A 60,948-nucleotide genomic window follows, 5' to 3' on the forward strand; every position below is an offset into this window, starting at 1 on the left:
TTGCCCATTTCAGTATTTTGGGTTTTTTTGTTTTGAGAAATTTCTAAAATATAGTAATATGTTATTGTTAATTTTATTTGAAGATATTGGAACATGCATACAGTGGGCAAAAGTGAAATCCGGACACCGTCGTACGAAATACATATGTCCTCAGAAAGGAGGGAAAAGGAGTTTTATGTCTTTTGTTTTTTTTTTTTACAAGAACGTTACGTACAGTCTGTTGGACACACCCCAAAAAGGATCCACGAAGAAAGGGAAAATGAAATCCTGGCTGTGAGCGAAAAACAAAAGAAACTCCATTTTCATATGCAAAATTGAAATCCGGACAGTGCCATAAAATCGTAATAATGACATTAAAAACTCAACAAATGACTAGTTAATACCTCGTATGGAAACTTTTAGCATCATATACATCCTTCACTGGGTAGTGGCATGGATTTGACCAAACATTGGATATACTCGGCTACAATTTTTGAGTAGCTTCGGACAATTGCACACTACCTCATGCATGTTTTTCATGCTTTATGTTTCCAGTCATTGTTTTGGTATACCTTGAGAGTTTGACTAACACCTAATTTCTTTGCGCTGGCATGCAGATTTTTTTTTACAAAATACCTATGTAAATATTCGCAACAATATTCCCTTTCATGAATACCACATTACCCACACCTCCGCCCGGTAGCAGCCACCCTGCCATACCACTTTACGGTGATTTACAAATTTTTCGGCTCCAGTTTTGTGTTGGACTTTCTTCAAGCTTTTGCTTTCCATTGCAGGAGAATACATCTTCGACAAAGAGTACATCACCCGCAATGGCTTTACTTGATTGACTTTATTAACATAAGTTTTATTTTTATTTATTGAAATGCATGACTAGGGAGATGCTATGGTAGGATGGCTGTGCGGACGACGTGGGGAATATGGCATTCGTAGAAGGGAAGATGGATGTGATGCCAGCGCAGAGTAATAAGGTATTTGTCAAACTTGGAAGATATGCAAAAACGATGACCCGAAAAATACAGCTTGAAAAACACGCATGGGGTAGTGTGCAATTGTCCGAAGCTATTCAAAAACTCATCAATAACGAATATATATAACGTTTGGTCAAATCCACCCCACTGCCCAGTGAAGGATGTACATGATGGTAAAAGTCTCAATACGAAGTATTAAGTAGTATTTTTTTGAGTTTTTAACGACCTAATAACGATTTGTTGGCACTGTCCGTATTTCAATTTTGCATACGAAGATAGTTTTTTTTTGTTTTTCACCCTCGGCAAGGGTTTCATTTTATCCTTTCTCTTATTTTTTCTTGCATTGTATCCTACGGACTATATATAAGGTTATTTAAAAAAAGACAAAACACATACAACTCCTTTTACTCCTTTCTGAGCACTTATGTATTGATTTCGTACGACGACCGACGCCGACGCGACGGTGCCCGGATTTCACTTTTGCTCACTGTATGTATTTTGAGACTAGACTTCATGTGGATGCATTTTCAGACTTGTGGATGGATAGATTCTGAAATGTAGACCTGTTCCAATTTATGGTGAATTGAAGGCTATGTCGGTTCTAAGAATTAAGCCCTTTCATCTGATACTCTACATAGCACATTTTTTTTACCCCCACAAGATCGGGAAAATCATTGCAAATAAGGGATCCACGGAGCACACATTCTCAGCAAATTTCGTAACAGGCTCAGCCACTTCTGAGTAAATTGGATATGAGACACAGAAACAGAGGGAGATGGATAGTCTGACATTGAATCGGTTTTAGTGAGATTTTGTTTTACACAGAATCTTAATGGAACTTCCCATAAACCTGTGTTCTTTAGTTCGCAGGGCTCTATCCGACGGCCATCAACCCTAGCGAAGCTTTACCTTTACAAAAACTTCTTTAAATAAAAATAAACACAAAGTATAATTACAACCACGAAATTAGATATTCACTTGGTATTTGGTATGAAAATTCTATTTGCCGCTAATTGATCCTTATCATTTGTAAATGTTATCTTCTAGGTTTTTTGTAAAAAATCTTTCCTTATAACCCAATTGAAAAAATTCCACAAACATGGGAGTGTTTTGTCTTATCAATTGGCGAAATTGTTGAATTCCGTAGAAATTAATGAATTCAGTTCGGTGACTTCATTATTCAATTTAACTAGAAAGTTTTCACTAAATGGATTAGTGATAGATTCTAGATAATTTCTGTATTTTCCAATGGGCCAGCAGTTTGGTTTGAAGCATTTTGCCAATGATGAAGGATAGGAAAAATGTGTACCTATAAATTTTTAATTAGCTTTCTAATTCACCAACTTTTTTCGTTTAGCGGTAGAGTGGTTCTCGACTAATTTCGAGGAAGGAATTACTTCAAGCCAACAAAACCGCCAGCAACAACATTTTTGAGCTGCTTTTTAAGGTTTTGTGTAAACACAAAACCTTATTAAAATCGGTTTACTGTCTATCCGTCACACGCATTTTTCTCGGAGGCGGTAGTAGTGATTGACACCAAATTTGGTAGGGAGGTGGGAACTGTGAAAGGTCACGCAGATAGTGAGTTATATCCTTTAAGTCGAATTTAAGGAGGATTGTCCCCATACATGCAAATGGGTGGTGTAAATTGTTTTTTAATGTAGTCACACTTTTCGAAGCTGGTCCCAGTTTTGACATTTGTTGGAAACCCCCCCCCCCCCTTAAGTTTACCCTAGAATCAATCAATCAATCAATTTTGCAGCAATGTAAACTGTAGCATAGAGCAGGATCCTACCAAATTTTGTGAAAATCGCGCTATTACTAACAAAGTTATACTAGGTCAAAGCTATTGCTTCTGGGCAAATTCAAAACTTTGAATGTCAATATCTCTTGAAAGTATATATTTTCATTTAATATATGCATATAGTACGTGCTACATACTAATGGGACAAATGCACACTCAAATCTCTTTATAAAAGAAATACACAAAACCTTTCATATCTGAAGCGTCCAGCTTCCGGTTTCCCGACTTGTTAGTTTATATAGAGACAGGTAGAGGCAGCCAATGAATCCGCTGTCTGATGGATGGATGGATGTGACAGCATTCCATTGCACTTTCCTAAGCAACCAACTGAGTGTTTTCAGCCTAATTAAGGGAACGTGACGAGTTCAAATTTTAATTGTTTTACTTTTTTTTAAATGGTTGGTTTTGTGAGAGAAAAGGCTGCCTTTTGTTTGCTACAAATTTGTTAATAAAACCTCAAAAATTGACGACGATGATGATTTCCGGTCACTGAAATTCTCTATAAAATGAACCACAATCGATAAATTACGCCAAGAAATAACAAAATGGCGGCAACTTTTTTTACATTTTTCGGTGGCAAAAAACATGATGTAAATCAAAATATTTACCATCTATCTCTGTCTTCGTGGCTCATTTTATTGCTTTAAAAGTGTGCAATGACATACTAAAACTTCAAAGCGAATCGTCAAGTGATTTTTTTAATCCTCCAAACATGTTTAAATAATTTATTACAGAATCATAACTAGTAAAACCAGTTCCCAAAGTGTTCCCTTCTATTTATACAACATGCTAGTAAGGCATGGATGTGTAGCATACGTAAAGAAAGCAGACATTTTGAGAAGAAAGGCACGATACAAGAAGTGAGAAGCTCAAGGTGCCGCTTTGACCCGCCGCGTTATATATACTGGTTACTCATTTATAAAATCGAATATGACTTTTATATTCATAACACATATTTTCAGATGTATTTTCCATCAAAAATCTTTAAAAAAAATTACAAAAATTCAAAAATTGAACCAGTCACGCTCCCCTAAGCAAGTCGGGAAGGGTCTTGTGTATTGCTTACACATAACATATTTGAGTGAGCATTTGTCCCATTTGAAACCCAGCTCGTAACGTTAATGCATTAAGTTTGCCAAACCATTCACTTTAGTATGTTACTGACTTAGAATGCAAGAAATTTGCACAAAAGTACCAACTTTGGTCCATTATTATTTTGTCAGTAATAGTGCGATTTCCATCAAAGTTGGCATACTCTAGAATATAAGCTATGTTACTGCAAAAGTTGATGATTCTGGGATAAACTTCCCAGTCAATTTCTAAAAAATATACTATACTATACTATCCTGTGTGGAGTTGCCAAATCTCCCATCAGGCGCGTCCCTTCGTGCGGATAAGGGAATGCTCGGCGAATGTGTCATGGCCATGCACATGCACGCATCCGGAGATGTGCCTGTATGGGCATGTTTATGTGCAGGCCGGGTAGGTGGGAAGTAAACGCCCACCCGTGGATAAAAATTGGCTATGGGAAGGATACCCAGAAATAAAACCAAACACGGAGGAGCAGAAGAAGAATGAAGTTGCGGTGCAGGGCTTCGGAAACCCAGTGCCGGCGGTTTTTGGGAGTGAGCAAGCGGGCTCCCGGCCGTCGATATCCAACGACCGCAGTGCCTCAGTAGTGTGAACCTTGGCTACTGTGGCATCTAATGTTACAAGCGTACGGGAGGAACTTGAACTGGCTCCAGTGATGGATCCGTTTAGAAGGAGCTCGATTTTTCGCAGATCCCCTCCCACACGGGCACAAGCCCCCACGATCGGTGCCCCCAGTGGGAAGCGTACAGCGGGAGTCTTCGATGAGGAAGAATCACTGACGCCGATTCACCCGAGCGATGTTTTGGGCAATGATCAGTCTGGAGCTGCCTTTACTGCCCTCGGTAAAAAGATCATGGAACTGTGTGAGTTTATAAAGGAGCGCAGGAACATTCACCAAAATACAAGGGCCATGATAAGAGGCATCCGTTTGACGTACGGCAAGGCCCAGGATGAACGAGTAGGGAAGTCGCCGATTGGAAAAGTGAACCAGGCAACTCAAGTAACGCCGGTTCAAAACACAAAAGGGGAGAAACCGGGGAAGAGGCTGCGCGAGAAGCTGAATGACTCAACAGGCCAGCAAACCCCGAAAAGAAAAAAGGACTCAACTCTCAAAAAGGCGGAGTTCATGAAAAGTACGTCTGAAGCTACCAGGGAAAATACTGCAGTGGTTACCTCGAGAAAAGTGATCGAACCTTCAAAGGCGAATGCGGAAGCTTGGAGGAAGGTAGAACCGCGGAAAAGAAATTATCGGAGGAAGATTAGACCGGAGGTGATTTTCATTTCCAAACGAGACGAAGGGTAATACGCCGACATTCTCAGGAAAGTGAAGGCAGACCCCGAACTCACCAATTTGGGAAACAACGTCAGCCGTATTAGACGGTCGCAGAAGGGAGATCTTATGTTGGAACTTAAGAAATCCAAGGATGTAATCGCGGACAAATTCTTAAACCAAATCGGGAAGACTTTAGGGCAGGAAGCCGACATAAGAGCTAGCAGGCCGGAGATCACTATAATCTGCAAAGATATAGATGAAATCACGACGAAGGAGGAGGTTCGCGAAGCGTTGGAGAAACAGTTCGATCTTGCCGGACTACAAGAGTCAGTGGTGAAAACGCTAAGGAAAGCCTATGGGGGAACACAAACCGCCATCATCAGCCTACCAGTGGAGAACGCACTCAAACTGTTAGCAGCAGGGAGAGTGAGAATAGGCTGGGTTATGTGTCGCCTTAGGGAACAGGTGGCGTTAAAACGGTGCTTTAGATGCCTTGGCTTTGGTCACATTGCAAAGTCATGCACTAACCCAAATGACAGGTTAAAGCAATGCAGGAGATACGGAGTGGAAGGCCACATCAGCAAGGACTGCGGAGCTGACCCAAATTGTCTACTGTGCAAAGGAAAGGAGGGTGTGGATTATCGGTACATTGCAGGCAGCAGCAGGTGCCCGGAATACAGGAGAGCCCTTAGCACAAATCGCAGATGAGGTTGATACAAATCAACCTCAACCACTGCGAGGCGGCGCAGGATCTACTCGCGCAAACCATCCGCGAGAAAAACATCGATGTGGCCATACTAAGTGAACTATACCGAAACCGCGGTGGTAGCGTTTGGGTCAAAGACCAAACGGGCCAAGCAGCGCTGTGGACTTGTGGAGAACCAGCCTTCCAGGAAATAATGGAGTACCCGGAGGAGGGCTTCATCAAAGCGAAGGTGAAGGGCATCCACATCTACAGCTGCTATGCTCCACCACCCAGCGCTACACTCGTCGAGTATGAACGGATGCTTGCTGCTCTTGTTTTGGATGCAAGAGGACGTTGGCCGATCATAATAGGAGGCGATTTCAATGCGTGGGCTCTTGAATGGGGCAGCCGGATAACTAATGTCAGGGGACGTGTTCTCCTCGAAGCATTCGCGGAGCTGGACGTGGTACTGGCGAATGTTGGGTCTTCGTACACTTTCCGGGGAACGGGCCTGGGGTCTATAGTGGACGTGACACACGTGAGTGCCACTTTAGCCAGTAGAATCGCTTGGCATGTTAGTGAGGACTATACTCACAGCGACCACCAGGCAATCTGCATAAAGATCAAGGGCGGATCGAGCTCGAAAAAGAGTTTTCGAAAAATGCCGGGTGGTATGCTTGGCTGAACAGTGAAAGCGTTGGAGGGGGACACATTTTCCGCGGTGCTCAAATCCGACATATCCCTGAATGGTACGGCTGGAGAGAAAGCCACCCAGATCACTCGATGGGTGACGGAAGCATGCGATGCTACTATGCCCAGAAGGCGATTGCTCCCCAGTAGGCAACCCAACTACTGGTGGAACAACGAAATCGCAAGTTTGCGAGCCGCATGTTTCCGGTCAAGGAGGCTTTGCCAGAGACTCAGGGGAAAACCCAGTGGCGACGGTCGAGAGGAGGCACACAAGCAATTGCGTGGCCGCCTAAAGGAAGCCATTCGGAGGAGCAAAAAGAACTGCTTCAAACAGCTGTGCGACCATGCCGACATAAACCCTTGGAGCGAGGCTTACAGAGTGGTGATGAAAAGACTGCGGAAATCACCCCAGGTGACCTGTCCGTGCCTCTTGAAACATATTGTTACCACTCTGTTCCCTCACCACGAAAATAGGGGAAAGCAAATTTTTGTCCAGCTAAATGACGGCATAATACCGCCCGTAACTGTGGAGGAGCTGCGGGAAATATGTGGTAGGTTCGGTGACAACAAGGCCCCAGGTTTGGATGGCATCCCCAACCGAGCTTTGAAACTGGCAGTGAAGACTAGGCCCGAACTTTTCGCCAACACCTTCGAGGCGTGCCTAAAAGAAGGAATATTCCCTGCCCAATGGAAAAAGCAAAAGTTGGTGCTGCTTCCGAAACCTGGCAAGCCACCTGGAAACCCAGCGTCTTATCGTCCTATCTGCCTGTTGGATATAATGGGGAAGATGATGGAGAGAGTCATCTACAACAGACTCCTGCCCATCGTCGAAGCCAGCAATGGTTTGTCGGAACGCCAGTTTGGTTTCCGACGCGCCCACTCTACGATGGACGCAATTGGCATGGTGGTAAACCTGGCAAAAGGTGCACTGATTTCTGGCGGCTACTGTGCCGTGGTGGCGTTGGATGTCAAAAACGCATTCAACTCGGCCAACTGGAATAGAATTAAAGGAGCGTTGGCTGACATGGGTGTCCCCGGATACCTCTCAGAGAGGACCCTCTGGTACGGGACGGATGAGGGCCCCAAAGAGTACATTGTCACAGCCGGGGTACCACAGGGATCGGTACTTGGTCCCCTGTTGTGGAATATCATGTATAATGGGGTGCTTGCTCTTCCCGTCCCAGAGGGGACTACGATTGTCGGCTTTGCTGATGACCTAGCTATGGTTGTTGCAGCAAGACACCCAGAAGATGTGGAGGTTTACGCAACGGAAACAGTGAGAGCGGTAAAGTCCTGGCTAGAAAAGGCCGGGCTGACCTTGGCGGACGCGAAAACGGAAGCGGTCTTAATAACGAAACGCAGAAAAAATAACACTGTAAAAGTGGAGGTTGGTGGACATACGGTCGTATCAAAGCCGGCTATCAAATACCTGGGGGTAATAATTGACACCAAATTGAGTTTTAGGGAACACCTAGAGTATGCGTGCCAAAAGGCAGCCAGTGCCACCACGGCACTTGCAAAAATGTTGCCAAATATTGGTGGACCGAAACATTGCCGGAGGTTGGTGCTAGCTGGAGTGGTGCGCTCCATCCTGCTCTACTCGTCGCCTGTGTGGGCAGAGGCGCTTGCAAACTCTCAGAGACGGAAGCAGGTGAACTCGGTTTACCGGCGGATGGCTTCGAGAGTTTGCAGTGCTTTTAGAACCACATCAGATGAGGCAGTGTTGGTGGTGGCAGGCATGATCCCGGTTGACATCCTGGCCAAAGAAATGAGTGTCCTGTACAATGCAAGACATATGGAGGGGCATGCACAGCGTAGAAATGCGGCAAGGTCAGAGTCACTTGATCTCTGGCAACGCAGATGGGACGAGTCTGCGAAAGGTCGGTGGACGCACAGGCTCATTCCCAACATTGGGGTGTGGCTTGAGCGAAACATGGGGAGACCAACTACCACATTACCCAGTTCCTCGCGGGGCACGGTGGTTGCTACAGGCAGTATCTGCACCGCTTTGGGTTGGATGATTCTCCGAACTGTCCCAGATGCGATGGCATACCGGAGGATCCAGAGCATGTGATGTTTCACTGCCCACGATTTGCGATTGAGAGAAGGAGCTTAAACCAGGTGCTGGGCAGGAGCGGGACCCCGGAGAACTTGGTTACTGAGATGCTGGAGTCCGAGGAGAAGTGGCTTTCGGTTGGCTCCGCAATCATCCAAATACAGGAGGAGTTGCTGAAGGAACAAAGAAGGAGGAAAGCTGCAAATAGGAGAAGGATGAGTGCCTAAGAGCAAACCTACCCCGCGAAGTAATACCTCAATGGTAGTCCTGCGGGGCTGGGGCTGGAGAGACCGGGGGTGGTTTTTAGTGGGTGTGAATCCCACACGCGCCCGCTGTTGTTCCGCCGTTCGGGCGGCGGAGCTGCGGCGGACGTGTCTTTCTAAGATTTTCCACCTCCGTGTACACACAAAAAAAAAAAAATACAATACTATACTATACTATACTATTATTAACTAAATTTAAACATGTATCGGTATGGGGAATATTTGGAGGCCTATATACCATGTGCATGAACCACCATATTTTTTTCAGATAGTTGGGCTGGGTTTTGCACAAAACCTTTAAAAAAGATTAATTTCAGGTGAGTAAAAATGATAAGACACCTTATGTTATTACCATTGTAAAATGGAATTTACTTAATCAAAAAGAGCTGCTTTTGAAATTTTAGTATTGGATTTAGCACCCTTTCTCAGAGTAATCTGAGGCAAGATAGCGTGTGCTATTACGGGAATGGTTTCGACGGACATTCTGGCAAGTGAGGCACGCTGTCTGTACGAGAAAAGAAGAATGAATCTACCTGAAAAGGATACAAAATACCGAAAGATGGCAAGCCAAGAGTCGTTGGAAAAGTGGCAGTAACGGTAGGATGAGTGACAGGAATGTCGCTGGACCCACACTCTGATTGCCCGTATTAAGGAGTGGATTCTGCGACGACATGGCGATATTATCTACCACCTGACCCTGGGTGTCAGGGCATAGAAGAAGTATCTGTACCATTTCAGGTTGGATGATTCTCTATTTTGCCCTGAATGTGGTTGCACACATGAGGACCCGGAGCATGTCTTTTTTTACTGTCCACGATTTTGTTCACAGAAGAGGAAGACTCCCCGAAAGTCAGCTTAAGTCCGCAGATCATCGTCGTGACCATTTAATCGATTTCTGCGGTAATTCGCATATAAAATTTTCCACTCCCGAGAAGGTTGCCACTCCTTCCGGTGCGGGAGTGCACAGCGTTATATAACTTTTGTTTCTTATGCCACCCTTCATGTCAATCGGTCTTTACCTTTTGTTTTTTTATGCCACCTTTTATATCGATCGATCTTGACCGAAAAAATTCGGAGGTTGGAAGCTTGAGTGACTGGGCTACTATTATTAGGGCGATGCTCACCTATGAATCCGTATTGTGGGGGATAAGATGAGACAAAAAAGTCTTCAATGTGAGGTAGCGTGAGTATAAAGAACTGGGGAATTACCAGCGCCATGAGCGCGACAGCGCAGCTCTGGAGGTACTACTCATTTTTGCACCCCAGACATTGGGAGAACTGAATTGAGTTCTTGTAATGCCTAATGTTTCTCGGATCACCATATATCTTCAATTTCAGAGACAATTGAAACGATTCAAAAGACGGAATTTACTAAGATCTTCTACACTACTGACTTAAAAACGAAATAAAGTTCTGAAGTCCTGCTTCTACCTCTCAGATAAAAACGCGAAGTGATCTTTTCCCTGGGACAATATGAAATGATCTTCCGGGCTGAAGTGTGTGCGATCCTTAGCGCAGCAACCTGGATGATTCCCGTGCTATTAAAGAACAGGCACATCGCGATCTACAACGATACCCAAGCTGCTTGACGCCGCAGAACAATCCCCTGATTGGTTAATGCTGCGATCAAAATCTGGGAAAAAGCTTTCTATGAGGACAAGTGGCAGAGCCTAAATTCTGACTGGCAATAATTCAATAGCTGGGCGCGATTTTATCCTTCAAACGCTACGTGCTAAGTAATAGCCGAGGTTAATGGTTTTTCCCTCCTCAAGATGAATATAATACTGCAGCATATCTAATAAACGTGCCTGGATAGCTGAGTGGTTGGAGCACTAGGCTGTCGTACGGAAGGTCGTGGTTCAAGTCTCCCTGGTGGCAGTGGGACTTGTATCGTGATTTCACGTCGGATAGAAGTTGATTCAACTGTGAATGAGTACTTATGCACGTGGATAAAAACTGGCTTTGGTGAGGATACCCAGAAATAAAACCAAACATGAAGGAGAAGAATAAAGTTAAAGTTACCGTGCAGGAAACCCAGTAATAATCGTTGACGCAACAGCCCATATTAGATCAGGTCCTTGAAGCGTGTTAGAGCACTTCATTCAAGACCGTAATGGTACACTACAGTACACTGTAGGAGGCAATGTGCTCAGCATCAGGGAGAATCCGGAAAGAGGCTATGCGAATGACTTAATGGGTCAACTTGCCAGCAAACACTTAAGAGAAAAAAGGGCTCAACTCCCAAAAAAGTGGAGCAGGTGATGAGGACGTTTCATGTGTCTTATGTGTCGTCCTAGGGAGCAGGTGTTGTTGAAAAGGTGCTTTAGTTGCCTTGGCTTCGGTCACATCGCGAAGGCATGTTTCGGTGTCGATAACTGGTCGAAGTAATGCAAGAGATGCGGAGCCGTGCCTGCCCAGTGGACCATTGGTACATTGCAGGTGGCAGCAGGTGAGCGGAATGCAAGAGAGCCCTCAACGCAAGTCGTAGATAAGGCTGAGACAATCAACCTCAACCATTGCCAAGCGGCTCAGGATGTACTCTCACAAACCATCCGTGAGAAAAATATCGATGTGCCTATAATTAGTGAGTCATACCGAAACTATGGTGGTGGCATTTGGTTCAAGGACCATCATCATCATCAACAGCGAACCACCCGATATCCGGTCTAGGCCTGCCCTAAGAAGGAACTCCAGACGCCCCGGTTTTGCGCCGAGGTCCACCAATTCGATATCCCTAAAAGATGTCTGGCACCCTGACCTATGTCAACACTCCATCTCAGGCAGGGTCTGCTTCGTCTTCTTTTTCTAGCCTTATAGACTTCAGGGGTAGATCATTCTCATCCATACGGATTAAGTGACCCGCCCACCGCAGCCTGGATTTTATCCCCAACTAGAGGAGATATCGCTTAGAGATTTCATCGTTATGTAGGCTACGGACTCGTCCATCCTCATGTACGGGACCAAAAATTCCTCGTCATAGCTGTTATCATTAGTGGAGAAATTTTCAACGATCTCAAAGTTGTGGTCTTCTATGTTCATTATTTTCGCATGATAGGGCATCAAACTCTCAAAGACGGAAGCAGGTGAACTGGGTTTACCGGATGATGGTCTTGATGGTTTGAAGCGATTTTAGAACCTCATCAGATGAGGCAATACAGGGTAGTGGCGGGCATGACCCCGGTCGACATTCGGGCAAATGAAATATTGGTATATATTGCAATACGCATGAAGGGCATATGGAACACAGAAATGTTGTTTTTTGCAGGAAGCATTTTCACCGCTTTGGGCTGGATGATTCGCTGAATTGTTCTGCATTCAATGGCAGGATGCCGATTATGAGATGTTTTACTGCCCAATGTTCGCGATGGAGAGGAGGCGCCGGGAAAGAACGTCAGCCCAGAGAGCATAGTTGCGGAAATGCTAACGTCGAAGAAGAACTGACTTACGGTTTCCTTCGCAACTGTAAAAGTACAGAATGAGCTGGTGAGGAGGAGAAGGAAAACTTCAAGGACGAAAATCGTGAGTGCTTAAAAGCAAATCAACCCCGTGAGCTAATAAATGATGGCCCCCGGAGGCGAAGAGACCGGAGAGCTCAGCCGATGTGGCTTTCTAGATTTTCCATCTCCGTATAAGAACAGAAAAAAAACACTACCTGTGTTCACCGTATAATGAGGAAGCGGAATCCAACATTTCCTGTGTGCGTCCCCTTAGTATGAACCTTTCAAACATCAGATTTTTGGTACTGATGCACTCCAGTTATAGGTTCCACCATATCAACTAACCGAAATCCTGCCACACATAAGCAAATCTGGGGTGCTCGGTTAGGCGGAGCGTTGACTATAATGGACCACTACAATCTGAGTGCTGCGCCTTTCCCTCAACCCATACACACCCTGCGGTCTGGATAACATTACTTGATTTCTCCGGGTATGTGAAAGTGAGAAATTCATAAGAGAGCGTGATCTCGCTCTTCATTAACATAGTTCAACGTAAAAATAACACCCCCAACAAGTGGAAGATGAGTTGCACTCTAATAGATAAGCTAATCATACCAGTGAAGATCACGAAAGATATACAACTTACAGCAAAAAATAAAAACTATTGCCTAAAAATCCCAACAGAAAAGGGTAAATCAATAAAAAGAAATGCGCAAATGCAGAATTACTCTCTGCGATCGACGGTTTGGACAAATCTCGGAAGCAGTTGAGCTTAGTATCCAGAACCACACCCACTATAAAGTCAAAATTCAAAGAAGAAAAGGATTAATAATTCCACCCGCCTTGAATACGCTAATCTTCTCCAAACAATTCATCATGAATTTATGAAGCAAAGTAGCATAAACAACTCTGGTCGCCGAGCTCAACGGAGGATTAACGGACCGAAAAGCTTCGTCAAAGATAAGGTGAATGGGGTGTGAAATATAAAGCGAAAACAGCTATTGTTAGTTATTATTAGCGAGAACAGCTATTATTAATAATTACTAACTAAAATTAAAACTAAATTGTGATTGTCGGTGATTCTTATAGCTGTGTTGTAAGGGACAAGTTCCTGCGGGATGCAGTTGTAGTATAGCGATCCAATAGATCAATCACCCATATAGAGAGTGAATAGCTTTCTCGAGGTACTTTGCCCGAGTAAAGGTATACAGGAAAATTGGAAACTCTTTCTTTACTACTGTGGCTTTATTATTTCAGTTGAGCGGTGGCTTTGCCAACAGCCAAGATTTGCCACATTCTTTGCTATTAAGGTTGATTAAAACCACTTGCATTATGTTTAACGTGAAAGTAACTAAAACTTAACCTGATTTAGATGCAAAGGTAATAAACAGATGGTTTCCTTCTACGCTCTTAGATCAAGAGAAATTCACGATGTCAGCAACAAACAACACCCTCACATCCGGCAATATAACTACGTGGAAGCACTAAATAGATTACCGATATCGAATATTGTAATCATGTAATCAAATAATGATTCCATTGCCGATTAACAAGTCCAACTATGTACAACCTTCTTCTTTTACAAAGCCTAGCTGAGATGTTGGCGGTAGATAAGGGTTGGCCATGTGGAACGTAGCGCGTCTTATTGCTTGGTTTTCGTTTTTATATAATAAAGGATTAATAATTGAGAAAATTAACATGCATCTCCTCAGGTGCAAAAACCTCGTATCAGAAGTAACTTTTTGAACCGTAAAATAAAGATATGAATTGAGATGCAACAACCTGATTGAAGTTTATTTAAAAATTGTCCCAAAATGCGTTTGTAAGTACGTAGTTAACAATGTTTATCCGTTATGGCAACAATAAAAACATCCGCGTCTGCACCATACCTATGAAAATATTTACTACTATGGGTATTGCTCATTTATTTGTTCTGAAAATTCGGATCAATATTATTATTGTATTTTACGCCTTAAATACTTTATCTACTTTATCTCTTTTCTAAATATGCCTTTGATATTTCTTTTCTGGTGTTATCTTATGTTCCAATTTCTCCGAATATGCAGTGCAAATTTCAGTGATAATAACAAATTTCTTTGGAAATGATATAATTCATAAATATCTTCGAGACTATCGTGAAAAAATTACGAACAGTATTGTTTATTGGTAGCATGCAAAGTTGAATTGGACGGCCTGATATAAAAAGATACAATCTTACCTGGTGAACTTCGGAGCATGGATAAAGGTGTTTCCTCTGTTGTGCGTTCAATGCACACGAATTATTATTAAAAGTATTAATGGCATACTGATTTACTGTTCTATTAGCAACAGTTTCACAGGAAAAATGCAAGAACCAATTACTACTATCATATTCAAGATCTATTAGTAATTTTCCAGGTGTGTACATAAGAACACATGAGCACATTATTTTTCTGCTAATTTCAAATTCTATAGTATCTGCCACTAATCAAGTTTTGGCAAACATATGAATTAAGATATGTACATGCATTGAATTCGCGTCCTAAAAGCTCTTCAACCTTATCGAGAAGCACCAAATAGGCAGGTAAGTATTCGTCACCGATGCATGATTCCTTATCTTATCTCGTGTTCTACATAGCGAGCAGCTCTAACTGCTATGAATAGTATGACATGTATTGCGGAAAGAACAGTTGCAAAAGTGAAGTTAACTAGTGAACTAGAGTAACGAATCGATGAAGATGGATTCACTCAATTACATACCCTTGACCGTTATTGTTGTCGTGTTTCTTATTGTAAGTAGTGCATCCATTAGTGATCTTTGAGTTAGTTATTTTGAAAATTGAATACTATTTCCAGTATTTTATTTGTAAGATTGTGGCATGCCAGAGGGCCTTTGGTAAGGAGACATTCGCAAATGATGGTCGCATAAGGAACAATCAGCAGCGGTTGCAAACGCAAACCAGTGTGGCGAGTCAGGTACAGAGTCCAACAGGAACGTCAGGTAAGATATAATCAAGAATAACTTATTTTTTTCATTTATAAAACATAACCATAAAGATTGAGTTCCTTAAATTGATCTAATCTAGAATTAATCATCAGAATTCATCCCGCCACGAACCAAAAGTAAATTTAAACAATTTCATTTTTATTTCAGTGTCCTCGCTGTTCACCATTTCTGGTCTATTAACAGCTGGCAGCCGAACTCCTAGTCCTCCGAAATACGATATGCCTCCTTCTTATGACGAAGCCATAGTTTACGAGAAGGAGAAGGCAGCAGAAAACCCGAGTACAGTTATTCCAATCGAGCGGTGACTGCAAATTTTACTTTTAGGAACTTTAAGTGAAATTTTGCTTTCGAAGCCCAGAGACCCATTCACATATCTGCGGAAATCAGATAAGATAATCCAATCAAAGGCCTTAGAGACATCCACTCTGCAGATAAAATGCCTATGTTAAAGGATAATTCTCCCTGAATCTCCTGCAGTGCATTGTGTTGTGATTTTATTGTGAATAACGTTCTGTGATATAACAATTTATAGATAATTAAGTTGATAAATTTATTCTGTAATAAACCATTTTGAATAGAACTTCGATTTTCCTTCGTTCGAATAAAAAAAAATCAATAGAGAAGAAAGTGCTCAGCCCAGTAAATTTTACATTAACCAGAATAATCTAGTAACAATCGAAAATGTAAAAGCTCGAAAAGTGAAGCGCATTTATATCGTATATGATATTATCGATGGAATGACTAAACCATAAATGTGAACGTGAAATAATTTCAAAATAATGCCGATTATTAGGTAATCACAGTAAAGTGCCCCTCGATACGTCGCAGTATAAAAAAATTAGTGGGACTGTTGGCATTAGTTTCAATACCTTAGAATTATCTAGCGATCTGAATGAATAAATGAAAATAAACATGGTCCCGTAAAATACGAGCAGTGCGTTAATCATACTGCGCGTCAGCTTACTCCGGAGCAATTGGCATTCTTTTCGAACCGTCCAGCATCAGTATACCCCTGCATAGCCATCGATACAATCCAGAACGGCGTCAAGGAATAAGTAGTGTCCCACTGTTTTCCTCCTTTGACCAGTATGAAAGGCACCGGTGGCAAAATATATACTTGATGGAGTCCAATGTGCACCCCGAAAAAGAAAAGCATAAATGTGTTGCACATTTTCTCGTCAGCCAAAAAATAAAACCTGCTATTATCGGTTTTGAAAATATAAGCGTGCGGGTTTGCATTCTGCACTACAGAGCAGGAGAAGAATACCTTCTGCGAGGCGACAAGGCGATGTAAGACAAGACACTATCATGTCATTATGTCAGGCATACAGACAGACTGGCGAGGTGTTTTCCTGTCTCAGCATCACCCTGGCCAATGCCGGAAAGGTAAAAACTTTTAGGCGTTAAGAACTAGACCCTATCATGGAGCTTGCTTTCGTAAGGGACTCGCTGGTCAAGCATATAGACCGGCATGTTAGCAAGGAGTATACGCATAGTGACCACCAGACGGTATATATCACCATTGATAAGCGATAACTGTCAATCTGAAGAGACTAGAACCAGGTTAGTTATCAGAATCACTTAATGAAGATATATTTCTGGAGGTGTTGCGGTGGTGTACTAAGTTTATTAGAACAAATGTAGATAAGGCGTCGCAGTTTACACTCTTACAAACGGAATCCCAATTACTGGTGGGACGCTCAAAGAGCGAAATGCTTGGAGGCCAGAAATCGAAGTTAACGCCGAAGAAACACGCCGGAATATCTCGAGTATAAACATACGCGTAAAAAGTTACAATGGACCATCACGAAAAATAATAACGATCGCTTCAAGCGAATCTATAATGAGCCCGATTTTGACCTATGGAAAGGTTCATACAAATTTGTTATGTAGGCAATAAAAGACAAAAGGTCGCCTTCTGTTATGTATCCCTGATTGGTGTGGGAGATCGTTTGACAGTCTTTCCACAACATCTGGAAACTACTTTTCGTATGACATCTCGCAAGTAACCGCAGACGAAGTTCTAAAACTGGCGATAAGAATGGTACCAAGAATGTTCACACAAGGATTCACACACTGCCTAAAAGAAGGATCTTCCCGCAGAGTGGAAATTACAAAACCTTGTATTAATCCTGAAGTTAGGTAGGCCAATATGCGAGCCAAGTTTCTCGAGCGGATAATATATAATCGATTTTATCTAATAATTGATAGTGGGGGTTATTTATCAAATAAGTAGTTTGTCTTCCGGAAGGCTTGGTTAGCGGTTGATGCTACCAAAGTGGTGTTTGCACTAGACAGGAAAGGCTTTGACGAAGAAAATACAGCGCACTGGTGACTTTCGATGATTTTTTGATTCAAAGTCTGCCAGATGGAGCCGTATTATCGAAGCGCTCATCGCGGTACAAGCGCCAAATTATATATTAACAATAATCTTCGACTATTTCCGACAGCGGAAGTTACTTGATTCGGAGTTCTATAGAGGTCTGTTCTGGGTCGCTATGGAATATAATATATGATGGCCTTCTACGGTTCCCAATACCTAAGCAGCCTATTATCGCGGGATTCACAGATTAAGTTGGGGTGGTCATAACATCTAATCACCCCGACCAAGTAAAAATGTATGCGGATAAGGCTATTTGTACGATCAAGTCTTGGATTGAAGACATCGGGCTGAAGCTTGCCTAACAGAAAACGGAGTTTTTAACAAAGCGGCGAAAACAAAAAGCAGTTTAGATCTGTATCGGCTCATATACCGTTCGCTCCCAGCTATCGCCACTCCATTTGAAGCTTACTGGGCAAAAAGCAGCGAACATGAGCTCGACATTAGCAAGGACCCGAAACGACCCGAAACACAACCGACGATTACTTGCATCGCGAGTCCTCAGCTCTGTTCTTTTATACGGAGCACCAGTGTGGGCATCAACGATTAAAAATTGTAGAAAATTGCAGACAGTTTCAAGTTGCATATTGGCTAAGTGCTCTCCCCACATGATTCACCAAATGTGCAAAGTCGTATGAGGTAGCTTGCGTAACTGCGGATATGATTCCAGTGGATGTTTTAATCGTTAAAGCAAGACGCTTGTACGAGAAGCAGGAAGCGAGCCTTAGCAAGCCAACTAAGCGAATGAGGTCATTGGCTGCCTGGCAAACAGTATGAGACCAAGCAAAGAATTGTTGGTGGACATACAGGCTAATCCCGAATATTAGGATGTGGACTACACGAAACCATGGCGAGACGAGTTACGACTTTACTCAATTGTTGAGCAGACATGGTGGGTACTGAGGCTGGGTTTGAATGAATCGTCAGATTTTCCTACATGTGAAGAAGATGCACAATATGTTTTCTTCGTCTGCCCAAAATTCGAACGCTTAAGGAGAAACCTCAAGATTGAGCTGGGATTCCCTTTAACGGTGGAAAATCAGGTTAGCCATATGGTGAAATCGGATACCTAGTACCAGAATTTCTCTACCAGGATCCGAACAGTAACGTTCAAAGTTTGGCAAGTGTATCAAAACTGCTTCGTATCTCTGTCGATGTCCATCAAGGAAGCGCCCTCTAAACAATCCCCTCTTTTCTTGCTGTGGGCACTGTCACCCGGGATATCCAACGTCCAGGGTCCTATACCTGCTTTATGCAAATGTTTTCCTGGCACTTAATAGCACAAATAATCTCGAACAAGTTGTCTAAAAATTGAATGATCGCCCCATGCAACACCGTCTCAGAATAAATCTGAATAAAACTGAATTTTTAACGAGCGATCCTCATGAAACAGGCACAATGACTGTCAGCGGCAGTGACCTGCCTAGAATTGAGTGATTAAAATATCTCGGATCAACGCTATCAGTCAACGGAAATTGCTTTACGCATTAGCGCAACCTGGATGAAGTGCATTTTACAACTAGCGTTCTTTGTGATCGACATCATCATATCAATGCACATCTCAAATCTAAAATTTACCGTAATGTCGTCGGTCCTGTCACCACCTATAGTAAGCGACCAAACGGCTAGCGAGTCCTTACGAGTACATCCAGATCAGGCCTTTGATAAAATGAAATGGCACATCTCATCACGTCGCGCTGACCCCGCTTGTGAACGGAACTAAGGATAAAGAAAAAGAAGAAAAAGATACCGCGTGGAATGCAATAGTTGGAGGGGTAAGACAGATGCAACAACGGTTAAAAGAAGACGAATCTAAACAAAGGAATAAAAGCGAAGTTAATGCAATCAACAGCATATAAAGGAGAAGCAGCTATTCCATAAACAGTTAATAAACTGAACAACCCCGCGAAGCAATACCAGAAAGATGAATCCGCAGGCAGAGTGTAAAGAAAATATGGGAGGTTTTAGTCGGTAAAAGTCCGACATGCGCGTCCTCAATTCAAAATGCGTATCTATGATGAATTTTCCCCAGCCAAAAAAAATACAGACGGATAGACAAACAGTCAGCAAACCGATTTCAATAAGGTTTTGTTTTACACAAAAAAAGACTTGTGAGAGCCTGCCTCAGATGAAGTGGACCAGGACGCCAGACAGCAGTTAGTCATATAGAATTGCTGGACCTCGACACAAAACCGGGATGTCTGAAGTTCCATGCTAAAGCAGACCTAGATCCCGCACCGCATACCGGTTGTTACGCTGTCAATGATGATGAATGTGGATTTCATTTTCAAATTCCAATGCCTTTGAAAAACGAATGGAAACATGAAGAAATGGAAATTGGGGATGAATTTAATCTATGTACATACGGGGATCTGGAACGGGAACCGACTCGCATTTTACCTATCATTTAATATGTTGCTTATGCAGCATATACTTGTGGCAACGAGTATTACACAAAGGTCTAATGTGCCAAGACGGTTACCTCTGGATAGAGAGTAGCTATAAGTGCTGGATGGCTGTTGTACTTCAAAAGCTTTATTAGGGTGGGTTTCTGGTATTTCTTGCTCTTTTCCTAAGCCATTCGCATGAGCCATGGCTGCTGGTTATTACTCATTATCCAAATTTTTTCAAAGAACAACGAAAATTTATGGAATAATGTGGAGAACAGAACGCTCTAGTCCATCAATACGAAACGTCAAATTTCTGGTGATGTCACTTGGATCGATATAATGTGTAGTGAAATTTAACGAAGATCTTGTACCTCTGGAACTATTATGGCTAAAGGAAAGTTATCAATGAAAATTTATAGGTAACATCTCTATCCATGAATAAAATATATATTCATGAAAAGCGGCAGAAAAGTCTCAGAGATATTCGATTTCGAGATTCCAATTTGGTAAGATGATCACAGATTTGTTAATATTGCGACGAAAAATGAGGTCATCAATAAAATTTATCGTAAGTAAATAGAATGTTGCATTCGATTGTGAACAATAGAACACCTGTCTTTTAAAAGTTCAGAGAAAAACTTGCAAGAGCATAGGCCCCGAAATAAACTCCATACCGATATCTGTTCAAATAAAGTTAATAATAGTATATTACCATAATTTTCAGTAATTGGCTGCAGAACCTTCCTTAAGTTGCAGCAATGTAGACTATGATCCTATCAAGTTTGGTGAAAATCGCACTATTACTAACAAAGTTATAATAGGGCGAAATTGTCACTTCTTAGCAAATTCAAGACTTTGAGTATTAACGTCACTTGAACGTCACATAATATATGCATTAGTTAGTGCTACATACTAATGGGACAAATGCACACACACTCAAATGTCTTTATAAAAGAAATACACAAAACCTTTTATGCATCTTTTGCTTTGCAAAGTCCCCAGAAGTATGTGTTCGAGCTTACAATCGTCTTGCACAAAATGTTTTCAACACATACGAGCGTTTTTGAAGTCGATCCTCTTACATTTTTTACCAAGTTTTCTCCACTCTTCGCAAATTACCTCATTTTTCGGAAAATGAAAGAATCTCAAGCTGTTTCCTCTTTTGCCTTTATAACTATCACAACCATTTATCGCGTACCTCACCATTTACAATTTTTAACAAACATTTGTCTTGATAGAAACATTAAAACCACAAATTTCAACACTTCTCAATAGAATATTCGCAACGATTTTCAAACCGAAACGGACTACTCGACAATTACGACCCAAGTGACGTCGGATGATATTACCTTGTCTAGTCTGTGTACACTGAGTCCAGTCTTGACTTCAAATGTTTCTGCACGTGCTGATCGCTAGTTATTTCACTTTCATTAGTGGCATCAATAACTGCTTCTCCAGTGCCTTCCCACAGTCAAGTTTAGAAGTAGCTCATTGTCCGAACCAATTTACCAGTGCTAATAACCTCACCGATATATAGGAATATATGTATTCTTCTGTGCGAAGCAATCATGTCCACTCCAAAACCGATACTCATTTCTTGCGCTGCACGGAAAGTTTCCTTTTCAGTGTGCCACCCTATTTTCTTTCACGACTATTTAGTTTTAGCTGCCATACCCTCAATATTTCCAACCTAAAACTATTTCATTTTATGGAAACAGATGCCCAACTTTCAGATCGAATTAACTATTCGCCAACGTTAATGACGCCTGATTTAATAAAGTCTAAATTTCACCACTTTTCTTGGTAGTAAAGTTCGTCCGGCTGATGTCTCGAGCTCGACTCAAAATCACCATCCCTATGTCAAGTCAGCGCTGTTTCAGTCCGCCATTGAGTCGTTTTCCATGGGCTTAGAAGTTCAGGCTGATCTTAATTTCGGATCATATGACCATATCGTCAAAGACGCCTCTCTCGCAATTTCTCCACGATCGATCGCCAAGGTCTTAGCTTCAGACATGATTAAAACGTGTTATTCCACTGATGCAAAGCAACACCTTCGCCTCCATTACCGCGAGGAGGCGTTCCGTACCTTTGCTGGCCGCTCAGTATTCCAAACCGTAGAGGGCCATACATCAAATGACGCTGAGATGAATTTCGGATTTAAGACGTTTGATGATGTGTCGATCAGAGATGTATAAAATTGTGTAGTGTTACTTAAACCAGGTTAAGTCGATGTGTGAAGCAATTTCGTAGCACAGTCTACCATTGCCTAAGAGCGCCGGTCTGAGACACTTAAATTGCTCGATTCTCAGCAAGTCGCTGCCACTGGTAACAATAGTGCCTGTTTTATTGAGGCTGGTCGTTGTCCTATTTTCTTCAAACCGGCCGTGTATACTGGTACGCTTTTGGCACTAGGAAATTCTGCCTCCGATCCAGGTGAGAACCACTACCGTTCTTCGTGCTGCTTATGGCTGGTAGAGCCTCCTCTTCTTTGACATCTGCAAATTCCATGCCTGGCATAGTGGCATGCCTGTGCCTTCAGCGGTAATCCACACAACTTACTCAGCATGTTGAACGAGTAGCCCCAAAAGTGAATTCTTTTGTTCCGTTACCGAAAATTGCAGAGTTTGCAAGCTCTGTTGGGATTTGGTTCCTCTCGTCTGGAGTGACTTTCGCCGAATCTCTACTAAATTCTATCTTATCTCTCTTGCTGATAAGTCCCGCGATAGACCGACCAAGAAAATGATTTTAATTTCGTTAAAAAAGAAAATAACCCTGTTAAATTTAAAGCTTCGGCAAAATGCTAGGGCGTTTACCTCAGTTGACGCGGCATCATGGGCCTTGAAACATGGCATCGCGTCGTAAGTAAATTAACCCGAACAAAACAAATACGTATCTGCACGCTAAATATTGGTACCCTCATTGGAAAGACCGCAAGAACCCTTCGGAAGAGGCGTATTGATGTTTACGCTCTACAATGGTGTCATGCCAAAAGTAACGATTTAAAATAGCACGCGAGCGCGGTGAGAATGGGAATAAACATTTATATTTTGGTCGCCCTTACACTTAGTATGATGTTGACACCGCCGTCTCTGAGGATCGGTGATGCCATTAAAGAAGTTTAGTAATTTTGTGATTGGCTGATGGAGCTCACCATTATGTCAGCTGATGGCAGGATTCACTTCTTCGCTGCATACGCACCACAGACAGGTTAATATCATGCCTTCTGGCAACTTCTCGGTCCAATGACTTGTAACGTATCTGCTGATTACTATTTCATCACTGTGGGCTACCTGAATGGTCATGTGGGTGAAAAGGCGGAGGGCAACAGGTACCATGGGGGAAAAGGGTTTGGTGCGCACAATGATAGTCGATTTTGCGGACACTCACGACCTCGTACTTCTCAATACATACTTTATCAAATGCTGATGATGAGACCATCTTCCTCCATTTTATAGTGAGAACAGTAAAACGTAAATCCTCTATATCCTCATAAGTCGCCGACATTTTATCACCATCAGTGATTGCAAAGCCGTTCACTACGAGACCATCGCACCTCAACGTCGCCCGTTGATTATTGTCTTCCGAATCAGGTTACCAATAAAGTAGCGTGACGATTTCGTGAGAAAAAAAAAGAACTGACCTCACTTACGTGATTACCAACCAATACAAATGTCGAAGAATCGTTGGACCAAATTAAAAACGCGATCCACAAAGTGTCATATGTAACCCTCGGGGTCACTCATGAAGGTCCGTGGAAAGAAACGCCTCTACCATAAGTTTCTCAACGATAAAGCGCTGGCCAATGGGCAAATTTACAAGGAGTCAATGGGAATAAAAAAAAACAGTCATCGCTGTTACTCGCGCGTTCCTTTGTTAAAAGAGATCTTCATCGACACGCCAACAGCGACGCATACAGGATATCGAATACTTCTGCTGCGATAATGACAAAAACGGTGCTTTGCTTACCGACCGACAGTCCCTCTGAAGCACCCGAGAAAAGAGCATTTTCGATTGCGGCCTAATCCTCATCGTTGTTCTGAGGCGGGTTGCTCAGTATATATGCCGTCCCATCAGCAAGATAGCTCTTCCTGTCAAGTGATAGCTGGGTTATAGAAGCGGTCGATGTTGAACTTAGGGGGTCGCAACTCCCCAACTTTACGAGAAGTGGCGGACGCAACACGCAAGCGAACGTAGACGACTATCAGATGGTGATTCCTTTCGAAGCCGATTTCTATGCCTCTCTCGTTACGCACATCCAGAAGACAACTCCTAGTTTTACTGCTGATCGTGAAGTGGTCGGCGTCAGTCAGTTGAAACCTAACTGACCCAATGGCAGGCTCTGTGCTTGAACAATGTGCCATCAAGAAAAGTTGCAGAAATCCACGAACCCCCCACCATTACCGTTATGGTTGGCAAGACCGTGTTTCCCCATGACACCTCCGAGCAAGGTGTTGTCACATCTCACCTTTGTATTCAAATCACCCAGAATTGTGCGATTTAAACATATCGGATCAATGTTATCAGCCAATGATGAACTACGCTATGAATTTGCTTCACGTATTAGCACAAGTGGCCTTCCATATCAACAGATGACTCAAATCCAAAATTTACCGCAGTGTAGTCCGTCCTGTCACCGTCTATGGTTCAGAGTGTTGGTCTCGCAGTAATGGAGACGAAGATGTTGCGTTGGACTAGTGGCGTAACACTCTTTGTTTACATCCGAAATAAGCACATCTGTGTCGATATGGGGTTGCACCGATCGTGGAAAAATTTCGAAAGAGGCGTATTCGATAGTATGTGTGTGTGTGTGTGTGTGTTTTTGATTTGTCCCACGTTGTCCCGGCAGGCTAACGATGTATACCACCAGATACCACCTACGATGACTCCGTGACACGGTTGGCTAGACTGTTGTCTATGTTGCCAGCATGACTACGAAAAATATGGGCTCCTGGGCCTTATATTGCTTTGTAAATTTTTAATTTGTTAACGTGATTGAGTAGTAAGAAGTAAGATTCATTTTGCTTATTTTTCAACTTATAACCGTAAAAATTTAGGCTTTTACCTAGGCTTTATTTAAGTGCTAAAGTTTTACTTCTGCTTGTTCAAGAAAGGTGATAATTTCTAGTAGGTGTTTATTTAGGTCCTCTGCAAGCAGGAGCTCGACAGAGTTGATGGATCTATCCCAGTTAAAATTATTTCTGATTTGGATATACTTAGTACATTTGAAGAGGATGTGGTCTAAGGTTTCCTGCGCATTGCATGTATTGCAACTGTCATTTCTTATGATTTTCATCTTTTTGAGCCATGGTTTATTATAGGAGTGACCTGACATGATTCTGTTGGCAGTTTTTATCCGCGACACCTTTTGTTTGGAAAGGTCTTTCGGAGGTTTTATGGGTACATGGGGGAATATTTTTGCAAAGAATTTCCCTTTGGAGCGAATGTCATTTTGATAGCTTGAGTCCCACTCCTCTGCTATTTGGTTGGCAACCAGAAGGTTTAAATCTATGGGTGCTAGGTGACAGTTCATCAGCGTGGCGCTGTTCTGGCCTTCGGCAGCTGCCAGATGTGCACTTTCATTTAATTTGATGCCACTCCTTGCCGGGCACCACATTATGACTACTTCTTCACCGTTCATGCATTTGATGTTGTTGTGGATTTCGTTTACCATGTAGTGAGTGGTAGACTCTTTGCCCAAGATCCGGCACGCATGTAGGGAGTCAGTAATTATGACCACTTTCTTATGACCTTTATCCAACGCGTATTTAGTGGCTAGCCAAACCGCTTGGAGTTCTGCTGATAATGTTGTGATTTGATTTAGCCTGTACTGACCCACCGTTTCAGCATGATCATTGACCACTGCAATGCTTACATCACCTCCTCTGACAGAGGCATCTGTTGCAAATATTTCGAAATTCCTGGATTTGTAGTTGCATATGGAGGAGTTGATCTCATTTGCTAAAGCCGTTTTTGGAATGTTTCTGCCTGACGCCTGATTTATAACCACTTGTAAGGTATGTGGAGGGCTTGATTTTATGTCAGCTCTCAGGAGGTCAAAGAGGTGAGAGAAACGTTTGTAGGTTGCAGAGAGGCCATTTTTAGCATCTGCACTCTCTTGGACATTCCGAAAAACATGAGGTCGATTTGCATGGAGCCTTATTACCTCCTTAGTTGCTAAAACTGTTATTCTGAGATGGGGCGGCGGTTCATTTGCCAGAGCAAAGGTGGACAGGTGGGGAGCAGTTTTGGTAAGCCCTAGGCATCTTTTTAGGATTGTGGCCGCTATTGAGGTGATTTTGTTATTCAGGTATTTGGGTGCTAATACAGATGTGGCAGCGGCGTAATCTAGGATGGGTCGTATTAGCACTCTGAACAATTTGATGCTATTTTCGGGAGGAAGGCCCCAAGAATGCCCAGTAGAGAAATTGATGACTCTAGCAGCTTTTTTAGCCTTAGAGATGGTGTCAATTGTTTGGTCTTTTAATATTAAAGATGAGTTAATTGTCTTGCCAAGGAAGGTTATCTTTTTGAATTGCTGTATGCTGATATTGCCAAGATTCAAGGGGTGTAGTGTACTACTATTTCTTTTAAGGGTAATGAATTTTGATTTGTCCGGATTTATGTGAAGGTTTAGGCTTTTGCATTCGTCAATGAGGGCTACTGTTTGTTTAATGGAGACTTCAGTTTCCATAATTGTTTTGCCAGTGGCTAATATGAAAAAATCATCAGCATATTGATAGATTTCTATGTTGGGGTCGACTGGTTTATGAAGTGAGGCCGTGTAAATATTGAATAGCGTGGGGCTCAAGACACATCCTTGGGGTATACCATTGCAAATTCCCACCTTCGCATCACCTAGGATTAGATTCCTGTTGGCCAGGAACCGTGAGATCCAGATAATGATTTCGGCTGGTATTTTATGAAAGATCATTTTAGATTCAAGGGTTTTTAGATCTACACTTTCATATGCTTTGGATACATCAAGAACTACCGCTTGCGCCTGCAGTTTGTTTGCTTTGGCTATGGAGATTGCGAGAAGGATGTCATTTAGACATGTCACAGTGGATAATCCGCTCTGATAGGCATGACTGTTGGGAGGGAGAATTTTGTGCTCTAGAATGAAATGGTTTAATCTGTTTTTGACAAGTGTGTTGAGGATTTTGGCGAAAACATTAATTAGAGATATGGGTCTGAAATTTTTAATGTCTGACAGATCTTTATTTATTTTGGGTATGGGAACTATCTTAATAGCAGACCACTCCTGTGGAGGGTTTAAATTTTGCCAGGTTTCATTAATGGAGGTAAGGAGAGCAGATTTGACCGGAGGGCTAAGCCACTGAATGTAGGTGTACGTAATTTGGTCAATACCCGGTGCAGAGTTCTTTTTCCGTTTGTTGAGGACAAGAGCGAATTCCTCAGGAGTAAAATTTTGTTGCAGCAATGGTGGCGGTAAGTTGGATGTAATATTATTTGGAGTTGGCTTGTTGTAGCTTGAGCTTAGAAAGTCTAGGTATTTCTGGTCATTTTCAGCATCCCAAATCCGGTTGCTGGATTCTTCCTCTTGAAAATTTTTAAAATTTTTTATGCTTTTCCAGAATACCTTAGTGTCTTTTTCGACACTCAGTTCTTCCCAAATCTCGTCCCAGGTTTTTTTCTTAGCCGCTTTCACCGCTTGTAACCAATTTTTGTTTGCAACCGAGAAAGATATGAAGTTGGTGTGGTTGGCATCCCTGTGGTAGGCTCTCAGAGCTTGCCTTTTCTCTACAAATAGTGTCTTCAGACCACTGTTCCACCATGGTTTATGGGAGGAGCCCTTGCGGATTTTGAATGTCGACTCTTTAATTTTGCTTTGGATTTCTGCTGTCAGACCGTTCAAATTCTCCGTGGGAGGGATGGACTGCAAGGCAGTTTTTAGATGTAGGAGGCCTATTTTGTATTTCTGTTGAATTACAATGGTGTTACTGTGGATGGCTATTGGTTTATGCTTGCTTTTGGAGATCGGTTGTGCCAGCGCGTTCCAGGACCAGGATATAGTAATGGAATTAGTAAGGGTGACATCTGGTGCAGATGCTCTTGTTTTGCCGTTTGTTACCTGGTCCACAAAGGTTAGTGAACCGTTGTTGAGTAGTCTAAAGTCAGATCTGCATAGTGCGTTTGGAGATGCCTCCCTTTACTATTCTCAATGGAGTCCCCAAGTATGAATGACCTGGCATTTAGGTCGCCCGTTATTATGGTGTTTGGGGTATTGCTCAGAAATTGAAGTAGCTTGTCCAGTTCTACTTTGAAAGTGGCCGTAGTTGTATGCGGGGGCATGTATATGGAGGCAATGGTGATGTTTGGAGTAAGGTTCATGGTCTTAGCAATAATGATGTCCATGTTGGTATCATAGGTCATTGGCCTGGCATTTATGCCTTTGCGAAATGCGAGGGCAACTCCACCATAGCCATCCTCTCTGAATTTGTACATAAGGTTGAAACCTTTTAGGTACCGAGAATGATGGGACGAGTTAAAAGTGAAGATTTCTTGTAGGGATAGTATGTCATAGCCATAAGTATTAGCAAAGTATTCAATTTCAGACTTATTGTTAGCTAGACTTTGAATGTTATATTGTAGGATGTTTACCATTTGCAATTTCTACGAACGTCAAGTCGCTTGTGATGTTGAGTTTATCAGTCTGTTTTTTTATTTTTTGCATGTCTTCTGCCAAAGATGGATCTTGTATCTTTGAAGAGATGTTGTTCATGAGTTTGATGATTTGCGCCAGTATTTTTTGGTACTCAGATACAACCGTGTACGTTGAGTGTTCGAAAACAGTTTGATTTGGCGTAAGTGGTTCTTGATAGTCACCTTTGGGAAAGGGTGTTCTGGTGTTCTGACGTAGATTTGATTTGACAGCAGAACTGAATTTTTTGCTCCCTCTGATGGTTCTGTTGAACTCATCTTGAGGATTCCTTGTCCAGTTGTTCTGATTTTCTCTTTTTTCCAGCGGAGGGAAGGCAACGTCACAGTCAACATCGCAGTCCAGTGAGTCGTAATAATTTTTCACTTCTTTAGTGGCTTCCCTCATGGAGATATTTTTTATTGCTGCCGTCTTGATAATCGCCAGGTGTTCGACCCAGATGGTGCACTTCCTGTCTCTGGCGTCATGGTCAGTCTTACCACATAAAGCACATTTTTTCCCGCATGTGTTGCCATCGCACTGATCTTTTGGACCACTGCAATTTAAGCATCTACTCACTTTCGCTTTGCAGTTAGTGGCAATGTGGCCCAATCTGCCACAAGCAAAACATTGCCTCGGTCTGTTTAAATAATGATCAACCTCAACCCTCACGCTACCGATTGAAATATGTTTGGGGATGTCAGAGCCAACGAAGGTTAATTTGACTGTTCGAGATGGAAGGAAGACATCTTTGTTTTCCTTAGATCTGAAGTTCAGCCTTTGAACTTTCGCCACTTTTATCGGGGAGTTAATGTCCTGAAGTATTTCATCTTCTGTGAAATCTGTGGGGATGCCTTTAATAATCCCAAATCTATGGGTATCTCTCAAGGAAATAAATGCTTTTAGCCCTAATGTGACCAAGCGATTGTCGGATGCCAAATTGTTCGCGCAGGACGCTGATTTGCAAAAAACTTTTACCCTCGTAGGCCCATCTTCCTTGACCGTAACTACCTGGTCTTTGAGGTTGAGACGCCTCGTAAGTTTATGGAAATTGAGGGGTTTGAAACCCTCAATTCTTTCCTGTCCGTTAACCTTATCTATGTATGTCATGGGGTTGCTTCTCTCCACACATACTGTGTACGTTTTGCATTGAGCGTTCTCACTGTACCTGTACACTGGGGCTGTTTGCTCCATCGGAACTATTTTTTGTTTTTCCATTGGTGAAAGGGTCTTGCTTTGGTCCTGAGATTGGGTGACCTCAGGGAAAGCTTGGAGTTTAGTCGTGGCTGGTAGAAATCCAGAAACCTTTTGTTGTTTAATTGTGGGAGACTGGATTGGGGATCTTGACAGGCTCCTCGAAGCCCTTCGCTCTTTCCTGGTTAGGACATAGCCACCGATTTCAGTTGGGCTTTTGAACTGTGGCCCTACAGCTGCCTGAGGAGATGTTGGCATTTGGGAAACAGACCGGTCAAAATTTATTTTCCCCTTGTCCGGGGGTTCACACTCCCTAACCTCCATGGCCTATCTTGACAGATGCCAGAATGCCTGTTTACAGGGGAAAAACCACCAAAGGATACAGGGGCAGATTTCTACTTACAAGATTGATTGCGTGAAGAAGCAGAAATAAAACTAAGGCACTTACCTTTTTCCTTAAGCAGGAACCGATTCACCGCCAAAACTATCAAAAACAGAAGGAAAACACGGTTTATTACACCCACGCGGATAGGCAAAAAGAAAATTAGCTTCAAACTAAAAACGCACTGTCGATACAAACACGAAATGCGTCTGCCCACGGCAGATGTCACGAAGCAAGTGAATTCGATAGTATGGTCATGCAATTCACGCTAAAGAGAATTAACTTGCCAAGCTTAGTCTGCACATCGAAGTCAATGGGAAACGACCAAAAAGCCGATTGGAGGAACGATGCCTTGATACTCTGGATGGTGATTTGAGAGCGACTCTACCCAGATCAGGCTTTCGACCGAACAAATTGGCGCAACAAAGTGGCATCATGTAGATCTGAGGCAGGAGGAGCATTAATTGAGGATGTGATCCGCGTGAGTCTTCCTTCTCGATCGTGGCACTCGGTGCTCGAATCACATGGCTCTATGCACGCTGCCGAGTGATTTTATATTTTTGTTTTCCAGTTTTAGCTCGCGTTTTTTTTCCACTAGGTTCTGGCGTAATGCCATGTTTTTCAGTTTTGCCGGTTCCGGTACGGACCCAAGCAATGGTTAAAATGAGCAGCGAAGTTTTGGTAAATGACGCGCAAGAGACTGGAGTGCGCAAAAAAAAACCCCTTGGAGCACCAACTTTCGGGTTGTTTGGATACCTCTGAACTCTAGGCCGACTCTGGAAAACCAAGGTAGTCTTTTCACCATCACCGACACCGTTCACCGACACTACAAAATGCCAATAGGCTAAAGGATTAATATCACAATTTTGGAAGTGCTTCCTTGGACAGTCGGCTTGGTAAGAGAAGGAGGGAGAGAAACGATCTCCTCTGTGGGCGAGTATTCGCAGGAAGATGGAAAGAAAACTTGAAATTAAGGAATAATAGGTGAACCCACAAAATTTTTACCCCGTACCGGGATTTCCTCTCTGCGACCCACAAACTGGTATCCAGAGCAAAATTTTTTTGAAGATTTTCCTGCAGAGTAATAATAATAATCGTTGGCATAACAATCCAATTGGATCGGGTCATTGAAGTGTGTTAGAGCACTTCATTCATAAGACCGTAACGGTACACTACAGGCTTACAGTACCCTATAGTACCCTATTATTACCCTGATTTACTGCTGAGACTACTGGTATCCGCGACCTTCCGTACGACAACCTTGTGCTCTAACAAGCTATCCGGACAGGTGTAATCAAATACGTCCGTTTATTACCACGGTCGCAGTCGATTGTTAGAGTTTGTTTTATGGATAATAGAGCCCAGGGTTGTTGGATTCGCAGCATTGCCGACGAGTCTTGTTAGCAGACATGAAAAGTCGGGAAACCGGAAGCTTGACGCTTCAGGTATAAAAGGTTTTGTGTTTCCCTAAGTGAGGAGCATGACGTAGTTCTCCATTTGCTGATAGCATTGACCCGAAACTGGTGTTCTTTGTGATCGACGTATCAGCGCACATCCCAAATCTAAAATTTACTGCAATGTCGTCCGTCTGCCGCTCTCTTTAGTTCTGAGTGTTGGCCGACTATAAAGGACAATGAACGGGACTTGCGATAATGGGGACGAAGATGTTGCATTGCACTGGTGGCGTGACACGTTTTGATCACGTCTGAAATGAGAATATCCGCGGTCGATATGGGTTTGCACCGATCGTGGAAAAACTGCAAGAGAGGCGTTTTCGATTGTGTGGTCACGTAATTCAGGCTAACGAGAATTCAACAACCAGTATTGGTCAGAACATTGAAGTCAATGGTAAGCAACCAAAAAGCCGGACAAAACAACGGTGGCTTGATACACTGGATGGGGATTTAAGGTCTCGCGATTACATCCTGATCAGGCATTTGATAAAATAAAATGAATGTCCGGATAGCTCAGTGGTTAGAGCACTAGGCTGTCATACGGAAGGTCGCGGTTCAAATCTCACTGGTGGCAGTGGAATTTGCATCGTGATTTGACATCGGATACCAGTCGACTCGGCTGTGAATGAGTACCTGAGTCAAATCAGGGTAATAATCTCGGGCGAGCGCAATGCTGACCACATTGCCTCCTAGTGTACCGTTACGGTCTTGAATGAAGTGCTCTAACACACTTCAAAGCCCTGATCCAATATGGATTGTTGCGCCAACGATTATTATTATTATAAAATGACGAAACCGATCATCACGAGCGGACCCCGCTTGTGAACTGAAGGCTGAAGAAAAAGCAAAAAGATGTGGGGAGCGACGAGTGCACGATAGCTCCGTGTAATATAGTTAAAAATCCCATTGTCCTCTATTTTCTAGAAAGCGATTTAAATAAATCATTTGATGGAAAGCCCTGTATTGATAATAGTCAACCTAATACGCTTCACACTCTGAGTTTAATATTATTAGCAAATGCCGAGAATTTAACCAAAATCAAATATTAAAAAAAAGGCCCTAAACAATATCTGCGTATCGTGCACCCAGTCCGTCTGCTCGCTGCTAATTCGGAAGATCTTGCGGTTGATCACAGTAAGAAGCTTCGTGTCGATGGTGAAGAATTCCTTGTCTAGGAAACTTTAACTATAGAAGCTCACCATCCATCCGGAAGTCAACATTTTTCCCATTTCTTTCCATACATCCGGTTCCTGCTATCGTGAATACATGTAAGCAAGTTCGCTAGTGGCCAGCAGGTAGCTCTGAATGCGATAAAATGTGCCACAGAACGGAGCTGTCAATGTCAGCTACAGTTTGACGTGCTGGTCCAGTCAGAATTGTTGGTTGGCATTTAGGTCGTGTTTTTGTCTGGTCCCGTATTTTTAAAGTGAAGTTCGTAAAGAATATGCCGCGGAAAATTGTCTTAGCCAAATCGCGTGTGAATCGAATGTAGTTCTCATATCGTCCCTTTCAGCTTGACGGGCTTTTGAGTCTTGTCCCTGCAGGAGTACAAAAATAACTCGACAGATTCCGATCTCGGGTGAGTGACACTTGACAGATTCTTTTTTTGTTTTGACGTAGACTCATCGTAAGATTGTTTCCGGAAACGAACAGCGATAAAAGGCTGATAGCAGATATGGGCTTGTAACGATAACGGAAAGAGTCGCAACCGTAAATTAGTTCGGACTACTTGGAACCTTGAATAAATATTTCAAGCTGACGTTTCGCACGGGAAAATAAAAGAGGTCGGGCTCAAGGTTGCGAGCTTTCCACTACCGGTTTGGAGTTGAATTGAATCTCTTCGCGCCACCGCTCAATTGATTATTTAATGAATTCAACAGAATGGAGACCAGACAGCTGAATGGGTAGCCAGAAGTCGCGGTCTCGCCAACAAACTATGACCTAATAAGAAATCCATGCATTATTAATGTGAATACTTTCAAACGGGCACGGTTGATTGGATTAGATCAAAACATCTGCGCTGGTGCTCGAAGAATCGTCTTTTCCAGGAATGAAACGTGACTAGATGTGCTGCTATTGCAAAGCAAATCGAATTTTTCCTGTCTTTGGGATAAAGGAAAAACTATTCCGCCTCGGATTCGACTCAGACAAGGATAATATGCCTCTGGTGCCATTGCTTCACGGGTCGTCCTACTGAGAACGAAGGATGATGTTAAACACTCTTCTAGTAAGTTTTGGTCGCTCGAGTGCAAGCTGAGCATCTCAATGCACTTAGGCTAAATATAGATCTCCAATGTCCAATGCTTACAACGACATGTTTTCGTCGATCGCATACGCATGGCCATTCCAATACAAACACATTTCCGCGGCTTCCAAAGATAAGAAACGCAGTTTCAGCAAATCGGAGTCTGTGCACCGAATCATGTATTCCCAATAAAATTATTGCATTCATAAGAGTACTTTGCTCCAAACCTGTAACTGTGGGCGGCACTTGCAATGTCTGGTTTGTGCTATGGAGAAATGTTATGCATTTTTTAAGCGTATCTAGTGGGAAATTTTGGTTGGCGCTACAACATGATGGATGTAGATCCAAGTGCGTGTTAAGCAACTACGGGAACAAGTAAATATGGGCATTTGTAACTTTTAGTTGCAGTTCAGCATCCGATGTACAATTTCAACTGCTCAGAATGTTGTCACCTTTAGGTGACCATGACATTATTGCATGGATTATGGCCAATTTAAATTTTTCGCTTCGCATTTTTGGTAATTCTGAGAAAGATCCACTCGACATTGTGTGTGCGTGTGTTTGTGGTGGGGAGAATCTATAGCCTCTGAGCACTCAGACCGTGGTGGCCCATTGTACTGGACTCCCTCATCTAACAGAATATTCCGGATTCGTTGACAGGATTCCGTTAATGGATGTGATGCTACCTGTCGCATCTGGAGAACATCGACATCGAAGATCTGATGTCTGATGCGTCCATTCACATAGAAAATGCTCCGTGAATTCCGCTTCTCCATTACAGAAGGGACACATATCATCTTGATTATTTCCTATTCTGAACAAACGTCCAGCTACTGAATTATTGCCTGCCAGAACGCCTACAATACTGCAAGTCCTCTTGCTTTTCGCCAGGATAAACTTTGCGGTATGCATGTTAGGTTCTGACAAAGGACAGTATGGCTGCTCTCACCTTTTCATAGGTAACAGTGTTCCAGTTCACCTTGCAAACACTTGCGTGTTGAAGGGGTTGCACGAGTCGTCAACTCTTCCCCTACCACTTGCCTCATTAGTTCACCCGGATGGTGTCCTTCAAGTGTGGAGCTCGTGAAGGTAGGTTTTCTAAGTCCAACTGGCCGACTCATCCCTTTTAAGGACTCTACGCAGCCTTGCACTCTCTCTTTCGCCTTCCAGTTCCTCACAGTACACTCTAAAGGAGTCTCGTTTCGAACGCTTAACGAGATCTTATATTCATGCTGTGAGTTCTGGAAGATTAACCTGTCTTCCTTCTTAATACTTTTACAAGCACGGTTCAGTAGTGGCCTGGTTGATTTCCTGAGTTTTTGAATATTCACACTTGGGGGTACAGCAGTTCTCATCTCTCTCTGAACGGTCTCATCTCATCCCGCAAAGCATTCGTCTGTTTTTCATTTAACATCTTCACTGGTTTGCGGTGTCCGGTTTGCATTGATTCGATTACTCGATCATCAAGTCAGTTCCGTCCCTGGCTTCCCTTTCTTCCCCCTGTTCCGTGAATGGTATAGGAAAAGTTACTAACGGGTAGGATTCATTTTGTAGTCCCTTCGCCAGTGGGAACCTCCATACGGGTGTTCCGCTACTGTATGCACTATTCTCCGCGTGCAGCTCAATTGTGGGAAAGCGCACCGAAGATGCTGCAATTTGCTCTCTATTTGGTGTGAGCCGAAGGCCATCATTGTTCTTTGCTCTCAAAATGGAGATGATGTTCCACAGTTTCCTGATATGATTGAATTTCAATCTATCTAGGAAAAAGTGGAGTACCATATGGTGACTTTCACTCTTTCAGACTCTTTTGGTCCAGTTCGAACACCAAGCTGACATTCATGAATTTTACCCTCTTGTGTCCAAAGTCCATGCCTGCGTTGTTCACCCAACACGCAGATGATGTCCTCTGCCTTCCTTCGGCGGCCTCCCGGCACACCGGTCCTAATCTCCATGGGATGTGCGGATGTAGGCCCTGGTGCGGAGTACAATAAAGCGTTACCCACCATGAATGTGGTGAGGCCTCTAAAATCCGCGTCTCGGCATTCTGCGGAAGCGTACTTAACCACTAAATAAGCAGAACTCAACAACCTGGGGGTGGTCAGGAAATCACTTTGGTGCTAGGTACTACAATATACACCTTGGGATCTTTTTACCAATGTGCAGCAGTACTTTTATTTTTTACTAGCTTCTCTACCTTATATGTTTTTACGGGTAGCCCTCTTCTCTGGGTTTTACTGCGCGCGTTGTAGCAGCTCCTAGACGAATTAAACGAAGAACATAATCTAAAAGATAGTTCATTATTAATTTTTTTTTATTCTATATAGTACAAATGAAACCGTGGTTACATATACATACAGTGACCCGCAAGTCCGACAGATAATGCCTTGTTGCCAACCGTCAGGCATTGATTCGCTGTCCCATACCTTGAGCACAAGTTGATGAACCACTTGGTGTAACTGGTCGCCTCCATATCTAACTAATTCGGCTGTAATTCCATCGGCTCCTGGCGACTTATGATTTTTTAGTCGATGAATTGCACGGACTGTTTCTCCTAAACTTGGTGGTGGCAGCATTCGTCCGTCGTCTTCAGTTGGCGGGACCTCCAACTCGCCGATGTTCTGGTTGTTCAGTAGCTCATCGAAGTACTCAACCCATTGCGCTAATATGCCCATTCTGTCGGAAATCAAATTTCCCTCTTTGTCTCGGCAGGATGAGCATCGAGGTGTATAAGGTTTCATCCTGCTGACTTGTTGGTAAAACTTCCGCGCCTGGTGCGGTTGCTCCCTGTACTTTTCTAGTTCACAGACTTGTTGGTTCTCCCAGGCTTCCTTTTTCCGTCTGTGAAGTCGTTTCTCCGTTCGCTAGGCAACGTACAAAAAAAATCTACTTTAGGTAATAATCTTTTATTTGGGTGAAATTATGAGGTGTTTCCAACGATTAATTAATTGAAATAATAAAAACTTGTTGTTTCTTTTTCGTTGGTGTGGGTATTTATTCTTACAAATACCGATATTTCGGGAACCACAGAACAAGTGCAAACTTGCTTGCACTGATGAAGGGAACTAGTGGTTCCCGAAATATCGGTATTTGCAAGAATAAATACCCACACCAACGAAAAAGAAACAACAAGTTTTTATTATTTCAAATCTTTTATTTATTTTTTACTTTTACTACTAGTGTTCGCGGTCACAGCTGGAGGCAGAAGAGACCGATTCGTCTCCATGCGGTTCTTTCTGCCCCCAACCAACGGCACATTCTCACCGCTAGCTCTCCACTACCATGGCGAATTCTAAAGGCGTGGAGAGTTCCGTGCGCCATCTATCCGTCGTATTCGCAACATTCGAAATAAATTTCGAATGCTACGAATCCTGCTGCGTCACAACACCCCAAACAGGTTGGAAACTCCACTACAGTCTCGATGTAAACATTATACATTATTATTATTTGTTAAGGGAAAGTCGCACCGCGTCCTTGAAGAACTATTGTGCCCCTTTTACTGGTTATAGTGTACCCGTTGATCATAGTATCTCAAGCAGGCCAGTAACCGTTAGGAACTTTAGTATGAAACATTATACATAGAGCACTTATTTTTTTTTTTTTGACACACTGGAAATAAATTTATGACAACGAGGAAGTTATTAATGCTAGAAATACATATTTTGAGCAACTTTTTGATTCATCCTATAAAAATTTTTCCACTGCATATGAGCCCATTATACAAAATGTATTAATCTCCATGGAGATTCCGTTGAAAAATAAAATAGACCCACAAAAAAAATTTTTTTCTCAGGCCGGAAACTTTTCTTATATAATTAAAAGCAGAATTAGCAATATCACAATTCTTGGCGCGTGGAGAATGCAAAGGAGGGCAATAATATTAAATATAGAAAAGCCGTCGAAGGAGTCTTAAAAACAATTCGGTGAAATTAAATAGCAACTGTATTAAAAATATCTTTTCTTACCCCCTGTGTAGAGTATACAAGTAGTGCGCCTAGAATGTCTAACTTTTCTGAACATTACTAAGTTTTCATTGTTAATATATCATAACGATGAATAGTATACGAAGTGATAAGCCCATACTTAAAGCATTAACAATCGTCCATATTTTAGGATAACAGCTAGGAGCTGTGATCCAACTTGCATTGGGTGAATCTTCAAAGTAGACATTATTGCCGAACCATAAAAGCTTATGTAGATCTTCCATATTAATGGTTTACAGTATGTAATATGCTTCTCCGAAAAAAATTAAACTCATTAGGTACATAGCTTTTTTCGAAAGAAATCAACTATGGCCAGACAGTTTTGTTTAGTAACAGTTTCCAGACACTTTTTTGCATTCAAGCATTATAATTACTCTTAAAATATTGCAGAGTAGCTAAAGTTTTAATCAATGTGAGACAACTTCAAACAAAACCTACTAAGCCAGGGGTCAAGGAGAAATTATTCTTAAAAAATTGCAGAGTAGCTAGAATTTTAATCAGTGTGAGACAAGTTCAAACACAGCCTGCTAAGCCTCATATCGCAAAGTTTGTCCTCCTGACAATTCGTGGTCTACTATTATAATTTAATGTAAGTGCCAATGCACTAAATCGGAAATCTGTCTGTTTGACTAGTTGCGAAAAGTACAACTTTCACGGAAAAAAGGTATAAAAGCTGCGTTCTGTCTCCGAAACACACAAATTGCATCTGCTTACGATCGATGAGATACATCCAAAATAAAGATCGTAGTCAATATGAGCTGAATTTGTACGAGAAGCAAGGAGGAGCAAAATAAAAATTAGTCCCTCTGTTAGGTAATACCACTCGGGAACTTCTCACTGCTTCCTAACTGGTATTCGCATTTGCTTTGACAAGATGACGATGACGAGTCGTGGTGGTGATGTGTATCCAGGTTATTAAACACTCATAATGGATATTGAAGGAAATCCATCTTAGAAAATAATTTAGAAAATTCAAATTCCTTTCCTATGTATAAAAGCAATTTAAAAACGGAAAATTTTGAGTTGTTTTAAAATGCTATTATCTTCACCCTCGAAATGATGGTTTAGGATAGAACGAGTCACGATTTATGCATTGATTCAAAACTAGTAAAATTTTCGGCGACAACCATTTAATGATAGCATACTACCTGGTCAGTGCACTCATCTGAGCGTACCAACACCTTAGAGCCCATCCACATACGGAGAGGCATTTTCCAAAGGAACTCATTGAGTTTGGCTTTGTATCATCATAATCAATGGTGCAAAAACCGATATCCTGTCTAGGCCTGCCTTAATGAGGAATTTCAGACATCCCGGTTTTCGTCGAGATCCGCGAATTCGATATCCCTAAAAGCTGCCTGGCGTCCTGGTCTACGTCATCGTTCCATCTCAAGCAGGGTCTGCCTCGTCTTCTTTTTCTACCACAGATATTGCCCTTATAGACTTTCCGGGCTGGATCATCCTCATCCATACGGATTAAGTGACCCGCCCACCGTAACCTATTGAGCAGGATTTTATCGTGGTATCGCTCATATATTTCGTCGTTATGTAGGCTACGAAATCGTCCATCCTCATGTATGGGGCCGAAAATTCTTCGGAGGATTCTTTTCTCGAACGCGCCCAAGGTTCGCAATTTTTCTTGCTAAGAACCCAATTTTCCGAAGAATACATGAGAACTGGCAAGAGCTTTGACCCTATGGTGAGACGCTTCGAGCGGAACAGTTTTTGTAAGCTGAAATAGGCTCTGTTGGCGACAAACAACCGTACGCGAATTTCATCATCGTAGCTGTTATCGGTTGCGATGTTCGACCCTAGATAGGAGAAATTATCAACGGTCTCAAAGTTGTATTCTCCTATCTTTATTCTTCCCGTTTGATCAGTGCGGTTTGACGTTGTTGGTTGGTTGGTTTGGTGCTGACGTTGCCACCATATATTTTGTCTTGCCTTCATTGATGTGCAGCCCAAGATCTCGCGCCGCCTGCTCGATCTGGATGAAGGCAGTTTGTACGTTTCGGGTGGTTCTTCCCATGATGTCGATATCGTCAGTATAGGCCAGTAGTTGGGTGGACTTAAAGAAGAACGTACCTCTTGCATTTACATCAGCATCACGGATCACTTTCTCGAGGGCCAGGTTAAAGAGGACGCATGATAGGGCATTCCCTTTTCGTAGACCGTTGTTGATGTCGAATGGTCTTGAGAGTGATTCCGCTGCTTTTATCCGGCCTCCCACATTGGTCAAGGTCAGTCTAGTCAGTCTTATTAATTTCGTCGGGATACCGAATTCTCTCATGGCCGTGTACAGTTTTACTCTGGCTATGCTATCATAGGCGGCTTTAAAGTCGATGAATAGATGGTGGAACTGTTGTCCATATTCCAACAGTTTTTCCATCGCTTGCCGCAGAGAGAAAATCTGATCTGTTGCTGATTTGCCTGGAGTGAAGCCTCTTTGGTGTGGGCCAATGATGTTCTGGGCGTATGGGGCTATCCGGCCTAGCAAGATAGTGGAGAATATCTTATAGATGGTACTCAGCCACGTGATACCTCTATAATTGCTGCACTGTGTGATATCTCCCTTTTTATGTATGAGACAGATAATGCCTTGTTGCCAACCGTCAGGCATTGATTCGCTGTCCCATACCTTGAGCACAAGTTGATGAACCACTTGGTGTAACTGGTCGCCTCCATATTTAATTAATTCGGCTGTAATTCCATCGGCTCCTGGCGACTTATGATTTTTTAGCCTATGAATTGCACGGACTGTTTCTCCTAAACTTGGTGGTGGCAGTATTCGTCCGTCGTCTTCAGTTGGCGGGACCTCCAACTCGCCGATGTTCTGGTTGTTCAGTAGCTCATCGAAGTACTCAACCCATCGCTCTAATATGCCCATTCTGTCGGAAATCAGAGTTCCCTCTTTGTCTCGGCAGGATGAACATCGAGGTGTATAAGGTTTCATCCTGCTGACTTGTTGGTAAAACTTCCGCGCCTGGTGCGGTTGCTCCCTGTACTTTTCTAGTTCACAGACTTGTTGGTTCTCCCAGGCTTCCTTTTTCCGTCTGTGAAGTCGTTTCTCCGTTCGATAGAGTTCGTGATAAGTCTCTGCGCGTGACCGCGTTCTTTGAGAATGCAATATTGCTCGGTATGCGGCATTCTTCCGTTGCGTTGCTAGCTTACATTCATCGTCAAACCACCCGTTCCGACTCCTTTTGCGGCTGGGGCCAAGTATGTTTGTGGCCGTATCCATGATAACGTTCTTCAAGTGTTGTGAAGATCATTTGTTGATGCTTCATCTCCAGGTCCTCTGTTGACTTTAGGTATTGCGGCATCCATTTCCCTCTTATAGGTGTCGCGGAGAGCTGTGTTATGGATGGCTTCAGTGTTAACTCCCACCTGATTGTCAGAGGGGATTCTAGATGGTGTTGTTATTCGAGTTCGGAGCACCATGCCAACGAGATAGTGATCCGAGTCTATATTGGCCCCCCTATAGGTTCTGACATTCATCAAGGCTAAGAGGTGGCAGCGTTCGATCAACACGTGGTCAATTTGGTTGGAAGTGGTCCCGTCTGGAGAGGCCCACGTATGTTTGTGGACCGCTTTCCGCATAAACCAGGTACTTCCAAGAAACATTTCGTGTGACCCTGCTAATTGAATAATTCGCAGTCCGTTATCATTTGTATTTTCGCGTTAGCTATGAGAGCCAACGTATCGCCTGAATACGGACTCCTTCCCCACTTGGCTGTTAAAATCCTCAAGTATGATTTTGATATCATATTCGGGACAAGCTTCGAGGGTTCGTTCTACTGCCTCGTAGAAGGTATCCTTCTCTGACTCTGCAGTCTCCTCTGTAGGGGCGTGAACGTTAATGAGGCTTATATTTCTAAACTTGCTTCGCAAGCGCAGAGTGCATAGCCGTTCGCTTATGTTTTCAAAGCTGATAACAGCCGGTTTCAGTTTTTGGCTGACTAAGAAACCTACTCCGAGCACATGGTTTACTGGATGGCCACTATAATATATAGTGTAGCGGCTCTTCTCCAGGAAACCGGTCCCTGCCCAACGCATCTCCTGTAACGCTGTTACATCAGCCCGTTGCCGGGTTCGTCGTTGTATAATCCGTCCAGTCCAAGGCTCCTGTTGTGGCTTCGTAACAAGTTGTTTTCCGTGTAGGGTTGTCAGCCCTACCCAACCCCCAACCTGGAGAATCAGTTGGTACAATTTATCTTGTTTTTAGGCGCGGGAGACTCGCCTTCATCCTTCTCCGTCTGCAGCTTTTCGTTGAGAAAGAGCTCCCTGCGGTCACCACGTGGAGGTGAAGATAGGGTTTGGTAGTAGAGCTGTTGATGTTGGTTCAGCAGGCATTTCCCAGGTTTTATGCTCCATCGTGGATACCAATCCACATTTCGCCCTGGAACCTATACTACCCTTTGACCACCCTAGTCAAGAATGGGCTAGAGATCTGAAAAATTCATCAACATCAACGGTGCAACAACCGGTATCCGGTCTAGGTCTATCTGAAAAACTACACTACGAAATTTATCGAAGAGGCGACCAGGGATGCACAACATTCATCATAGTCACACTTTTACTTGTTACAGCCGACGGCGTGAAAAAAATGGGAGAATTTCTGATTTCTATGGAAATTCTTTCTGGCGGTGCAATATTCATCTCTTACATGAGAAATGGTCTACAGCTAGGAAGTGCTTCAAATGAACAAACTTTGGTTAAATGAACTTCTCTAAAAAAAAATCCAAAGGTACTTCGGAAGTTGTGCCTAAATCGTTTTATGATACAAAATAAATTAGAAAATTGAATTAAAGAAGCTAGTGTCGAGGTAAACAAATTTCCTTTCATGGTACTACTTTCCTGAGTTAAAAGTTCTTATTATATATTTTTTTTAAATCGGATATATCTGTTTTAATCTTTTACTTCAACAAATATAGGAATGTAAGCCTAAAAGACAAAATTAGGAAGTTATTGAAATTCATGCCATAAAAATTAATATCTTAAGATTTTCTCCAGCACATGGCCCCTTATTCGCTCTTTATGGAGCATGCCTACGCAGATAACAATATCGCAACTGTGAAATTGAGTTATGCTGACAATAGGCTTCTAATGTAATCCTTCAAATATTTAAGGAAAAAATTCTAACGAATTCTTTTCATCTGTGCATATAGACGTATCTATAGGCAAATCTATGAAAATAAACATATTCAGCAGCCAACTTACTATATTTGCTATGAGCTTGTACAGATTTGCCCCGGTGGCTTCTAAAGTATGGTCGCATCTTGTTAATACTGTAAGGAAAGCTGAAAAAGTAAAAAAGTCCCACGCTGGCTAAAAACAGAAAAGCTTTCTTAAAGAACATAATTCTTCACTATGCAGCTCACGTGCTTACATTCTTAGCGTCCGCTTCCTCCATCATGATATCTCTCACGTATACTGATAGGAAAATACTCCGCAAAGTGGTTTCAAGCCCAACCTGCTTTAATGTGAATATGAAATAAAAAAGTAGACGAGAAATAAACTAAAAATAAATTTTGAAATATCTCAAAATTTCACTCCGCTAGACAGATTAAATATTAAATAAGTAGTCAAGTGCACTTACCCCTGGTCGTGGTCTTAAAATGGCTGTAACTTTTATATAATACAATACTAAAATAAATTAGCAAAGCGTTCCAAAAATACATCTGGTTAAAATAATACAAAGAATTAGCAATTAATTTCGAATCGAAAGGGACAAATATTTTCTTTTTTAATTAAACCACGATAACAAAGATTCAATATTTTTATTTGGGCAGATATAATATTTGCATTGACAACATTAATAGTATACTTAGCAGACATGTAGGCGTGTGACACAATTTTTAGGCGCACCAGCTTCCATGAATGAAATTTTATTAACACTTCTACTCCAAGCCTTATCTAAAAATACGAATTCTTTAATAAAAAGTAAAAGTGCAATGTATGTTCAGTTGTACAGTTTTAAACCACTTCTTTAATCCTTGACTATCTTGACTGTTGTTTAGTCGGACAGAGGTTAGGTATGCAACTGCTAAAAATGAAAGTTTCGCGCTGGCTTATATACACAGCTCTGGTTCTGGAATTTCAATTAATCTTACGTTTATGTGTAAAGAACTTATCACTACTTCAAGCATTATAAATTAAAATATTTTATCACAGTTGTTGCTGCTATGAAACGCTAATCTGCGAAACTAAGTGTGCTCTTGAATTTACTCTCGTTGACTTCACTTAACGTCAAGACACTTCTCCGAGAAATCGTCTATTTGAGCACGTATGTATTCTTTCCATATTTATGTCTTTTGCGGAAACAACTCTTAAGGGAAAAGAGAGTCCGCTTTACTCAAATGTCATAAACTTCCAATGTACAGTTCAGGATATTAAATATAAAGTTTTGTTTTTGTAGGTATGCTCTAATTTGTGTTTTTAATTTTCAAGACAAGTGATTTATAGATCCAGTGAAGATTTGTTTGTTTTGCGCCACGTTATGATCACAGATTATAATAAATAAAAGATGTTTTTTTAACTGTTATGGCGGAATTTATCTTCAGTTAAAACTCAGTTGAGTGCCGTTTTAATGTCATGGCGGCTTGCGAAGAAATATCCCGGCAAAAGTCTTACACACACACTCTAGCATTAAACTTTCAATCTTTTCCCATAAATGTGTATACAGAGAACTACTGTTTTACACGGGAACATATAGGATATATGTATAAACTTATCATGAACAGAATATGCTAAGAGGGTCGTTCAATAAGTCCTTAGAAAAAGGCAGAAAAACAAAGTATTTACTATCCGTGATTTCGGTCATTGAAAAAAAGAGAGGTCACCCATGCATTGTCTTGATTAAACAAGGACGTTTATTGTTGATTTCTTCGTTTAACTGATGCAATAACTACGTATAATACTGCCCAGTTATTGTTTTCCGTTTTCCAAGTAATCGGTATGAATGATTCCGTCTGTATTACAGAAAACTGTGGCCGTAACCTTCCCGGTTAATTTCATCGTTGTTGTCCTCTTCAGAGCCTGTCTGCTTTTAAACATCCACTGCTTTGGCTGTTTCTTTGTTTCCGGAGTGTAATAGTGTGTCAGCTTTTCGTTGTTGGTAAAGAATCGACGCTGATACTCATCACGATTGCACCCATCCCCAAATTCTTTCGATATCCCATTTTTTTAGTGCAAAATCTAAAAGACCACCCTCCTATATGCCTGTAGTATCAACTATTTCGTGCGCTTTTATTCGGCGATTGCATTCGGGTTTCCGGAATTCACTAACCCAATTGTAAACTATTGCTATCAGAAGGACAGACATATCATAAACTTCAGCTTCCATCTCTTTCGATGTTAAGCCTTTGTAATATAAGTGTTTAATCATTACTCGAAATTCACTTTTTCCATTTGTCGAAATAAGCAGAAGCTTCTGCCTTCAATTGACAATCGAAATGTAGTCGTATGGCGGATATTATTGAAACTTTGACCGCTATCTGATGAGAAATGACTTTTACTAAAATACACCTCTGATGCCAAAACCACCATCTTTTGGATTTTCTAAGCACCGTTCGCTTCGTTTAAAAAGGGGTGTGACACAATAAACTGGTTATTAATAACCAATAAAGTGGTGCCTGTTAGCAAATAAAATTCCAGTTTATTGAAAAGTTAATTACCAACGGCGTCTTGCGGTAATGAGGACGAAGATGTTGCGTTGGACTAGTGGCGTGACACGTTTTGATCACCTCCGAAACGAGGATATCCGCGATCGTTATGGCGTTGCACCGATCGTGGAAAAATTGCGAGAGAGGCGTCTTCGATGGTATGGTCACGCAATTCGCGCTAACGAGAATTCACTTGCCAAGTCGATGGTAAACGACCAAAAGGCAAGCCCAAACAACGGTGGCTTGATACGCTAGATGGGGATTTAAAAGCCTCGAGATTGCGTTCATATCAAGCATTTGATAGAGCCAAATGGCGAAACCGATCACGACGAACCGACCCCGCTTGCTGATGGACAGAAAAGGGAGTCCATTTTACACACCATCCCTCCCCTACTGATGATGTTAATATCCTTTTATTTCCTGATACGACCTGTATGTTGTAAGATTACTCCTCGACGGTCATCATGTTAATATTTCTAAGGTCTTGTAGGTCATTCAGATATTGACTATAAAGTTATATTTGAGTGAAACTAGTTTGTCGTTTTTCTTAATGTTTGAATGCTAATTACTTCTACGTCAGTTTCTATTGTTATCTCTTTCCGTAAAATTTAGATTTATCATACAAATCATTAAGGGGGCTTTTCACTGTCAGCATTTTTTTCGCAATTTTATTTTTATTTACTCTTCCCACAGAATATATTTTCAAGAACCAACCCTCAAAATTTCAGGTTGAAACTCGCAATAATTGATTTTTTAACAATTTTTTTTTAATGGTAAGTCAGGAAATTTCATACAGAACAGAATACAACAACAAGACGAAACAGCACATTTTTCATATGAATTCTATTTGTGACACCACGTTTAAGATTGCTTGGCCATTTATTATTTCATTTACTTGATGCCTTTTTAAGGTTTTGTGTAAACACAAAACCTTATTAAAATCGGTTTACTGTCTGTCTGTCTGTCCGTCACACGCATTTTTCTCGGAGACGGCTATAGTGATTGACTCCAAATTTGGTAGAAAGGTGGGAACTGCGAACGCTCACGCATACAGTGAGTTACATCCTTTTACGACGAATTTGAGGGGGGGTCCCCATACATGCAAAAGGGGGGTGTACAATTTTTTTTCATCAAATATTGTCATGTGGGGTATCAAATTAAAGGTCTTGGTTAGTACTTTTCGAAGCCGGTCTTAGTTTTGACATTTGTTAGAAGGGTCGGGAGTGCGGGGGGTTGAAAGTGTTCCTTTAAGGGGGCCATTCTCAGAAACTACCCAACCGAAAAATCTGAAAAAAATCAGGAGGCTGCCACTATGTGGTGCTTGGGCTCCGAAATACCTTCCATACTGATATTTGTACAAATAAAGTTAATAATAGTATATTACTATAATTTTTAGTAATTGACTGTAAAACCCCCCTTAATTTCATGCTAGCACGACGAAATTTCGCAACAATATTGGATATAACATAGAACATAATCTCATCAAGTTTGGTGGAAATCGCACTGTTGCTAACAAAGTTATAATACGTCAAAGTTGTCGCTTCTCCGCAGATTCAAGACTAAGAATGTCGATATCTTCCGAAAGTGGATATTCTCACATAATATATGCATATATTACGTGCTACGTACTAAGAAATACACAAAACCTTTCGTACCTGAAGCGTCCAGCTTCCGGTTTCCCGACTTGTTTTATTTTATTCTCCAGACTTTTTTTAAAAAAACTGCATCTAAACGCGTTCATCTCGAAAACACGTTTTTCAAAACTTCTCATTTTTCTCGGGAACTAGTGGAAATACTTTAACAATTTTTTTATCAAAATAATTTCAACTTTCATCATTATGACCCGTACTAGGGTTTCTGAGATTTGTTGACATTAAGTCTCTTTTTTCGATGCCCATACATGTCATATTGTTTTCCCTGGATATAGTCATGTGGGATATCATATTAAAGCTCTCGATTAGTACTTTTCGGTAGTAGTTTGGCATTCGATGGAAAGAGTAGGAGTGCGGGGGTCCGAAAATGGTCAATTACTTCGAACACCCGTTCTCGAAAACTACCCAAACCAATTATCTGAAAAGAAATGTTGTAGTTCACGGACATGGCATCTAGGCATAAAATACCCTCCATTTCGACACTCTTTAAATAAAGTTAAAATAGTATATTGCCATATTCATTATTAGTATGTTTTTTAAAATTGACTGCGAACCTCCCTCCTCCCTCCGCCTTTAAGTTGTACTATAGAAAGGCATGGAATTCGCACTATAACTGACATGTTATAAAAGGTAAAAATTGTCACTTTTGTGCAAATTCCTTGCATTCTAAGACTATGAATGTCAGTATCATGCTAAAGTGAAACAGTCTCACAAACTTCACTTATATTTAGGCTTACTTCATTTTTAAGTCGCTAACATCCGGCTTGTGTTGATAGTAAATAATATCAACTCCAAGCTCCTAATCATATCTACGAAATCAGGCATTTTATAATTCAGAATGGGTTTATCTAATTATTGTTTTGTTTTCCTTATCATTTCGAGGATGGCACTCTATTTTGATGGTAATTGAATTAAACTTACTAGCAGCCATTGCGAAGTATTGACGTTTTGACTTTGTCTACCTTACTTCTGGATGAATTCTGCATCATTGTTGTTTTATTGCTTCATCTGCTTCATGATTATCCTTTCCATTACAGAAGATTTTGTTATAGATACCAGATTTTGAAGGAGCTTCTCTTAAACCTGTAGATATTGGTACTATATTTCAGTATTTTGAAATTCTTCCTCATTACATGGTTTTTATTTCCCTTAAAAGGGTTGGGACATTATAGTTTCTTCGCAGAGAGAATAATAGTAAATTTCCATAGAGCACCAACACAATGACGAAGACTAAAATCATTTTTCCAGCATTTCAGTATTAATAATCATTACACGAGCACACTGGTGGGATTAATATTCGTTATCTGTAAAAAAGGCCAGATAGTAAATAGTAGAAAAGTAGCTTTGCACTATTTGCGTTTTACATTCTTTCTAATAATTCTTTAATTCTTCTGAGCTTTACAAAACCAAACACAGAGGCGGAAATTAATACCTTCACATTACCATAAAGCATAAGAAGAAACTACATACCACATTCATTGGGAAGATTTTCAGTATCCGTTGTATTTTGGCGAATAAGAGCTACAACAGGAAATTCTTTAAAAGCAAGCTTTTCAGCACCTTTATAATAATGTCAACTGCTTAAAATAAAGCGGGAAACCGGTTTTTAAGAATGGTTAATATTACGGTACAAAGTATCAAACAGAAAAAAGTTTCAGAGCTGTTACTAATGTTATCTACATCTAATCAAAACCAATTCCATTTCATTTCAAGAATATACATCCAAATAAAATTCGTAACGTTGAAAATCTCTATAGATTCATTGAATTATTTGTGGAAAAAGAGAAGGTAATTAGACACCAGAACCCCCCAAAAAGGTTCTTACTTCCATTTAATTGGTGCGTTGTTATCAGAAATCGGTAAATGTTTGAACGAAGTCTTCTCGTCATCTAAAGTGTAATCAATAAAATGGAACACACAAATTCAATTATCAGAACGAAAAAAATAATACATGGAAAGTAGGAACTCACACATTTATTTGTCCAATAAATTATTATTCTGAAGTGGAAAGAAAAATATTGGAAGAAGATAATGTATGAAGGGACCAACATAATTAAATAAATTGAATTTAAAAAAGAAATAAATAAATTTAAATAAAAAAATCAATAAACTGAAAAAATTTATTCCTTCTATATTTATGAATCCTTATCGGTTTGTATTTTTTCGATGTAATCTCCATTGATTTCAAGGTATTTCTTCAGTGTGTAGATCTAACATAACATACTATTCAACTGGCTGGTACAATGAATCAAATTGTGATCAGCGATAGACTCAACTTTTCTTTAGACGTCCACTCTAAACCCTGACTCTAAACTTCTTAATGAACCGCAATTTTAAATACCTCAAAATTAGTTAAAATTTCATAGTTGTCAGATTTTGACAGTTAGACTTATGTCAGTCAAATGGCCACGTACTGTTAGGACACGGCTGACCATAAAAGCGAATTCGACGAAACCCCTAAATATAAATTCAAGTCCCTTAAAATGGAAATATCGAAAGATTCAATAAACGAAAAATTTGGATTTACAAAGCTTACAAAATGCTTACGGGGCAGTTAAGGCTTAATAAAAAATCATCATCATCATCAACGGCACAACAACAACCGGTATTCGGTCTAGGCCTGCCTTAATAAGGAACTCCAGACATCCCGGTTTTGCGCAGAGGTCCACCAATTTGTTATCCCCAAAAGCTGTCTGGGTTGTTAGCATTGATGGATGGGTTTATTTCAGTTGTTGCACCTTGCCGCAATGGAGCCCTGATATTATGTGCGTTCCTAGTCTAAAATTGTTGAATATTCTTTCGGAAAGGGCCGTTTACAAAAGAGTTGTTCATTGTTCTATTACGAATAAAACAGCTGTTGAAACGTTTCAAAAACATTACTGCCTCACCTCGAAGTATTTACAAACGGGGGGGAAGGGGTTAATTTGGTGAAAAAATGTCATTTTTGTTGCATTTAGTCATTTTCCATATAATAATGAAACAATCGAACAATATGTCCCAAAATTTCTATTGCAAAAAAATTAAAATTGAACGAATGACAGTGAATCTCGGGAGGCACTTTGGGAAATAGTTGCTTTGTGGTGGCGATAGAATCATTTGAAACACAAAAAACAAAATGCATTCGTTAAAGGAGATGAAATATTAAAATAAAATTAGGGAATGTTCAAACAAAAAACAAATAAACTCCCAGGGATACCTGGAGAATTACCTGAAGAAGCTTTGTGCAAAATTTCATAACGATAGGTACAGTAGATTTTGAATTATGGCGTACACGGGCTTCAAAATAGGAAATTTCAAAAAAACCATTTGAAATTTTGCACACTAATTGACCCGGGCTAGAACAACAGACGTACAAATATTCATAACTTTATCAATTCTACTCCGATCGACTTAAAATTTTGACACAAAATTTTTTAAATGTTACACATTCTTAAAAAAAACAAAAATCCAAAAAAAAGTAAAATTACAAATTTTTTAAAAATTGCTATACAAATTGTTGGACCTTCGTAAAGTCAATGTCCTTAATAACACGTTGCCTTTAATGTCCGTGACGATGTTACGCTTTCCCTTCATCATGGTTTTTAATTTTGAGAATAAAAAAAAATGTTCGCGGGAGCCAAATCTGGTGAATCGAGAGTAGTGTCCTTTTTGGCTAAAATCAGTCGTACTGGTGCGTTGCCATACAAAAGAAATCCATCGAACTAGTACTATTCTCGGCACACATGCCCCATTCGTTTCTAAAATCGAAAAAAGAGATGATCAGCATCTTCTTTTCTTACCCTATCGTGGTAGGTTACCAAACTCCGCCTTCTCATATTTTGACGTTTCCTGGTGAATCATACTGAAAATACCATGTTTAATCACCCCTGCCGGTTTTATCAAAAATGTACTTCCTGATCGAAATCGCGTGGAACGTTAACTCGCTGCTCTTTTTGTTCGACGGTTAACTAACAAGAAAATAACCTCACAAATATCATCTTTCTATCAAATTTCTCGGTATCGTTAGTAGAAAGGGCCCTCTCTTAGATCATCTTCCAGGGAATATCACCACCCGAAAATATTATTTAGATTTTTTTTATATGCTCTCCTTGAATATCATTTTCATTAAATAAATCTTTAGCATCGTCGATTATATTCCATGATTTTCTTTATCGTGATATTTCCCTTTTATATCTTGGCATCTTTGACCAACTATAATTTCGTTAATAAACCCAAATCGTACGTAGGTTGCCTTTTGAATTCTTTTACAAATGATCAATAGATGACTTCGGTGAGTTGTGGCATCACTGTATTCGTGAACACTCACGTTTGTTATAGCGAAGCCAATTTCAACTTAGAAATTGAACAAGCCGGTTGTTGATAGTGAACGTTTAAAAGAAGCAAATTTGTGCAAAAGAGGAAATCACTGGAGGTGTGCGTTGGATGATTTTTTATGGTTTTAAAAAAGAATGTAACACCTAGAATGGCCTTTTCATGAGTAATGAAACACAATCAAAGAATGGCACTCAGTGATAAATATATTGGGGGTTGACCAAAACCGATTGTCGTTTCGAAAAATATCAATAATGTGTGCAACATAATTAAAGAAGATCGACACGTGAGAGTGGAGAAACTGTTCCCATAATTGATACGTATACAAAATGTACAGACCTTAAAATCGAATATTCCAAAAAACAATAAAAAACTTGTTTAGGATATAGGGGATCCTAAGTTCACATTCACATGATGTTGGACCAGACCAAATGGAGAGCAACTTACTCCCACGGTTTTTGGTCCGTGGATCCCCCGTTTGAGGCGTAGCACCCACGCATTCAAAAAACAAAAAAAAGACTAGCGGTTTCGTCCAGGACAGAGGCAACTCTTCAGGCGCTGCCTCACCTCTGCCCTGGGAGCAGCGAGACCGAAAGTGCCACACGACAAGGTTGCCAATTATATTGAAGTTAAAACCGTTAGTAATTTGAGTCTAAGCTAGACTAAAGCTAGGTAATTGTTTAGGATATGGGGGATACTAAGTTCACATAATGTTGGACCGTACCTGCTTCCAACTTGTTCGTTTCTTTTCCACCGTAAAAACTTAAAAGGCGACCAATGTACTCCATAATATTAGGGGGTCAGCTCGTGATTTTTCTAAATTTTCCATTTTGTTAGCTTCTGAGAATGTATCAAAACTACACTTTTTTGCTCCCGCTCCCTTCTTTTTATACCCACTTCTAAAACTTTTTTTTGTCTTTTCATTTGATGTGATGTATTCCCCCTTTCGCATGTATAGCGACCTCTCCTCCTTTAAACTGAACGTAACATAGTGCCGTCCACTGCACGGGGTTCACAGTTCAAACCTTTCCAACAAGTTTCGTGTCAATAAGTGTAAGCGTATCCCAGGAAATTGCATGTAACAAACAGACAGACATCACATTTTTTTCAATAGTGCTTGACGGTTTGGTTGTATATTAAAATTAAGCTATTGAAAGTAGTAATTTCCTTTGATTTCGATGTAAAAGGCAAGGATAAATGAGAAACAGTAAAAAAATGAATATGTAACGTTTAATCATTGTTGGATGGAAGTTCCAATTAAACCCCATCAAAATTAATAAAAAAATCAACTGTGATTCCAAAAAGTATCAACAATATCACATAAATTGGGTTGTGAAAAATGTCAAAATTGTAACCAACCATTGCTGAAATGAAATGCGTCTTAATCGAATCCCCAGAAGAAGGAAGAAAAGTGGATTTTTTGTCAATATCCAAGCAAAAAATCTTGAAACGGTCCCGTCTAATCGTTCTGCAAAGGAACCAATGCTATGAATTTATATAAGATTGTCATAAATCTCTATGTGATAGATAGCGCATCAGCTACACCTATGCCCCAATGTTGCCACGAGCATCTAGCCTATACGCGAATGAAGTTCTTTATTTATTATTGTCTCAAGTCAGAATGTTGCGATGACACGACACAGGCATGAGTTGATCAAAGCTTGGGAGTTCCGAGTAACAATGGCCGTCACTTTCCATATGCTACTTCCGTATAGTAGCACAAGGAGAATACTGATGCGGGACAGTCTCAACTTGATTTGTGTTGAGATAGTTGCATTTTCGGACTTTGCACAAAACAGCGGAGGCGAATTTAGCGATGTTGATACGTCGAGCTATATTCACCGCCGGTAGAAGAAAAAACCCTACCTAACTATACTCGTACAAACCGTTCAACAATGCTACCAGGGTTGAAAAATTGAAAGATTACTTTAATGTTCTTTTGTCCATTCATGGAAATAGAAATAGTGCGGTGACCTGTCAATCTAAGAATGTTGGTTTGATGTCTCAATAATAGATCAAACAAATGTTATTTAAAACGACATTGTCCGTTGAACCCCTCCACGTCTTCCGACCAAGCCAACATAAAGGCGTCACCGATAATGAGAGAAAACCATCGGTCAGAAAATGTTCCTAGTAGACTCCGCTTTCAACTTTACATTCCTCTGAGATTTTCTCTCCATGCAGCACGTGATATTTTGCATCATCAAATGTCACTCTGATGATAGCTATTAGTTCCTCCTGAATACCCATCTTATGTAGAGTATTTCAGACACACTCTTTGTTGATGCTGTTGAAATTTCTGTCGAAATTGATGACGAGAACATTGCTCCACAATGACCTGAAGGGTGGCCAGTATAGCAGCACCTAGAACAGAAACCAACTGAACATACGATCACCCCCCCCCCCCTTTCACTCATTTGAAAAAAATTCAGTTTCCCGGGATTTGCTTATGAATGGTAGTAACACCTATACAGAGACTATAGGGACCGATGGGAAATGTTCATCTTAACTGTAAATCTCCATGATATGCACGAGCAAAGTATTGTCAGAGGCTACCTAGAGGGTCAGATCACACATCATGATTACAATATTACCTTGAGGAAATCTTTCCTAAACTACGTGTAGTTAGTCATAAAAAGTCCCCGATGGTGCATAACACTGTATAATTTTCATGTAACCAGCAAGATTTCTGAAGTATAAAATTACCCTACGAAAAGAGGGAGTGGATTACTATCCAGGGTCCCGCCATCTCACTTCGCTGATGACCAGGATGACCAGCTTATACTGTCGTAATCCTCGTCGAAGTTAGAAAAAGCGACCACTCCTAAGATCCTCAACACCGTTGTCGGGGAACGTGTATACATTCCAGAAAACAATCATAAACTATTTCCGATTGTCAATTGTCGTAGCCTTGAAGGGGTGGCAACAAAAAATTCTACAGTTGTATGCAAAGTGCGGCGCCTTCCCCAAATTGGACCCTTCATCTTTTGAGACTTCAAATTTCCTTTCATTTTTCTTTAAAAAATCTATGCTTTTATCGACACTCAACTGAAATTCTATAGAATAGGTAATGGCATCTCTGAGTTAATTGGATCGGACTAGTGCGGCGAAAGGTCAATTATTGTGTTTTTCAACAGGTATATCGATTTAAGGGCACAGTGTTAGCAGCTTCAGGTGTATTCTCAATAGATCGCAAAACTATTAAAAAAGTAGCTTTTATTACTGATAAATTTGTCAATTTCACAAACTTTAAAAAAAATGTGTACACGAACAATCGGATATTTTTTCTACAAAAACTTGCATCATTTAGGCAACACAAATTTTACAAATAATGTTTCATATTTCCCAAATGTTTTTCGAAAATATAATGTACGAATATTAGTTTGGGTTAGTGTATTACTTTATTATTGTTACAGATCGGGCATTTCTAATATTTCTTCGCAAATCGATAGAACATCTCATATATGAATTCACGTTTTCGAGACCAGTTTCTATTTTGATAGCAAATGCTATAGTACTAGATCTGAGCTATAACATTGAACTTTCTTTGGAATATCGTTTTATAATTGGATTCAATGAAAACTTATTCGTTCATTCATTCTCAGATACCTGCGTATCTACTGTGATTTTGTCAGTCTCACTAATTAGCAAGTATTATCAGCTATGCCAACTTGACGGATTGTAGATAAGTAATCCTTGATAGTACGCACGTTCATTTTGGGCTATTTTCAGATACCAAGCGTGTTTGATAAAGTTGATGCAAATAATCCACATCAATCAAACTACACTTTCTATATTTCACTACCAGCGTTTAATATATTATCACTTAGAAAATTTCGAGCGCACAAAATCAACACTTTTCGTCATTAGAAAACCTTAAGCAAATCTTTGTTCCATCTGCAACTTATTTAGTCATCACTCTGATTACATAGCGTCACAACACGCTAATTTATTTGTGCTACGTTCTACACATTAACTTCTGGATTCAAGCCTGTCGACGTTTACTTTAAAACTGCCTGCATAAACTGTGTAGCACAGTCAGTTGAAGTCTGCACACCATTTATATAGGACGAGCTGCGATCTGTCTTTCTTTCGCCTTTAATGTACGGGAGTTTTAATTAGTCGCTTGTTAAATGTATTGAACTGCTTGTATCAATTATATATTGTGTTTGATGTTTTAGATATTGGCCCTGCATGTGAAGTAAAGCAATTACTTCCCGAGCCCAGTAACGCGTGGTGGTAGCTCATCGGAAATTCAAAAAAAGTGTGAAATTTGGTGTGTTACGAGTCCTATTTGAAGGACTATAATTGAACAATGATAGTTGGATATGGACCGGTGACGCAAGCCCTCCTTGGTACGCTGTTAACATGGGGTCTTACAGCGGCCGGAGCCGCGATGGTTGTATTTCTACGAGGAAATCAGGTGAGTACAGCTCCAGAATCTTATCATTTACCAGTGTTGCTATTTTCTACAGATAATTCCTAAATCTCTAATGCAGTGGTGATTATTAATCAGGAGCAAATTTAGGAATTGACTATAATTAGCCAAATATGAACAAAAAACCGAAAAGTTTTTAGTGACTCTCTAACATCAAGAAGCTCAGAATTTCAATTGAAACTAATTGACAGCAATATAGACTGGTAGGAATACGTGATTGAACAATTGCGAATAAATTTAAACCGAATGAATCGACTGAAGTTCATCTGTCGTGATATGCTTCGAAAATTATTTTACCGGAATATCCAAAAAATTCTCTAACTAATGTTTTTGCTCGCCCTAAAATGCCATTTTTATTATTAACATCCACCAGACGAGTTAATGCATTCTGTGGACCTTCTAGTGAACTACGCTAGCTTTCAGTAACGAGTAAATATCACTTCATGTAGTTTTTCGAGCGTTGATTCCATATCAGATTGATCTAATTATTTCATTCGGTTCAAGCAAGCACCGCACCTCAAAAAGGACAATGCAAACATCTTGCATATTGCTATGTAATAGAATAACAACTGGACACGGTCAACCTTCTCCTTGTGTATTAAATGTGTGCAATGAGGGATGCCTTTGGTGTAATAATGAATACATACATTCCATACTAACCAACACTCTCATCACTTTACGAACTCATTTTCGCAACCCTGAACAGCAAGAAATGTTCTGCAACTAATGCCAACTTTTTTGATAACGGGAATAAAATTCACCCTACATTTTCGACATTTATATCGCTATAAATTCCAAGGCATTTGCGAAATGATGTACACTACATGTAGTAGAACCATCAAATTCTTACCATTTCTTTAACTCTAGCAAGCATATAAGCATGATAGGTTCGCTAAAATCTCTATCAGCTTCGTTTAGATAAAATGCAAGTAGTTTCTAGCAAACTAATGCTAAGTATATCCAAATGGAAATTTTCATTCAAACATTTAAAATGAAGGCACATATGCGTTTTCGGTCACCCTACGAACTAAGTACTTAATACCTTGTATCACTTTATAATAAAGCCTCGTAAAAGACTTGAGGAAAAACGTAAACAAAGAATGAATTCTTGTTTATGTACAAAACCATTATCTTTAACCTGACGGATATTCACTCCAGTCGCATATATCGCTAATTACCATGAGAGAATATTATCACTTTATTTGAGTAACTTTTTAATGTCTTTCAGCGGAAATCACTGGATGCAGCCTTAGGGTTCGCTGCCGGAGTAATGATCGCTGCTTCATTTTGGTCGCTTCTGGCGCCAGCTATTGAAATGGCCGAAGGTTCGGGGATGTACGGCGAGGATGGCAAATATGCATACTTTCCAGTTGCATTGGGATTTCTTCTCGGAGCTATATTTGTATTTGGCACAGACAAACTAATTTCGTATTTGGGACTAAACGATTCACACATGATGATAGGTACGGTATTCATTGAATTGAAAAGTTCTAGATGGTCACCCTTGAGAACAAGTTCTTGTTGATATTAGCATTCATTCGCTAATTATTGTGCAAATCTACACGAATTTTAAATTTTCTGAAAAAAGCTCGAAAAAGATTAGAGGCTTTAAAAATTCATTAACCGAGGGAGTGTCAATCAAATTTATGGCCAAAATCAAACAAACAAAAAACCATAACATATTTTTATATTTTTAGCCCTCACACATACGAATAAAGATAAAGCTGAAATTGCATCAGATGATATTAACAACAGTTTGGAAAACCAGAAAAATGGTCTTGGTAAGCTATACCGCCGATGAGAGCTGTTCTACCATTTAATAAAACCATACAAATAAATCACATGCACTTTGTATAGCACGAAATTCAGTTGAAAACACGGGAAGTTCGACAGCAATTAAAATGGAAAGTTTTGCAGATTGCTTGAGTGTACAGCATGGCACGACGACGTCACGCAGACGACGAAAGAATAGCAACGATCGCGAGCAAGCTACTTACACAGATCAAAGAGCGATTGATCATCAGAATGCGATGGCACAGTGGAAAAGGATAATGCTGCTCGTCGTTGCAATTACAGTGCACAATATTCCCGAAGGTAAATTATCTAGCCTTATTCACTTTGTAACGTTGACTCATCATTTTTACAGGACTTTCGGTAGGAGTGAGCTTCGGAGCGATAGGTAATTCAAAATTGGCGACATTTGAAGCAGCAAGGTAAGTTACAAATCTCGTTAGCAGCGTTTTGAGTGCTTCTGGTGATATATTTTCAACCCTCATACTTATCTTTTTCGTGCAGAAACCTTGCTATCGGAATAGGGATACAAAATTTTCCTGAAGGGTTGGCAGTGAGCTTGCCTTTGCATGCAGCCGGCTTCAGTTTACCGCGAAGTTTTTGGTATGGACAACTATCAGGAATGGTTGAACCAATCTTCGGAATATTAGGAGCCGTAGCAGTTACTCTTGCCACGATTATTTTACCATACGCATTATCCTTTGCAGCAGGTGCCATGATTTACATAGTTGCAGACGACATTCTACCCGAAGCTCACGCCAGGTAAGTGGTCATGTCATAGTACTCTCGTTAGGAATTCGTAAAGTAAACGTAATTTCAGTGGAAATGGAGTGACGGCGACATGGGGTACAATAGCAGGATTTATAGTGATGATGTGCCTGGATGTGGCATTAGGGTAGAAGTAACTAGTGTTTAGTTTAGGTACTTTTAATTATGAAATATGAAAACATAACACTACTTAATTAGGGAAGTTATTTGTACAAAAATGTAAACATTTGGAAATGTTTATAAGTGAACTCGCGCTATTCGACCAATTGAGCCAATTCAATTAAAAATATATTTTAATGCTGCAAATGTATATAAATTCATAAGGGCTAATACAGCTTTCTGCGGAAAACTGAGTTTTTGTTAAATCCTGCACGCAGAAAGACCAATAGAGCTTTACACAAAATGTACTTTTTATTTTTAAATTATATACCTTTACTAGAGGTTTTATCGAGGCAAATAAGATTTAGTATTAGTTACTTTTTCACGATATCAGAATACAGTAAGAGGAATAGTAACAATAGAACTCAGCCTTGGAGAACATTTTTAAATTATTGCAACAATACAGGCGACATCGTTTCACTCTTTCAATTTTTAGTGGGGTATAAACCTTTTGTAAAAATGAATGTACCTTAAAGCGGATAAAACATATTTGTTATTCGAGAAGCTATTTTTCTAGCTGATCTTCGTTTCAATTTACGTGATATTGATTTTAAATTAGTTTTATGTAAGGATTGTGTACATATAGGGATGCAATGATAATAATTATATCAATCGATGTAAAAGGCGAAAATATTGTGAAAAATATTTTTAGTAAAACCATTTCAAAAAAGAAGTTTTATTCGAGTATAGTCGTTTTATAGCCTTCGTCCTTTTAGAGGTTATACACAGTTGCAGTGGGTAAAATGACGATATTTTGTCAATTTTTTGACAGCTTAGTAAATCTTTCTTTAAAAACTGCAGCATCGATTATTACATATTGTGAGGTATTTGTGAAATTTTCTTTAATGAAAAAATAACAAAAAATGGCAGATCTACAGGCTTGTGTGCATACGATAACTTGATAAGGGTTGATTCGTAATTATTACTACATTATGCAGATTGCTCTGGGATGATTATCTCGAATGTGCCGGTGGCTTCATAACACCCATTAAATGCCATATAACTATATTTCACAACAACAGAGAATTTCGCTAATACAGGGTGCGGCAGCATAACTTCCTTTTTTAAAATGCACGCCACTCAGTTAGTTGAGGTCATAGTGGAGCGCTAGTGGTCTCGTTCAAGAGGGGATACTGTAAAGTTTTGTCCCGACACGGTTCAGTCGCCATCATGCGTTGGAATAGTGAGGAGCGTGCCTTTGCCGTTGAGGTTTACTTTTCAAGCGGATGTTCGGTTATTGCAACACAGCATGCATTTCGGAATCGCTTTAATTTAGCCCCGTTGGCTCCCGTCCCAGACCGTAAATCAATTGTTACATGGGTCACTACATTCAGACAAACTGCAAGTGCGACAAAAGGAAGAACTGGAGTCCCTCGGCCCGTTAGATCACCTGAGAACATTGAAGCAGTGAGAGCGTCAATGTTGCGATCGTCACGGCGTTCTGCGCGCAAACACGCATCTGCCCTTGGACTATCCGATCGTTCTGTGAGAAGAATTCTTCGTGATGATCTTCATTTTCATCCCTATAAGATGGCGATAGTGCAGGAACTTTCAGAACGTGACTTCAATTCTCGGATGAACGCGTGTGAGCTTCTTCTTGATGTCGTTCCCGAGGGTGCTATTGTTTTTTTAGGGATGAAGCCCATCTTCATTTGTGTGGGTCGGTTAACAAACAAAACATGCGCTACTGGGCTGACACCAACCCTCGAGAATTGTATCAAAAGCCTTTGCAATCACCCAAAGTCACAGTGTGGTGTGCAATTTCCTCAGCTGGAATTATTGGTCCCTGGTTTTTTGAGGAAAATGAGGTTACAGTGACAGTGAATACGGACCGGTATGTAAACATGCTACAGAATTTTTTTTTCCCACGGCTAGAAAATTTGGATTTGAGGGACACTTGGTTCCAACAAGACGGTGCAACAGCACACACTTCAAGAGCATCGACGGCTGTTTTGAGAGAACACTTTCCAGAGCGCCTTATCTCAATTAGAGGCGATTTGGAATGGCCGGCACGCTCTCCCGATCTGTCCCCTTGTGATTTTTTTCTATGGGGTTTTTTGAAATCCCGTGTTTATGTGAACCGTCCAAGAACCCTACAAGATTTGAAGACCAACATCCAAGAAGAAATTGCCAACATAACACCTGCTATGCTAAGAAAAGTCATGACAAACGCCAGAAATCGGTTTACGCAATGTATGGAGAATGGGGGACGTCACCTAACAGA

The 60,948-nt window shown here is 40.9% G+C and overlaps 2 protein-coding genes and 2 long non-coding RNA genes across 11 annotated transcripts; 3 read left to right on the forward strand and 1 right to left on the reverse strand.

Moving 5' to 3' along the window:
- The first annotated feature begins 13,257 nt into the window (after nt 1–13,257).
- On the forward strand, nt 13,258–14,230 carry LOC119646695. The gene is made up of 3 exons (XR_005248763.1): nt 13,258–13,474; nt 13,529–13,618; nt 13,686–14,230. It is a non-coding gene; the product is annotated as an uncharacterized LOC119646695 (long non-coding RNA).
- Nucleotides 14,231–14,888: 658 nt separating this feature from the next.
- On the forward strand, nt 14,889–15,837 carry LOC119646694. Of its 2 annotated transcripts, none has more exons than XM_038047258.1 (3): nt 14,889–15,042; nt 15,107–15,251; nt 15,405–15,837. In XM_038047258.1, exons 1-3 carry the CDS (start codon nt 14,983–14,985, stop codon nt 15,560–15,562), a joined length of 363 nt encoding a protein of 120 aa, XP_037903186.1. In that variant the 5' UTR covers nt 14,889–14,982; the 3' UTR covers nt 15,563–15,837. The 2 variants fall into 2 exon arrangements, with proteins under 2 accessions (XP_037903186.1, XP_037903187.1); XM_038047259.1 differs by having other exon boundaries at nt 14,890–15,042; nt 15,122–15,251.
- Nucleotides 15,838–33,063: 17,226 nt separating this feature from the next.
- Nucleotides 33,064–59,397, forward strand: LOC119651013 (zinc transporter ZIP11). Of its 5 annotated transcripts, none has more exons than XM_038054335.1 (9): nt 33,064–33,295; nt 55,174–55,219; nt 55,750–55,991; nt 57,235–57,469; nt 57,704–57,787; nt 57,864–58,100; nt 58,153–58,219; nt 58,302–58,559; nt 58,618–58,696. In XM_038054335.1, the coding sequence occupies exons 3-9, from the start codon at nt 55,884–55,886 to the stop codon at nt 58,694–58,696; spliced, it is 1,068 nt and encodes a 355-aa protein (XP_037910263.1). In that variant the 5' UTR covers nt 33,064–33,295; nt 55,174–55,219; nt 55,750–55,883. The 5 variants fall into 5 exon arrangements, with proteins under 5 accessions (XP_037910263.1, XP_037910240.1, XP_037910272.1 ...); XM_038054320.1 differs by lacking the exons at nt 33,064–33,295; nt 55,174–55,219 and adding exons at nt 55,233–55,249; nt 55,301–55,671; XM_038054312.1 differs by lacking the exon at nt 55,174–55,219.
- LOC119651056 lies at nt 48,184–55,312 on the reverse strand. Of its 3 annotated transcripts, XR_005249410.1 has the most exons (4): nt 55,178–55,283; nt 48,728–48,834; nt 48,391–48,561; nt 48,184–48,340 (listed from the first exon to the last, which is right to left on the reverse strand). It is a non-coding gene; the product is annotated as an uncharacterized LOC119651056 (long non-coding RNA). The 3 variants fall into 3 exon arrangements; XR_005249409.1 differs by having other exon boundaries at nt 48,184–48,561; nt 48,728–48,837; nt 55,178–55,312; XR_005249408.1 differs by having other exon boundaries at nt 48,184–48,561.
- Nucleotides 59,398–60,948: the final 1,551 nt, after the last annotated feature.

Source organism: Hermetia illucens, chromosome 1 (assembly GCF_905115235.1).
Source record: "Hermetia illucens chromosome 1, iHerIll2.2.curated.20191125, whole genome shotgun sequence".
NCBI lineage: Eukaryota > Metazoa > Arthropoda > Insecta > Diptera > Stratiomyidae > Hermetia > Hermetia illucens.

Excerpts from the sequence above, each read along its gene's own strand:
- LOC119646694 (XM_038047258.1), top strand. The coding sequence starts at position 14,983 with ATGAAGATGGATTCACTCAATTACATACCCTTGACCGTTATTGTTGTC. Across the intron at positions 15,043-15,106 it reads TTGTTGTCGTGTTTCTTATT|TATTTTATTTGTAAGATTGT; the intron begins GTAAGTAGTGCA and ends TACTATTTCCAG. Across the intron at positions 15,252-15,404 it reads GAGTCCAACAGGAACGTCAG|TGTCCTCGCTGTTCACCATT; the intron begins GTAAGATATAAT and ends TTTTTATTTCAG.
- LOC119651013 (XM_038054335.1), top strand. The coding sequence starts at position 55,884 with ATGATAGTTGGATATGGACCGGTGACGCAAGCCCTCCTTGGTACGCTG. Across the intron at positions 57,470-57,703 it reads CGATTCACACATGATGATAG|CCCTCACACATACGAATAAA; the intron begins GTACGGTATTCA and ends TTATATTTTTAG. Across the intron at positions 58,101-58,152 it reads AGTGCACAATATTCCCGAAG|GACTTTCGGTAGGAGTGAGC; the intron begins GTAAATTATCTA and ends TCATTTTTACAG.